At 33.8% G+C, this 60,948-nt stretch overlaps 7 protein-coding genes and 1 non-coding gene across 12 annotated transcripts; 4 read left to right on the forward strand and 4 right to left on the reverse strand.

Moving 5' to 3' along the window:
- Window positions 1-432: 432 nt before the first annotated feature.
- On the forward strand, window positions 433-6,777 carry LOC129871571 (uncharacterized). 4 transcript variants are annotated; one of them, XM_055946523.1, is made up of 4 exons: window positions 433-593; window positions 1,550-1,684; window positions 1,779-4,315; window positions 4,406-6,777. In XM_055946523.1, the coding sequence occupies exons 2-4, from the start codon at window positions 1,661-1,663 to the stop codon at window positions 5,463-5,465; spliced, it is 3,621 nt and encodes a 1,206-aa protein (XP_055802498.1). In that variant the 5' UTR covers window positions 433-593; window positions 1,550-1,660; the 3' UTR covers window positions 5,466-6,777. The 4 variants fall into 4 exon arrangements, with proteins under 4 accessions (XP_055802498.1, XP_055802501.1, XP_055802500.1 ...); XM_055946526.1 differs by lacking the exon at window positions 433-593 and adding an exon at window positions 642-663; XM_055946525.1 differs by lacking the exon at window positions 433-593 and adding an exon at window positions 664-685.
- A 1,648-nt stretch (window positions 6,778-8,425) lies between these two features.
- On the reverse strand, window positions 8,426-9,192 carry LOC129870480 (uncharacterized). The gene has a single exon (XM_055945285.1). It carries the CDS (start codon window positions 9,133-9,135, stop codon window positions 8,566-8,568), a length of 570 nt encoding a protein of 189 aa, XP_055801260.1. The 5' UTR covers window positions 9,136-9,192; the 3' UTR covers window positions 8,426-8,565.
- Window positions 9,193-18,301: 9,109 nt separating this feature from the next.
- LOC129870688 (ABC transporter G family member 6-like) lies at window positions 18,302-20,601 on the forward strand. Its single transcript, XM_055945534.1, has one exon. It carries the CDS (start codon window positions 18,349-18,351, stop codon window positions 20,521-20,523), a length of 2,175 nt encoding a protein of 724 aa, XP_055801509.1. The 5' UTR covers window positions 18,302-18,348; the 3' UTR covers window positions 20,524-20,601.
- A 4,488-nt stretch (window positions 20,602-25,089) lies between these two features.
- Window positions 25,090-27,278, reverse strand: LOC129870960 (ABC transporter G family member 1-like). The gene has a single exon (XM_055945829.1). The coding sequence runs from the start codon at window positions 27,276-27,278 to the stop codon at window positions 25,134-25,136; it is 2,145 nt and encodes a 714-aa protein (XP_055801804.1). The 3' UTR covers window positions 25,090-25,133.
- Window positions 27,279-32,577: 5,299 nt separating this feature from the next.
- On the forward strand, window positions 32,578-46,872 carry LOC129870404 (sporulation-specific protein 15-like). Of its 2 annotated transcripts, none has more exons than XM_055945183.1 (18): window positions 32,578-32,943; window positions 35,013-35,222; window positions 36,530-36,625; window positions 36,999-37,051; window positions 37,214-37,310; window positions 37,390-37,463; window positions 38,585-38,696; window positions 40,147-40,257; window positions 41,124-41,200; window positions 42,591-42,657; window positions 43,002-43,067; window positions 44,477-44,584; window positions 44,719-44,849; window positions 45,010-45,076; window positions 45,162-45,229; window positions 45,308-45,404; window positions 45,878-45,948; window positions 46,042-46,872. In XM_055945183.1, exons 1-18 carry the CDS (start codon window positions 32,809-32,811, stop codon window positions 46,562-46,564), a joined length of 2,163 nt encoding a protein of 720 aa, XP_055801158.1. In that variant the 5' UTR covers window positions 32,578-32,808; the 3' UTR covers window positions 46,565-46,872. The 2 variants fall into 2 exon arrangements, with proteins under 2 accessions (XP_055801158.1, XP_055801159.1); XM_055945184.1 differs by having other exon boundaries at window positions 45,311-45,404.
- A 1,982-nt stretch (window positions 46,873-48,854) lies between these two features.
- On the forward strand, window positions 48,855-53,337 carry LOC129870107 (probable pectate lyase 4). The gene is made up of 5 exons (XM_055944710.1): window positions 48,855-49,163; window positions 51,098-51,449; window positions 51,529-51,739; window positions 51,822-51,890; window positions 52,699-53,337. Exons 1-5 carry the CDS (start codon window positions 49,037-49,039, stop codon window positions 52,948-52,950), a joined length of 1,011 nt encoding a protein of 336 aa, XP_055800685.1. The 5' UTR covers window positions 48,855-49,036; the 3' UTR covers window positions 52,951-53,337.
- A 271-nt stretch (window positions 53,338-53,608) lies between these two features.
- Window positions 53,609-55,580, reverse strand: LOC129870108 (60S ribosomal protein L35-like). Its single transcript, XM_055944711.1, has 4 exons — window positions 55,507-55,580; window positions 55,248-55,383; window positions 54,035-54,191; window positions 53,609-53,845 (listed from the first exon to the last, which is right to left on the reverse strand). The coding sequence occupies exons 1-4, from the start codon at window positions 55,508-55,510 to the stop codon at window positions 53,771-53,773; spliced, it is 372 nt and encodes a 123-aa protein (XP_055800686.1). The 5' UTR covers window positions 55,511-55,580; the 3' UTR covers window positions 53,609-53,770.
- On the reverse strand, window positions 54,441-54,530 carry LOC129871868 (small nucleolar RNA snoR109). The gene has a single exon (XR_008762335.1). It is a non-coding gene; the product is annotated as a small nucleolar RNA snoR109 (small nucleolar RNA).
- Window positions 55,581-60,948: the final 5,368 nt, after the last annotated feature.

A 60,948-nucleotide genomic window follows, 5' to 3' on the forward strand; every position in this document is an offset into this window, starting at 1 on the left:
GTTTAGTTTTTAAGCAATGTAAAAAAGACTATGGAGTATCATGGTGTGCCACCTAACCCATACAACATTACAACTTGTCAATTATCTTCACATACAAGAAAATTAAGAAAAAGAATAAGTCAAAAGTGTCATTAATAAAAAAAAATAGGGAAATGAAATTGACCGGTATTACCATAGAGCAGTGGATGAGATTAGTCATTTTTTAATAAGATATTTTAGATTCAAATTTTAGATATGAATAAATTTTTAGTAGAGAGTATTATTCTTCGAATGAAACCCTATCCAACGTGACTTCAAATTAATTAAATTTTAATGTGGATATCAAACACAAATAAAAAACTAAACTAAACTAAAATTGGTAGGTAGATAAGCAATAAAGGGCCTTAAATAAAGGAAAGTTTGCAATTATTGAAAAGTCCACAAACCCTACCCAAAAGAACCAATTTTCCATCACATATACCAAAAGGAAACCACCAAGAAAATTCATAACCTAAGTCTTGTTCCCCTTTTCTTCTTCTTCTTCTTCTCTGTTTATCACTCTTTTATTTTTTTTGCCTCCTTCAATACTCTTTGCTGTCTAAGAACAAAGAAAGGTTCTCACTTTTCTTCTTTTTATGCAAGATTTGTTAATTTCCTTCACGTTTAATTGTTGCTTTATATTGGGTATGTCTTTATTTTTTGTCAGGTAAAAGTTTGGTTTTTTTATTCTTGATTTTTTGGGGTTTTGCCTGAAATAGGATCTGATGAGTGATGAATATGTATGTATTGATTTTCTGTCAGGTAAAGTTTTGTTTTTTGATTCTTGATTATCTGGGGTTTACCTGAAATAGGATCTGATGAGTGATGAATATGGTTTTTTTGGTTATCTATGGAGGTTTTTAGATATGGGGTTTCGTCGAAATCGATTAGATTTGGACTATTTGACTGTTGTGAATTGTAAATGGTGGTGGTAATTGTGTGTTGATCGATTGCTTCCTTCATGATCTGCTTAATTTTGATAGAACTTGAAAATCGCCTAAATTTTATAGAGAGCAGGGTGGGGGTGTGTGTGTTCTGGGTTTTTCCCCCTTTTGTGTTTGGTGGGGTGAACGTTGACCAAGTATAAATCCCGTGGATCGTGTTGATTGCTTCATATTTCTGCAATCAATCAACTATGCCTCGATCCGAAAGTAGTTTGGGTTTAAAAGATTCATGATTTTTTACTATTGTAGTTTCGCATTTTGTGAGTTTTGAGGAAATCTGATAATTTATATCAAGGTTTCTGATGGTCAAAATCTGCTAGTTGTTAATAGGAAATTAGATTGTTAAGATTCTTTTTTTTGGTCTCTGGTGATTTATGTCTTTCCTTCATATGTTTATGAGGTTCAGATGCTTAAATCTTCACTGATTATCTGGATCTGCTCTTGATATCTCCTAAAATAGCTGTCTTCTTTCTCTTTTGTGTGTGTGTGTTGGGAGGGGGGGGGTAGTGGGGTGGGGATGTTTTTGTGATCATGAATGTCTGTTTCACTTCTTTTGTGTTGTAATATTTTGGCATATCTGATTGCAGGGTGATATTTAGAGGACTGTGATCTAGTGTTTCAGATGTGTTCTACCACTTGATTGTACTAGAGTGATATTTTTGTGGAGATAAGCTTTATCTTTAGCTGATTTTGGAACCATGCCAGTTTCTGGGAACGAAGAGGTCTCAATCTGATTTCTGATTTGCCGCTGAATTGGTCTAACTCTGTTATACTTGCTTTGTTTTAATATCACTCTATTTCATCATGTATTTGCAGCCTGGGGTTCTTGCTCGGCAGTCTAGTAACTCTTCATCAGGTATCCCTATTAAGAAGAGGTGGTACTCTATGTTCCAGCCTGCTTCATCTATCAGTGCTGAGCCATCTCCTTTTTCTAGTGAAAATGAATCCAAAACCAAATGTCCTGGCTTGAACCAGGGATCGACCTTGACTTCTTGTGATAGTACAGGTAAATCTGACACTTCCAAGAACTCCCTTCTAGAGGTAAAAGAAAAAAGTCCTTTGGGTGCGAAAGTTGACTCTCAGCCTACTATGCTATCATTTTTATCCATATCTCCGGAAACAAATCCTAATTCTACCTCTGGGCCTTCAAGAAATATTGACAATCTTGTGAAACCAGTATTGACCCAAAAACTAGCTAGCCAGGAAGCTATTGGTACAACAACAGTGACTGCTGTCAAGAAAGAAGTTATTGCCAAACAAGGGGAAAGCCACAGTAAACTTGAACTTCCTGCCGATTCAGGGCACATTGAACTGTCATTAGGCCCAAAGAAACCTCATGTTTCTTCTTTGGTTGTTGATCCAAATGCTGGGGGGAGTTGCCTGATGCGTGGAACTGTAAATCCTTCGTTGCTTTCTCTTTCTTTGAACAAAGGGAAGGGCATTTCCCTGGACGGAAGCTGCAAGAATGAATTGAATAACAATGATGCTGATGATACTGCATGCACTAATAGATCTAACTGGGATCTGAACACTCCCATGGATTCATGGGAGGGTTCTGGTGATGATGTTCCTGTTCAAGATGCAAGTCAAATTGATCTGTTAGGTAAGACATCTAGTTCACTAGACATAAAGCCGCCTATTAGTTCTGCTTCTGTTATTGGTTCTAATGGTGATAAAGGGAAGCAAGTTGTTGGAGCTAGTGAGCAGGAATTTAATTTTCCCATCTCAATACATCCTAGCCTACCATACAAGCCTGCGGATGTTCTTCATCTTAGTCTCGGTAGTACTTTACGAGGGTTTGACTCCTCAGTACTGCAGTCATTGGCTAAAGTAGACTCCAGCAGGGTTAGTCCAAACTCAGGTTTACTGAAAAATCTGGCATTGAGTAGAAACATGACTTCCCCTACTTGTAAACCTGTTAAGCCAGAACCTGTTGAAGAAGCCTTGGTACAAGCTAATGCTGGAACATTAAAGGCTAATATAGGAAAACCTGAAGTTGTGAGGCAGAATTTGCAGTCTAGTGAGTTGTCAACCAACAGTCCTCAGGAATTACTTGAGGAAAAACCAATGAAATGCGAACCACTCCACGAAGTTAGCCAGGAAATATCCATGACAGCAAATGTGATTGCGCACCAATCAGTTGGAAGGGTTTTGCAGCTTCAGGATAGTTCTTCTTGTTGTTCTTCTTCTTCTACATTGCCAATGCCTTTGACCCCTCAACTGGGATGTCCTTCTAGATTGTCTACCTGTTCAGATTTGTCTGTGAGTGGTGGGGACCTGTCTACTCCATCTGAGTACTCTGTTCATACTAATGAAGCTAATAGGAGTAAAAATGTTCTAGATCAGGCAGATGCTGATATTGCTGCTAAAAATGCAAACTTTGACCTCAAAGAATCAAATGTATCCAGTGATAAAGTTGAGGCATCTGTTTCGGCGAGCATGAACATTGAAGATCACATGGTATGCAAAAAGACACAAGACCCTCATAATTTGGTTGCAAGTGGTGAAGGATTGGCAAATGATGAGGAAAAGATAAGTATATCAGCTGGTACAGAAGAAGAATGTTATGGTTCTGATTATGAATCTGATGGTCATCATGCTTTTGCGGGACATGTTGACACTGAAAGTGTGGAGTGTAGCAGAGAGGATGAGGAATATGAAGACGGTGAGGTCCGAGAACCAATGATGCCGTCGATTGAAGAAGACCCAATTGCTGAGGGGATGGAATCAGAGAAAAATAATGTATCTTCCAGCAAAAATGCTCATTCTTCTGGCTTTTCTGGAGTTGCGGAATCTCACTGCTTCACTAATGATGAAAAAGTTTACAGTATACCAATTCCTACCGAGTCTAATGCTGACTTTGTGAAAGGCTGTGATGAGAAAGCTGTCAAAATTGATCATAAAGATGGCAAGTTGCAGAGTCCATTATTAGATAAAGAAGAAACAACTGGTGCTGGCACCGGTGCTGTTCACCAAGGATCAGTTGATCAATCAGGAATAGCAGATGTGCAGGAGGGATGTGAAAAGGATGTCTTATGCGACGTAACACCTGCTGGAAGCAGTGGGGCTGGCAGAAATGCCGGCGAGGCTAATAACGAGTATATTGGAAGATCTGATATGTCCCCAACAGCTGTGTCATCTTTGCAAAATGCTGAAACACCTGTTAATGCTACCTCTAATAAAGATTTGACAAATTTTGGAAGCAAGAGCCGTATCATCAGCTTACCTCGTGCATCCAATGTGACACCTCCTAGTAATTTCAGACCTATTACAGGTAGATCACTGTCTTCAAGAAGTGGAAGAGAAAGGTATTCAGATATGGAGGAGGAGAAATTCCATCTACGGAGGAATAGGTGATTTTTTTTAATTGCTGTTTGATTCGTAATTTTTTTATTTATTTGAATGCTGCTCAACTATGACTCTCTCTTTTTGCTTTTTTTCAGGGATGAAACTTATGCTGATGGTCCTAAGTTTGTGCGAGATAGGATTCAGGACCGATCATTTGGCAGCTCAAGGGGGAACTTCATGAGGGGAAGAGGGAGGGGCTCGGCCCGGTTTGACAGTTTACGTAGAGAATGGGATTCTGGGCGTGATTTTGAAAGCTATGGAGGTGTAGCTGATTATCGCTTTAGACCTAAACGTAGACCTACTGTTGGGGAATCTGAAATTGAACGTAATGATGGACCAGATGGTCATTTCATTCGGGGTAATACAAAGTTTACCACAATGCAGAGAAGAGGTTTCCCTCGAATGCGGTCTAAATCTCCTGTTAGATCCCGTACACGTTCCCCTGGCCCTTGGTCATCTCCACGGAGGAGATTGAATGAAGGATATAATGGTCCCCCAGATTCATCTCATCACAGGTCACCAGCTATGTACAGGGAAGATAGAATGAGGTCTTCTCCACGAACTTCTTTTACTGAAGAGATAGTTCCTCGAAGACGTGATTCCCCCTCATATACCACTCGGCGTCTGAATGATATGAGGGACGTGGATGCTGTACAGGAGCACGGTCATCCGAGGTCTCTTTCTACTAGAAGAAGTCCACCTGCTCGGGTATTTACTAGAAGCAATAGGAGACTTGAGGTTTTAGATCGTCGGGAGAGGTCTGATGGCGATGAGTACTTTGATGGGCCGATACACACTGCTAGATTTCCTGAGCTTCGTGGTGGTGCAAGTACCGACGAGAGAAGAAAGTATGGCGAGAGGCGAGGAGGACCTGTTCGTTCTTTTCGTCCTTCTTATAACAGTGAAAATGACAATTTCCGTTTCCACCCAAATGGTGGCCCTAGGCCTTTTAGGTTCTATCAAGAAGCTGATGCAGAATTTGTTGAAAGAAATAATACTAGAGAGAGAGAATTTGATGATAATATCAAGGATCGACCTTTACCTAGACGAATGAGAAATGTCGAAGAGCAAGAAGGTGGTAATTTTAGACAGAGTGGGCAGCTTTGGCATGAAGAGGAATTCGATGTCTCCAGATTGAAGAGAAGAAGATTTTGACTTGATAAAAACTGAAATGGAAACACTGTTTCCGCATCTCTTTGTTCCTGAAAGCGAATTGTTGTTCCTTGCAGACAAGTACAGGTAATATGCTGCGTATAACTGAGGGGAACAGAGATCGAATTTTGAATGCATCCAGATGAATTTTAATGTTGAAGAGAAAGGAGGCTACTCTAGACACAATAGGGTTCTGGCCTGAAGAGGGTTGATGTCTCTTCGTTGAAAAGAAGCAGATCTTGACTTGATATCCCATTGAACCTCAAATCTTTTGGGGAGTAGTATGCAATGATGCATGTCTTTGTTTCAGAAAATATTAGTCTTGTTGCTAGTAGGCGGTCCAAGGAACGTGCTTTTACCATTGCTTTCTTTTGGAGGAGAAAACTCTACTAGTTTAAGATGCTCTACTATGCTGGCTTGAATGCTATTTTTACTAGTTTTAAGTTGCTAATATGCATGCTGGCTTTGTGTAAAGCTTCTGGATTAAGTGCCTGGGTTCAGTGGTTCTAACCAGCTGGTGTTGGCCAGTTTAGACAAACAGGTTGGTGATGGGAATTTGTCCAAGGTAAATTATGCAGGTTAAGTATGATATTAACCATCTGTGCCACCAATATAATTGAGATGGATGTACATACTAGCTCATTTACATCTCTTGAGACGCGTCCCCGTCCTCTTTAGTGTTTTTTTGGTTTAACTATTCGTTATTTGAAGCCACCGGTTGATCTTAACCAGGTTTGCTGCTCTGCGTAGGCGCTCACTAAAGGGGGTAGAGTGCTCTGCACCAAAAAGCAAGATGGTTGTGTACATACTACTTCATTTGCATCTCTTGAGACCCGTCCCCGTCCTCTTTAAATTTTTTTGGTTTAACTATTCGGTATTTGAAGCCACCAGTTGAACCAATCCGGATTCGTGTAGGTTCTTGCTAATAGGCTTTGCACCAAAAAGGTTATAGATTCTCAGGGTTGAATTCCCGACCTCTATTATTTATCTGTTCTCAGTGAAGGGGTAAAGAATTGTGCATCAAAAAGTTGCCCTTTCTCGGGGTTTGATTCCCCGACCACTATTATTTATCGATTCTCACAAAAGGGGTAAAAAGTTGTCCATTTTCAGGGATCGAAGTTTAATCTCAGGGTTTAAATTCTCAACTTGTATCATTTATCCATTCTCATTGAAGGGGGTGCTATGCATAAAAAGGTTTGTCCATTCTGAGGGTTTGAATTTTCGACGTCTATTATTTATCCTTTCTCATTGAAAGGGTGCTATGCATAAAACAATCTCAAGTTATCGACTTGTATTATTTATCCATTTTCACCAAGGGAAGTTGTGCATAAAAAAGTTTCCCATTATCGACTTCTATTATTTATGGGTGCTATGCATAGAAAGGTTGTCTGTCCATTCTTAGGGTTTGAATTCTCGACCTCTATTATCCATCCATTCCACTTAAGGGGTAGAGTGTTACGCATCAAAAGATCTACATTTTTAGGGTTTGAATTTGAGAGCTTAACCCACCGTCAAGTCTCCATGCATCAAAATAACTAACGAGAGCTTGTAAACAAATAGCTAAATTTGATTTTGAAAAAAACTCTAAAGTTAGAAGAAAGTCGCAATCTATAAATAATAAAAGCAACAAATTTGCCTTATTTTGAAAACATTTAAGAATCTATTTAGTGGTATCTAATTATTGAAACACGAGGGCTTCTTTGGTGGGTGATCAGTCTTCATAATTGATACTAACCAAACAAAATAGAAGGTTGTATTCAAATATTTTTATCCTGGGGCTATTAATAACTAGCTAATTAAGAAATTAACACGATATCTTTGATACGGTTATCGATTACAGCAAAGATCATAGTCATCAACTCTCCCAAGATTGCACTTATGGCAAAAGAGAGATTACAACGCAAACAAAGATATTAAGTCATTGATTCTCTAGAGAGGTTACCATAGTCGTGGAAGAGAGGTAATAATTGCCCCGAACAAAGATATCAATTATAAGGGGAAAAAAAATTCTTTTTATTTTTATGCTAATAGTAATTGAAATATTTATTCTGCGCAATATAAAATGTTACAAAACTTTAATTTTCCTTGTTTCTATTAAAGAAGTCATTTACCTGATTTTAACCGATTGAGGTCAGAAAAATTATCTAATGTTAAATGTAGTAATAACACAACTGAGCTAAATTATCATACAAATGCACAGAAAAAAAAGGTTTAATAATTTGTCTGTGTCCGACTAATCCGGATATGAGTCGAGAAGTCCCATTTTAGAGGTAACATGCTTTCTACTAAAGACATACTCCATACCTAGAGTTTGAACTCGAAATCTCTAACAAAAAATGAAATAGTATTTATTGCTCTACCACAACTTTTGCTGGTAGAAAGAGCTTATCAAATACGTAACAAATCATTGAACCATATATATTATGGTTGGGAAAGAAAAAAAGCCATATATATGATGATGTTTCAGTACTTTCTAATACGATAGAACTCTAATCGTCAACGAAGTTGATCCTCTCCTGGAAAATCAGGGTTTAAATTCTAATTGAAATAAAAATATTACTTATTTTTTTCTCATTTACCTAAATTTCGGTGAAAGCTACCTAGTACTTTCACTGATGAGAGGTGATAGAAACTCGGTTAAATAATTTAGACACACGCAAAATGGCTCAAGCAACACGTTACTAAAAGTATTTACGGGACAACTCGATGCAAGAATCATACACAAAATCCAAGGGTTGTATCCCAAAAAATGTGGCATATGCAAAGATGAAGCCAAGATTTTAACTTTACGGAATAAAATTATCGATCATAATACTTTTTATTTATTGAATTCTGAATATATTACTTATATGTATCAAACAAATTTTTTAAACAAAAATATAAGATTTTGAGCTAAAGCTACAAGCTAGATTCTATGGAACCGTAGCTAAAAAATTAGTTCCACCCATTTTAAATTTCACGACTTAAATACGTAACGTATATATTATAAAGAGACAATTTTATCGCGCTGTTCCGATAGCATCAAGCAATTGTGAGAAGTTTATCATACAAATGCACAAATAAGAAAAAAATAATCTCAGAGAGCTCAACAATGGCAGCTCAACTATTTAGGCCAAACGCTAACTTTCTCTTTCTCATACTTCAAATACACCGCCGTCACGGCGGCGACAAAATAAACCTGAATAAACACAATCGCCGGCGTATGGTAATTTATCACACTCTTACCTGTTGCAAGCTCCACCAACAGTAATGCGGATAATCCGAGCATGGCGATCCGGCCATTGACCCGCTCAGAATACGGGCTGAATCCGAATTCAACGGTTAAACCTTCGGAAACAGGTTCCTTTAGAGGAATTGGTGGGAGGAACACGCTTGACCCGGATCCGGATCCGGATGAACTTTTTTTGCCCTTTCGAGTTTTTCGGACTTCTGCTTTCTTCCCCGTTCCGCTACGGTACCGGAGACGGACTTGAGAGAGACGATTCTCGAAGCTGTCGGGATCGGAGGATGAATCGATGGTGGTTTGTTCTTCGGTGTCGGAAGGTGAGGATTCCTCCGTGGTGGCGCGTATGGTGAAGGAGGAGTAAGACGGCGCGTGGAATTTGAGAGGAGATTTTGTGAAGAAAGGGTTTGATTTTGTGAGTTGCAGAGTGGAAGAAGTTAAGGTCGCCATTTTTTTTAGAAGCTTTCAGTGCCTCTGGTTATGGTTCCTTAGATAAGAAGCTCTTTTATTTTCTATTTTTATTTTTTTTTAATAAATTGTATTTATTTTTTGTAAAATTTGTGGTTCTTTTTATTTTGTGCTAGAATTAAAAAAAAAAAAAAATTAATATTGTTTGGAAATGGATTAAAAAAAAAAAGCCATGAAGGAGAAAAAGGTGTCTCATCATCCACCACAAGTCCCATTCTCTCTATTTCCTTTTTTAAAAAAAAATTAATTTGGTATTTGATACCCGAATGAAGCTTGATTAATTTGAATTTGCACTGTGTAAAATCCTATTTGGGGAAATATTTTTTATCAAGAATTTTTTCATACCCATAATTTTATTCTTTATTCAAGGATCAATGATGCTTTATTTTAATTTTAATTCTACGTCGTTGAAGAACGCTGTTGATTTTTAACGTTTAACTTACGAGTTTTTATTTTTGACCTAAAAGGTTTGCTTATGAATAAATCAAGGTCAAAAATGTAAGACTACTCAGATTTAAGATTATTGTTATTGTTGTTAAATCAGCATGTGCAAGTTTATTGACTTGTTTAGGAGATAATATAAGTCAGATAATCAAGTTTTTTTTTTTCATTTGAGATAAACAATTTTATTATTGTTGAATAACAAGTGAAGGTGTTAAAAGTAAATGAGGAAGACTTAAAATTACAGTTTCAAAAGATCAATTATTTTTTAAATTAATGTACACATAATTAAAGATAAAACACAATCAAAGAAAAAAACATATTAGCGATATTTATTAGTTGGAAATATGTTTTAGAGCTTGTTTGGATCGGCTTTTGACTTATAAGCCAAAAGTCAAATATTTCTAAACTTATGACTTTTGGCCTATTTATATCCTTTTAGCTTAATACCAAGTATGTATAAGCACTTTTTTAATTTATTCAAATATGCTTAAAAATTATTTTAATTTAAAAACACTTAAAATAAGTTAATTCAAACAGACTATTAATCTTGTCAGTACGTTAATTTTGAACCTTTTTTTTTTTTGGAGTATTGTAGGCTGCTTATTTAAAGTAACTCTGGTTATTAGATAGATCTTATGCCTAATTAATCCACAAGGCCAGCTTCATCATGACCAATTAGTTTAGACATTATCTTAAATATAATTAAAGAACCAAACCAAATTCTAATATGAGCAACCATACCTACCCAACAATAGTTAGCAAAGAGGCGAATTCAGAATATAAGTTAGTGAATGCGGAATATTACAATATTCACATATTATTTTATGATAATATGAGTGTACGTTTTGTTAATATAAAGATGGTTCAAAGTTAGAGCCAATAATTTTTGAATTGTCGAAAATGTATATCTCCACCAATATAAATGTTGTGGTGGGATGATTGAGATCCCTCCATTATTAATTAGTGATTTCGAGTTTGAGCCCTAAAAATAAAAAAAATCGAACAAAATGTGAAATTCAAAGTGTGAATCGGGTGTTTATTTTTATAAAATTTAACGTAAAAATGTATATCATTTAACCATGATTAAATAAGTGTTAAAAGAGTGTATATGCAAGATCATACATCTAATATTTATTAATTAACTTGATGCAAATACTCATCAATAGTATATTCAGTGTAATAGAACATGTTGCATGTAGAGTTTGGGGAGAATAGAATATACGCAAATATTATTCTACCTCGTTGAAATAAAACGGTTTTTTTGGGAAGACCCTCATACTTGGTGTAAACACCCGAAATAAATAATTTTTACCTTTTTTATTCTTAAAAATAAAAAACACAAAAAAAGGTGTGTTGAGGGGGTTGGGGGGGGGGGGGGTTGGCACGTTAGCTGCCTGCTTTTGTCAAGAGTTTGGGGGAAGCTACTTAAATGATTTTTTTTTTCTTATTCAGTGCTCAATATTTATATTGAGGTATTGATTAATTCATATTTGTAAAGTCCATTTAAGAAGAAAAAAAATTCATATCCAGGATTTATTTTCATATATACTCTAGTTCGAACTCGAAATTTCTTATTAAAAATTGAGGAATTCTAGCTATCCCATTATAATTTTTTTGTGATTTGTGTTGTGGAATTGAATGGTGAATTTAACAGACAAAGATTGGTAACCACTACAGCCAAACCCTATTTTGGAAAATTATAAAAAGTTGGTGAGAACAAGAGGATGGTGAGGAAGACTTTTGACCAAAGATTAATTTTTCTTTCTTGTTTTTTTTTTTTCATTTTGGATATTCATGCATGTAGATTGATGAAAGAAGTCATTCCCATGCATGTGATTGGATTTGAATTTGGCATAATACATAAATAAGTCCTCTAACTTGGTTTCAGCTTGCATTTATGCCCTTCAACTTTGGGTGTACACAAGTAGACACATAAACTTGAATAAAATTGAACAAGCAGACACATGTATCCTATGTGGCATAATACACATAGCACGCCACGTAGAAGACAAAATTGCCATGTAGGATGTCATGTAGGATGGATAGTTAAAGTGTCTACTTTGTGCACTAGTAAAGTTAGAAGTCATAGTTATCAGGTGAAACCAAGTTAAGGTTCATATTTATACATTATGCCTTTGAATTTTGATAAAATGTTGTCATATTTGTTTAAGTGAATTTATTATGATTATATTCGATCGGTATACACTAGAATGCTACTTGTAAAACTTGTTTTTCCTGCTTTTACTAGGAAGATCAAGAAACTTATATATTTTTCTAAAGAATAATTTTTTTTCCAACCAAACATGGAAAAGTTTTTTAAAAAAATAATCCTCCATACCACACACACTTGTAGGCTTTAGTAGTTTTCCAACAACAAGATTCCTTAATTTGCATCTTGACACTATCATCAATTTTCGATTTTATCTTTCTTATACCAAACTATTAATTTGATTTGTTTGTGAATAAGAGTTTGAATTATGAATGAGTTTAACTTCATTATATTAACAATTTGATTTACCTAAAAAATAACTACAAATAATTATGCATAAGTAAAATTAGTTCCCTAAAAACATTTTATTGTAAATTTGATATAACGTTTGTATAAAAATTAATTATATTATCCGAAAGGATGGTTGAATTGGTATAAAACATGAATATCCCATAAGAAATATCAGAAATTGAATCTGACTTCTTCTTTTTTCAGTTGGCTGAGTTTGTTGCAAGAGTGTAATATCCTAAAAAAGGATGCTAAGGGATGTCCCCCACTAATTGGTTCCTTTCTCAATCGAGCTTGTCTAGTAGAAGATTTATACTTTCTATGTAAGTTACAGGCTATTGCATGAAAATGAATTTATAAAAAGGATATTTACATTAATTCCCTTTTCCTTTTTATTTAAAAGGTGATCAACCTTTATTATAACAATAGTAAATGGTCTACTTATAGCCTTTTTCTTTCTTGCCTAAATTATGTACAAATGTCAATGGTGACTATGATTATTAGTACAATATTTTTTTAAAACATAGAATTGGTAGATTGGGGGAGCTAACATTTCGGTCTGGGAAGGATACAGCTACTGTTACCTTCTTATTTTGTGACCAAATATTTTAAATTTGTTATCCACTCGTATGATATTCTCGTTAGAGTCCGATTAAATTCAGATTCACAAATTGTATGATTTATTGACACTCTAAATATGATTATTTTTTTTCATTTTTAAGGACTTAAACCCAAAAACTCTAATTAAAGGTGGAAAAATCTCAATCATCCTACCACAAACTATATTGATATTAATTCTTCCTTTATAGTAAAATCATCATATGTTTAGTTTGTTAAACTGGTTCTAATTAGCTAAAGTAATTGATTTTTCAATAATCAATTATTTTTACTTGGAGAAAAATAGTAGTGGTCAATTAAATCATTTCTCTTAAAATAAAAAGGGCGAAAACTTTAATTTGCTGAACCACTCCCCCACCCCCCACCCCCCAAAAAAATAGTGAGCTTATTACTACTTAAAAATATGATTTTTTCTTTTAAAAAAATTTCGGGTTCAATATCCACTTTGATGCTCGACTAACTCGAATTTCCATCAATATCTCACTTTGGAGGGTAAGCTCCCTAAAAGAAATTCTATTTTTAAGGCTCGAACTCTAGCTGTTTAGTACTTAATGATAGATGATGAAGTATTTGTCATTTCACCACAACCTTTAATAGTGAAATACAATATATTAATTAGAACATTATATTTTGCAGATGAATCTTATTCTATCATCTCATTATATTCCTCAATGTATTTTGCAAGTGTCTCCTAAATAGAGAAATGTATTTAGAAACATACTATAAATTGAGCAAAAGCAACATTAATTTTTAGAGCTTGCTAGTTGACTTAAATTTGGGTTCTTGCTAGATGTTTTTTTTCTTCAGCCAAACTCTAATATAGGTCATAAATATCCTTTAATTTATGTTCACTACTGTCTTTTTTATTGTTTCTCACGCATTTATATTAAATCTGATTAATCTGAATTTATATCGTATAGATCGAGTTTATTTAAATAAAAAATATTTTTTAATAATTTTTTTTCATATTTAGATATTGAATTCGAAATCCTAAGTCAAGAATAGTTACTAATGACCTTTCATATTATTAGAGTGTTGAACGGGTAACAAAATAACAAAAAAATGTGGGAATTCATGATGGTTAAATTTATTTTGCAATACTTCCTCAGTTTCAAAATGAACTCTATTTTATATAATCAAGAAGAATTAATTTCTTTTTTCTTTCAAAATTACTTTTATTTTAATATATGGATTTTACACTATTAAAGAACCACTTGTTTCTTTAAAGCATGTAATTAGGGTTAAGATAATAAAATACTTTTCCTCTTCTAGAAGTGAGTATTTTTTAAGGACGTGTTAAAGATAAAATCATCATTTATTTTAAAATGTAAAAAAATAGTTAAGAGGTTGTTAGGTTTATTAATGAGGAGGGGCTACCAAACTAATTACATGTGTTTTATTACTTGTTCAACATCATTTAATAGCATCATAAATTCTTTTTATCAACTACTATTATTATTATTATTAGGTGAAACCCATTGGTGGCTCCCTAAAGTTGGCACCAACTTTTACTTATACACCTAAATCAGGAGATGTTCATTTTAGACATCTCAAGTAAGGGTCGAATGTGTCATCTTGACACTTTTTACACAGTTGGCACCTCGCGTGTTTTCACCTATCTGAGGCGCGTAAAAGCTGTTTTTTCTTTAAAAATTTTTTTTGTTGTTGTTGTTCTTCTTCTTCTTCATTTTTTAATATTGTTACATGTATCCATCAGTATTTACAGTTACTTGTTTTAGTTCTTGTTATTTTTAAATTCTTAAGTTTATTTTTTATGCCCTGATTTCTGTCAAGATTTTCCGGCGACTTAACCATCTTTCGGAAAAAAAAAACTCGAACAACGAAGCATATCAATTTTGGAGAAGACGACGGCGGGGTGGGTGGTGTTGGAAGACCACTGATAGGGTGTGGGGGTGGGGGTTAATTAGTGAGTAATTTTAGATTTGTATTAATCTTGCCGGAAAAAATGAAGATTCGTCGAATTTTTTGACCCAATTTGATTTATATTTTCATTTGTCATTATAGCTCCATATTTTCCTCTTTAGATGATATGGATAGCGTTGGGTGGGTGTTGGAGGAGAAGAAGATCTGGTGGGGTGGGGGAGGGGTTGGGTTTGGGGTGCGTGGGGTTGGAGAAGATGACGGCAGGGTGGGGGAGGGGTTGGGGTTGGGGTGGGTGGGGGTTAATAATTGTTAATTTTTATTTTTTTGGGATAAAAAAAATTTATTGGTCATTTTTTCTATTCAAAAGTCATTATTTGATAATTATTTTTGATATATATATATGTCATGTGTCTTTATTTAATTCGCTGCTTTTGACAGCGAGTGTATTACACACACTTAATAAATTTTGGTGATTGTCAAAAAAGTGTCAAGATGACACATTCGACCCTTACTTGAGGTGTCTAAAATGAACATCTCCTTATTTAAGTATCTAAGTGAATGTTGATGCCAACTTTAGAGGATCACTAATGGTTTCGTCTTATTATTATGAACAACAATAAATCGCCTTCAATTTATTCACATCTCATATAAAGAAGAAACAATTAAAGCATGATAATTAAATTAAACACAAGTTTAGACCTAACACGTAGACTTTTGGGGAATTAGAAATCAGGTGCCATTAACCTGTTGTTTTTAAAAAGGTATTCCCTTCGTCAAATTATTTATTATGTTTTTAAAAAAATTGTCTCAAATTATTGGTTATTTTAAAAATATAAACATATGTTTTTCTATTATTTTTTAGTAATTATTATTTTTATAAATTACAAACGCCTTAATAAAATATAAATATTTGATGGAGAGCGATTATTCTTTTATGATATAGATGCAATGAGAGTAAAATAGTTAAATTCTTTCCTAATTAACGTATTCTTAAGGGTGTATAAAAAACATAGAGATAATTATACATGTTGATACAACTAGATTGAACAAACAAATATAATGTATATGATAAATACAAAGCAAAGATATCAACGCTATAGTGAAATTGAGCAAGCAGATACAACGAATTTGAGCAACAAGTACAACTCCAAAATATTAGTTCTGTGTATAAATAGTTTCTTATATAATTATTATAGAAAAATACTTAGCAAGCGTTTAATCATAAATTATTTTAAATATTTTTTACTTTATTTAGAATTTATTAAGTTAGTTAAGTTTGATTATATATTTTTATAAAGAATAATATTTATGTTTGAACGTATTTAAATAGAACTTCAAAAGTAAAAATAAGTCGAACATCATATTTATTTATTTTTGATAATAACTAGAACTACTATCATTATGTGATAGATCATTGTCCCCGTATTGCCACCAAAACTTATTTTTGTGTTTGCTTCCATTTCCTTCTCTTCAACTATTTCAGACTTAGTGGGACATCTTTTATAATCAAGAACAGATTATAAATTGTTTTTTAAATTTAAAATACAATTTAAATTTTCATAGCCAAATAGAGTAATAATTTTTTTAATAAATTGAAAAAATTATTTCAAAAATAATAATAATAATTTTTATGACCAAACTAATAAAATTCTTTGCTGAATTTTTCTACCCATATATTTCTTGGGCAAATAGTAGTCTACTTTCAGTAGATTACCATCCATACCTAAAATACATAACACTTATAAGAAAAACTTCCTTTGTGTCCACATAACCCCAACTTCCTCAAAGTACAACTACCCACGTGTCCCTACCCCATACCCCCTATCACCCCCCTACCCCAGTAAAACCAGACGTGTAGATAAAAGATTAGGAGATTTAGGTCATCTCCATACCTTATGGTATTAAAATACTTCCCATCCTCCACAATTCATCGATGATGTTCTATGATATTCAACCAACGGATATGATGTAACGGATGACGTTTTCGCTTTTTTTCAAATGGAGTACTATGGAGGTGAATTTGGATTAGTCAAACTTTAATGCGGAAATCAGATACCGAACAGAAAATGAAAAAAAGAGAATGATATTTTATGATATATCCTACTTTTCTAAAATCATAACCCTCGAAAATATAATACTCCTTATGTATTTATAATAATCAAAGAGATTGCTCTATATAATTATATTAATACTCTTTCCGTTTTGGTTTCTTGATTGTCATTATATTTTGATTTGACACAAAATTTAAGAAAGTAAATGCTTAATATTTTTGAATTTTGTGATTTTAAACTAAAGATATGTCAAATGCATCAAAAATATTTTGTGGTCTTAAACATATGATTTGACTTTTGAGAAGTTGAAATTAAATAGTTATTGAAAAAAGAAAAGAGTCATTCTTTTTAAACGGATTTAAAAAAATAGGATAAACAAATTAAAACAAAGAGCATACTTTAAAAGGGTATTTTGGTTATTAATTAGTTCAATTCTTGCATTTCTAATACACATTTTCTTCTTTCACATGAAATACTCATTTCTATTTTCCACTCAAAATAGTCATTCTTTTTTAAATGGATTAAAAAAAGTAGGACAAATAAATTAAAGGGTATTTTTGTCACTAATTACTTCAATTCTTGCATTTCTAATACACATTTTCTTATTTCACATAAAATACTCTTTACTGTTTTCCACTCAAAATAAGTGAATTTCTACCTTTTTTTTTCTTTGATCTAAAATATTCAACTATTTTTCAAATTTCACCACAAACAATTGTTAAAGTAAAAGGGTATTATTTCCAAGTTACCTTTTGAATAGTGTAATTAATTTTTTGATATGTCACATTCCAAAAATTCACTTATTTTAAACTCGAGAAAGTAGTACAATACATAAATTTCAGTAACGCATGTATTATTTACAACCGCTAACCCAACACCGCATAAGTCATGTGTGATAATTATAATCAATATTAGGGCTGCATATCGAGCGAATTGAGTGGATAATTTCACTTAATGATTTAGCCCATCGAATATCGATTTTTAAATTTACTAATCCGCTAACCAATTTATAAGATATCGGTTGGTTCAATAACGGATTATCAATTATCGGATGGTTATTGGGCGGTGTATCGAATAACTTATAAGAAGTTCATAGACTATTTGACAACGAGAAAGAACTTAAGTTGACATTGAAAAGATGGAGTTAATTGAAGAGAAGATATAACATACAGGCAAAAGTCAAGGATAGATTGACTTCAACTTGGTGACTCATATTTTTATACAACCAAAGCAAAAGACTCATGTCAATTGGCTAAAGACTGAAAAATAAGTGTAAGTATATGATAATTCTTAACTGGTTAACAGTTTATCCGATAAGAAAATTTAATAATTGGCCCCACACCAATAAGCCGTTAATTATAAAATTTTAATCCGTTCCTCAACCGTTTATTTGATAATCTAATACCAATAAGCTAATTTTGCGGTTGACTTATTAGTTACGGATCAATTTTTAACACCCTGATTAATATGCATGTTTCGTGAAATTAGTTCAGACATTCAAGTTAGCTCGAAGACCATTATTACAATCCTCTTTATTAGGATAGTACTTTGTACTAATTAAGATGATAATCTACCTATAGTAGGCTGTCTGCTCTTTTTAATTTTCTTGGATAGTAAGTATCTTGACTAGTTTAAAATAGTGCTAGACTTTGTTTTCTTTTCTTCTTTTTCATACACAAAATTATTTTCATCATATAAAAAATGTCAAGAATTGTAGCTCAAAATGTATCACCAGTAAGAGATTGTGTACCTCTTTATGATCGGAGAGAGATGGTTGAAATGTCGTCGCCGACGTTTGCTCAATTGTTGAACAATGTCACCGGAGATGAAGCTGAAACTCCAGTTCACCAAGTTCTGACTATGGATCCGCCGCATCTGCTACCGCCGCAGCAATCAATTCCATTTATATTGTCATTCAGTAACCTGACATACAGCGTGAGAGTCCGCCGGAAAAATATTTTTCCGGCAATGTCCGGTCGCCGGACAGATGAAGCGCCGGTCATGAGAACGAAGGTGCTTTTGAATGATATATCAGGGGAGGCGCGTCACGGAGAGCTACTCGCAGTGCTCGGCGCGTCTGGTTCGGGGAAATCGACTCTGATTGATGCGTTAGCTAATCGAATTGCGAAGGAGAGCTTGAAAGGGGAGATAAAATTGAACGGAGAGCCATTGCATTCGAAGTTGCTGAAAGTGATATCGGCGTACGTGATGCAGGATGATCTCCTTTATCCGATGCTTACAGTGGAAGAAACACTAATGTTTTCAGCAGAGTTTCGGCTTCCACGAACTCTGTCGAAATCGAAGAAGAAAGCTAGAGTTCACGCTTTAATCGATCAATTAGGACTCCGAAATGCTGCCAAAACTATAATCGGAGATGAAGGACACCGTGGAGTCTCCGGCGGTGAAAGAAGGAGAGTTTCAATTGGAATTGATATCATCCATGACCCGATCATCTTATTTCTTGATGAACCTACATCTGGTCTCGATTCCACTAGTGCTTACATGGTGATTAAAGTTCTTCAACGAATCGCACAGAGTGGAAGTATTGTGATAATGTCAATTCATCAGCCAAGTTATCGAATTCTCGGTTTACTTGATCGATTGATTTTCTTATCACGCGGACAAACTGTTTACAGTGGTTCGCCGTTGAATTTGCCCCAATTTTTTGCCGAATTTGGTCATCCAATTCCAGAAAATGAAAACAAAACAGAGTTTGCGCTTGATTTAATCCGTGAACTCGAAGGCTCACCAGATGGAACAAACAATTTAGTTGAATTCAACAGAGCATGGAAAAATACTAATCGGAAATCTGAAACAACGCCGGCGAGATATGATTTGTCATTAAAGGAAGTAATAAGTGCAAGCATTTCTAGAGGAAAATTAGTTCCTGGTGCAACGAATGATGCTGCTAATCCTACTGCTATGGTTCCTACTTTTGCAAATCCAATATGGACCGAAATGGCCGTGCTATCAAAGCGATCATTCACAAACTCATGGCGTATGTGGGAAATATTTGCAGTCCGTTTCGGTGCAGTAATGGTCACAGGTTTCATCCTCGCGACACTGTTCTGGCGACTTGACAATTCCCCTAGAGGCATACGGGAACGCATTGGGTTTTTCGCGTTTGCCATGTCAACAACTTACTACACCTGCGCAGAGGCGTTGCCCGTTTTCATTCACGAGAGGTTCATTTTCATGAGGGAAACAGCTTACAATGCTTATCGGAGATCGTCTTATTGCCTCTCTCATGCTTTGGTTTCGATACCAGCTTTGCTATTCCTCTCTATAGCATTCGCAGCCTTGACATTTTGGGCTGTTGGCCTAGACGGTGGAGCTTCGAGCTTTCTGTTCTACTTTTCTGTCATCTTGGCTTCGTTCTGGGCGGGTAATTCATTCGTCACATTCCTATCTGGGGTCATTCCTCATGTCATGATCGGATATGTAATCGTCGTAGCAATTTTTGCATATTACCTCCTTTTCAGCGGTTTCTTCCTCAACCGTGACAGGATCCCGTCTTACTGGATATGGTTTCATTACCTCTCGCTCGTGAAATACCCATATGAAGCAGTGATACTAAACGAATTCAAAGACCCTACGAAATGCTTCGTTCGTGGGATTCAGTTGTTCGATAACAGCCCACTCGGGGATGTTCCAATTTCATTGAAGGAGAAGTTGTTGGACAGTATAAGCAAAACGTTGAACGTAAGGATAACAAGTTCCACATGTGTAACGACTGGTGCAGATATATTGGTTCAGCAAGGGATAACTCAACTGAACAAATGGAATTGCTTGTGGGTAACAATTGCATGGGGATTTTTCTTTAGGATTATGTTTTATTTCTGCTTGTTATTGGGAAGTAAAAACAAAAGAAGGTAATAATAAGCTAGAGATAAATATCATATAATAATGTACTCTAAGATACTTTTCAATAACTTTTTTTTTTCGTGTGTGTAATTCATTACAAGTTGGTTTTTGCCATTTGAAATTTAATACAACTTGCATAACTAAAGTTTTTTATTAATATTATTCAAGCTAACTAGACTTACAATAAAAGTTATATACTATTCATAACAAACAAGATGTGTTTTTTATACATGATGTTGGAATCAACTTATAGGTACATTACACAAAGATTAACACATAAACTTGTATGGTCGCATTTGTTTGAAACTAAGAGACATTGAAAAGAAACATTGATTTGTGCATGAAAACTTAAAGAGATACTTATAAGAACAATAATCTAACAAATATAACATGTGTTGGGTATTGAATGCTTTCCAAGTGCCCCTCTTGTAAGTGGGCAACTTGCCCCCTTGGTATGTAATCATATTCTTGTGCCTATATATATGGGCAATGGAAGAACACAGAAAGATAGAAAATACACACACTACTTCCTCTTCCTTCTCCCCTGAAGGTGTAAAATCAGTTGGCTATGAATGAGTTTTTGTGCGAAAACGAAATGAGAAATAAAATTGCAAGATACAAGGCACGCTTTGTTGCACAAGGATTCTCTCAAAAATCCGGGATCAACTATGATGAAACATATTCACCTGTTATGGGTGGAATAACATTTCGATATCTCATCAATCTAGTTGTACATAAAAGTCTTGAAATACATCTAATGGATGTAGTTACAGTTTACCTTTATGGTTCACTTGATAATGAAATTTACATGAAAATCCCAGAAGGATTAAAATTGCCTAAAGCATGTAATAAGTTTCGGGAGATGTACTCAATAAAACTGCAAAGATCATTATATGGTCTAAAACAATCAGGGCGTATGTGGTATAATCGCCTTAGTGAGTACTTAATAAATGAACGCTATATAAATGATGTCATTTGTCCATGTGTTTTTATTAAGAAAACGGAATCAAAGTTTGTTATACTCGCCGTTTATGTTGATGACATAAATCTCATTGGAACCCCTTAAGAGGTCTAAAAGGCGATTGAGTATCTAAAGAAAGAATTTGAGGTGAAAGACCTTGGAAAGACAAAACTTTGTCTAGGTCTGCAAATTGAACATTTAGCAGACGAGGTCTTTGTCCACCAATCTGCCTACACTGAGAAAATCTTAAAAAGATTTTACATGGACAAAACACATCCATTAAGTACTCCAATGATTGTTCGATCACTTGAAGTGAAAAATGATCAATTTCGACCTCTAGAAGAGGATGAAGAACTTCTTGGTCCTGAAGTACCATATCTTAGTGTAATTGGTGCACTTATGTATCTTGTTAACGCAACCAGACCTGATATAACATTTTTGTTAATTTGCTGGCAAGGTATAGCTCATCCCCAACGCGAAGACATTGGAACGGTATCAAGCATATTTTGCGATACCTAAAGGGTACTATTGATATGGGTTTGTTTTATACGAACAAAGGTTGTGCAGACCTTATTGGTTATGCAGATGCAGGTTATTTATCAGACCCACATAAATCTCGATCTCAAACAGGCTATCTATTTACACACGGAGGAACTGTTATATCATGGCGTTCTACAAAACAGTCTATTGTTGCTACTTCTTCAAATCATGCTGAAATAATAGCAATTCATGAAGCAAGTAGAGAATGTGTGTGGTTGAGATCGATAATACAGTTCATCAAAGAAAGATGCGGTCTGGAAAAAGGATGTTAAAGTACCCACAATTATATTCGAAGACAATGTCGCGTACATAGCTCAATTAAAATGTGGCTTCATAAAAGGAGACAGAACGAAACATATTTCACCAAAATTATTCTTCACACATGATCTTTAGAAAAATGGTGATATTGATGTACAACAAGTTCGTTCAAGTGATAATCTTTCAGATTTATTCACAAAGGCATTCCCAACATCAACTTTTGAGAAACTACGATATAAGATTGGAATGCACCATCTCCAAAATATCAAATGAAGTTTTAATCAGGGAAAGTAAAATACGCGTTGTACTCTTTTTCCCATACTCAAGGTTTTGTCCCACTGAGTTTTCCTGGTAAGGTTTTTAATGAGGCAGCACTCAAGGTGTATTACGAGATGTGTGTACTATTTTTTCTTCACTAGGTTTTTTCCCACTGAATTTTTCTTAAATAATGTTTTAACGAAGCACAACATCTATGGAGGTTCAGAATAATTATATGTATATATATTTTTAACTAGAGTATTCTTGACATCCAAAGAGGAGTGTTAGGTATTGGATGTTTTCCAAGTGGGCCCCACTTGGTATGTAATCGTATTCTTGTGCCTATATATATGGGCAATGGAAGAACACATAAAGATAGAAAATACATACACTGCTTCCTCTTTCGTTCTCCTCTAAATTCTCTCTCTATTTATTAATTTTTTTATTACTGTTTCTCCTTTTAATTGTTAAACTAGTATATTTCTTAACAACATGGATATAGTCCATTGCAAAATATATTATTCTCTCTGTTTTAATTTATTTTACTTATTTTTCTTTTTAATTTGTTTGAATACAATATATCTTTTCTAATTTGACAATTTTTTTAATTTCAATATTCCAACTCTTTTTCATTTTGTCAAGTGCACATTTAAAAAAGAGACATATGTGCGTTTTATTTAATTTTTGAAGGTCAACATTATGCTCTATTAACAAGTATCATAATCATAATTAAGTGAATAAATTTTAAAAAAACAACTTGGTAAAAAGAAAAAAAGAAGAAAGAAATTCCCCGCAAATTTTGGTGCCCATTGTTCTAAAGCCGATATGATTTTTATGACTATAATTTATAAGGCTAAACAAACACGTTGTTAGGTTCATTTTCTATCTTTTTATAATTTATAATTTAGGTTGTCTGATACATTGCAATGATTAAGGGTGTTCACGGTTTGGATAAAAATCGATCCCAACTGAAAAACTAAACCAAATCAAATCGATCAAATAAATGAATTTTTTATTTGATTTGGTTTTACATTTTTAAAAATCAATAATATTTGATTTGGTTTTGGTTTCATTCAAAAAAATCGAAGAAGTAACCAAACCGAACCTACAAATTATATACATATTTTTTTTATAATTATATATACATAATATATTATTTTTTATGAACATTTTTAATGCAAAAACATGTAGCACAGTAATTTAAAATATTAAGATATGATGCGTCTTTTATTTGTACAACCATATCATTAGCTTATGTCTTATTAATAAGTTTATGTTTTTTAGTAGGGGTGTGCATCGGTCAGTTCGGTTCGATTTTATCTATTATCGGTTTGGTTTATCGGGTTTTGGTTTTGAAATATGTTAAACCAATAACAAATAAGATATTAAATTTTTTTATCGGTTTTTGGTTTATTGATTTTGGTCCTTAACGGTTCGGTTTTCGATTTAACCAATAAGAAAATGTTCATAAAATAATTATATGACTTATCTAACAATTTGACGCAACAAGACAATAATATAACTTTACGGAATGCTCATAAAATAGAAACAATAGTGACTAACATGAAAAGAGCTCAACAACTGCAATACAAATAAAACCAATATCGAACCAATAACTCGATAATTTTCTTTTATAAAACCATTAAAAAGCTATTAATCCAATAATCCAATAAGATTTTTTTCGGTTTGATTTATTGTTCGGTTCGGTTTTTGTACACCCCCTTCTGTTTAGTACATTGAATTAGCAAATAATATAAGCAGAAAATTAAATATAATTAAAGTTATGATATAAGAATTATAAGATCCAAAATGGTACGAAGACAATTTATTTTTTCTCTTTTGAATGAATCGTTTCTTTTATTTTTGTAGATGGTTAATAACCGAATCGAAACCGATAACAACCAAACCGATGAATATATGTTTTATTTGATTTTAATAATTTTAAAACCGATTAAATTGGTTTGGGTTTGGTTTTAATCAATAACCGACCCGTGAACACCCGGTCGGTCCCTAGCAATGACACATTACTTAATGAGAGGGATGTATCCAAGAGGCGATAGAAATGTATCCGAGCGGGGATTTTTGTAATTTTTTTAATGTTTGGGAATTTTAGAGATTATCTTATCTTAAGTTGTGTATTTATATAATTTTTTTAATATCATTTAAGTATTATTTTTTTTTAATTATAAATATACTCATGAACCCTAAATACGTCTATTTACATGAGAGAATATAGATTAGTCTCACTATTTTTCAATATTTTCACTGATCTTTCTGAAATAGCCTATCTATCTTCATGAAAATAGAGATAAGTTCTACGTATATTTTATTCTCTACATACCTCACATATAAAATTATGCAAGATATATTATTATTGTTGTATATGTAAAAATTTATTTAATTCTTGAAATTTTAAAAATATCACATAAATTGAGACAGAGTGAGTTATTAAAACACAGTAAGAGTTCATATATACATCAGCCATGAAGCCATAGGCATGCATGTTTCTATCAAATTTCAAACTGATATTTAAAAAAAAAAAAAAAACTTGTAATGAAAAGTATCTTAAGAGTACATTATTATGATATTTATCTCTAGCTTATTATTACATTCTTTTATTCTTACTTCCAAATAACAAGCAGAAATAAAACAAAATCCTAAAGAAAAATCCCCATGCAATTGTTACCCACAAGCAATTCCATTTGTTCAGTTGAGTTATCCCTTGCTGAACCAATATATCTGCACCAGTCGTCATACATGTGGAACTTGTGATTTCTGTATTCAACGTTTCGCTTATACTGCCCAACAAGTTCTCCTTCATCGAATTCGACAAATCCCCGAGAGGACTATTATCGAACAATTGAACCCCACGAACGAAGCATTTCGTAGGGTTGTTGAATTCGTTCAGTAACACTGCTTCATATGGGTATTTCACGAGGGAGATGTAATGAAACCATATCCAATAAGACTGGATCCTATCACGGTTCACATAGAATCCGCTGAAGAGAAGGTAATATGCAAATATTGCTACGACGATTATGAATCCAAGCATGACATTAGGAACGATGCCAGAGAGGAACGTAACGAATGAATTACCCGCCCAGAACGAAGCCAAGACGATACAAATGTAGAACAAAAAGCCCGAAGCTCCACCGTCTAGGCCAACAGCCCAGAACGTCAAGGCTGCGAACGCTATAGAGAGGAATATCAACGCTGGTATCGAAACCAAAGCGTGAGAGACGCAATAAGACGATCTCCGATAAGCATTGTAAGCCGTTTCCCTCATGAAAATGTACCTCTCGTGAATGAAAACGGGCAACGCGTCTGCGCATGAGTGGAAAGTTGTTGACACGGCAAACGCAACAAACCCAAGTCGTTCCTGTATGCCTTTAGGGGAATTATCAAGACGCCAGAAAATCGTCGCTAGGATGAAACCCGTGAGCATTACTGCACCAAAACGGACGGCGAAAATCTCTGGCATACGCCATGAGTTTGTGAATGATCGCTTTGACAGCACGGCCATTTCGGTCCATATTGGATTTGCAAAACTAGGAACCATAGCAGTAGGATTATTAGCAGTATCATTCGTTGCACCAGAAACCAATTTCCCCCTGGAAATGCTTGCACTTATTGCTTCCTTTAATGAAAAATCATATCTCGCCGGCGTCATTGCAGAATTCCGATAAGTATTTTTCCATCTTCTGTTGAATTCAACTAAAGTGTTTGTTCCATCAGGTGAGCCTTCGAGTTCGCGGATTAAATCAAGCGCAAACTCTGTTCTGTTCTCGTTTTCCGGAAATGGATGACCAAAATCTGCAAAAAAATGCGGCAAATTCAACGGCGAACCACTGTAAACAGTTTGTCCCCGTGATAAGAAAATCAATCGATCAAGTAAACCGACAATTCGGTGACTTGGCTGATGAATTGACATTATCACAATACTTCCACTCTGTGCAATTCGCTGGAGAACTTTAATCACCATGAAAGCACTGGTGGAATCGAGACCAGAGGTAGGTTCATCGAGAAATAAGACGATCGGGTCATGGATGATATCAATTCCGATTGAAACTCGCCGTCTTTCACCGCCAGAGACTCCACGGTGGCCTTCATCTCCGATTATAGTTTTGGCAGCGTTCCGGAGTCCTAATTGATCGATTAAAGCTTGAACTCTAGCTTTCTTCTTCGATTTCGACAGAGTCCGTGGAAGCCGAAACTCTGCTGAGAACATTAGTGTTTCTTCCACTGTAAGCATCGGATAAAGGAGATCATCTTGCATTACGTACGCCGATATCACTTTCAGCAACTTCGAATGCAATGGTTCTCCGTTCAATTTCACCTCCCCTTTCAAGCTCTCCTTCGCAATTCGATTCGCTAACGCATCAATCAGAGTCGATTTCCCTGAACCAGACGCGCCGAGCACCGCGAGTAGCTCTCCGTCACGCGCCTCCCCTGATATATCATTCAAAAGCATCTTCGTCCTCGTGATCGGCGCTTCCTCTGTCCGGCCCCCGTACATCACCGGAAATGCAACTCTCGGGCGAACTCTCACACTGTATGTGAGGTTACTAAATGACAGTACAAACGGAATAGAGTTCTGCGGCTGCATCGTCAGAACATGATGAACTGGAGTTTCAGATTCATCGCCGGGGACACCTCCGACGTCTTCCAACAACTGATGAAACGTCGGCGACGACATTTCTAGCATCTGTCTCCGATCATAAAGGGGTACCCAATCTCTTTCTGGTGACATTTCTTATATATATATCAAAATCTCTATATGTTTTTTTTTTCTAAAAGTTTTCACGGGTTTAAAATCGATCATGAAAATTTTGTGCATGAAACGGGAAAACAGAAGCATACTTATATACGTAAAAAACTTACTCTATTTAATAATAATAATAATAATAATAATAATAATAATAATAATAATAATAATAATAATAATTTTAAATCTGTAACTTTAAAAACATTATGGCTTAAACCTGAAGATTGATATCAATCTTTTCGAAATTCTAAATTTGTGTCTGCTTATATATGTTCCAATCTAAACTTAAAATCTATGCTCGCAACATATAATATGCATGCTTTTTCTCTTGAATAATTTGAAATTGAGTTTCGTAAGATTCATTTTTTTTATATATATAAAAATTTCGTTTTGAAAATTCAAATTTAAAATCTTTAATTAAGAATGAAAAAATCTTATTATTAACAACAGGCGTGTTTTAAACTTATACTCTTTGTTAACATGCATGTGTTGTTGAAATGTTAGTTTTAATTTGCCCATACTGAAATAGATTAGTAGTTACAAAGAAATTCATGTTTCTCACCAATCACCCCTTTTTATCAATTGGAAAAAAACTACTCACCTCAGACATATTTATATTAAATTTGATAAATATATGATACGTGTTATTATTTTATTTAAATTGAAGCGGATTTATATTGTTTTATTCATTCTTTACTATTTAATTTTAATTTTTTGATATGCGCCTTTGGAATGCTTTTTTTTGAGCCGAGGATCTATTGGGAACATTCTCTCTACCTTTCGAGGTAAGGATAATTTTTATGTACACTCTATTCAACTCCTGAAATCTCACTAATAAAACTACACTACATATGATATTATTATAAACTCCACAACTACTATTTTCCCATTCCAACCTAGAAGGGGCGCAACGCAACGGTGGCAGTTTGATTTTAAAAATAAAAATAAAAATGGGATGTCACAATTCTAATGGGTTGCCCGTTATATGGAGACTTTGATCCGATTACTTGGAAAAAATGCCTGTTAATTAGGCTTTGGACTTAATGGTTTTTATATGACGTGAATTATAGTTAGGTCGATAAATTTTAACCGTTTAGTAGGTGTAAAGAGAAGTATTTGGTGCATGTGATCAAAAGTGTTTTCATTTTGTACACACTGTATATATATTTTATATATGATTAACTTTTCCTTGACGTGAATCTTAATTAGTTAAATTAATGAATTCTAACCATTTAATAGGTGAAAAAAGGAAAATATATACTTGGTGCATGTGATGTATCGTTTTTCTATTATTCTATGTGAATTTGAATTAATCTAATCAATAAATTTAACTGATTGTTGCACGTGTGATGTGGTTATGAAAGAAATGTGAAGGATAGGATTATTATAAATATAGCTTAGAGAAAGGAAAATATAGGAAGAGTAGAATTAAATTTATAAATGGTATCTTGCGTACCACTTCCCTTGTCTTTAAAGATAATAATTGGGATTATATTTAAGCAATATGATTTAATGTGTTCAAACAAGTCAAATTACCCCAATTTGATTAATTATTATTTTATAAATTTTGTCCGTGTATTATGGTTGAGTAATTAAGAAAAAGTTATCAACAAACCTTATGGTAGAGTTGTACGTATTTTCCTTGAAATAGTTCTTATATTGCCTTCATTCTACAATATACATTAAAGTCCCTATGAAAATATATGTATCTTGAATAACATATTTTGATTGCATTTTGATCACTATTTAAGATATTATCTTTTGATTCAATTAAAAAAAAAGAGACGATAATAGCTAATGTATGGTTGGATTATATTGCTTGAAAAAGTCTTATACGATATATCCCATGCGCATTTAAATTTTGCTAAGTTTTTTTTTAAAAAAAAAAACAAAAACATTACGCTTATTCACTAAACAAGAAATACTCTCTAACACAAGAATCATTTATATAAAATAATTAAATTTACGTAATATAGAATTGTAAAGAATATTCTTAGAGGATATGAGATTCATTGATGATGGAGTTTTATTGGTGAAATTTCAATAAAGAAATGAAATTTTAATTTGGTAGTTTAGTTAATTGTTGTTTGAATTTCATTTTAGATGATTTTTTTTGTTAAAATGATAATATTACATTATAAGCTAATGCATTACATGTGTAGTAGCTATGACTACATGATCATTTTCAGAACTAGAGACTATACTCATGTTACCAAATTTTACTAATTTATTACACAAAGTGATTAATTTAAGTTTGGTGGCTAAATCCATTATTGTTGGAGGTCATGAGTGTTGAAGAAAGCAACGTCGCTGATATCGAAATAGTTTACCCTTCTTCAAAGTACATGGGCATATTTAAACTATCATAAGTCAAAAGTAAGTTTGAACATTTTTTTTTAAAAATAATAATCACGTATTAAAAAGTTATAATTAGCATTAACTAAGAACCTATTATTAACTAAGAACCTATTTTAATCAATCATATTCAATTTTCATATTTTAAGCTGAAAGTATTAATAGTTAACTTTGCTACTAAGTATTAGAAATCAAAATTTTTAGAGATCGTTTTGTCTGCAGATTAAATTATATTGAGATTTAGGGGTGTGTATCGGTCAGTTTGGTTCGATTTTAAGTACTATTGCTTTAGTTTATCGGTTTTTAATTTTTAAATATGCTAAATCGATAACCAAATCAATAAGATATTTGTTATCAATTTTCGGTTTATTGATTTTTGGTCTTTAATGATTAGATTTTCGGTTTAACCAATAAAAAAATATTTTTAAAATAAATACACGACTACTCCAATAATTTGACGTGATACAGGCATACAACGAAACAAGCAAATCAGATGTTCTTCTTGTGAATACTCACAATTCACAACTCTAACCGTCGCCTAACCCTTGTCGTTGTCATTGCAAACCGTAGCCGCTAAGGGTGTGCAAAAACTGAACCGACCGATAAATCGAACCGAAAAAAGTGTTATTAGTTTATTGTTATTGTGTTAACGGTTATTTAATGGTTTTATAAAAAAAAATTATTGGGTTATCGATTCGGTATTGGTTTTTAATATTGGGCAAACCGATAACCCATTAAAACTTATTATTTATTATTTTAATATTTACTCATACACAAATATCAAACAAAAATATTAATATAAATATATAATAATTATATCATATACTATCATTGTCCTACACAATTTACACTTCACACTACTTCATAGTTCACAGTATATTTATCCTTTAGACTTTGCTACTTTAGGTTCATAAAGTCAAAAATCAAAACCTAAAGAACTAAGAACGATGACAACAATTTGCAAGTTACAACTATAAAGGCAAGGGTTAGGCGATGGTTAGGATTGTGAGTTTGATTTCTCTTTTTTTTTACTTCTCTTCTTCTTCTTCTCCATACCCACTTTCTCAAAAAATTCGACTTTATTGGTAAACAATTAAGAGATTATTTTCATCCCAATTGAGGTTAAATATGATGAGCATTTGAATTTTTTTCTTAAGAAACTTTTTTTTTCTTTTTCAGTAATGTTTAAGATTTTTGAAAATTGTTGGAGAAGACGTACATTTATTTTGAAAGCATTTTCTTATTGGTTAAATCGAAAATCAAACCGTTAAAGACCAAAAATCGATAAACTGAAAATCGATAATAAATATCTTATTAGTTTGGTCATCGGTTTAGCATATTTAAAAATCAAAAAATGATAAACCGAACCGATAATACTTAAAATCGAACCGAACCGACCAATACACACTCCTAGCCGCTGCCGTTCTTAGTTCTTTAGATTTAGATATTGTGAACTTAAAGTAATACTAAAGCCTAAAGGGTAAATACAATGTGAACAGTGAAATAGTGTGAACTGTGAATTGTGTAGGGTACTGATATGATATAGTGATTATATTAATATCTTTTGTTTGATACTTTGATATTTATGTATGAGTAAAATAGTAAAATATTATAGTCTTAATGGGTTATCGGGTTACTCAATAACCTAATATTAAAAAACCAATAAAGAATCGATTTTTTTATAAAATCATTAAATAACCGTTAACCCAACAACCCAATAGCAATAACCAATAACATTTTTTTCGGTTCAATTTATCAATCAGTTCGATTTTTATACACTCCTATTAAAATTATAATATAAAAATTGTAATGCTGGATTAATAATTTCTATATTTAGTAGGGTACTTATGATTTGTCTGGCATTTTTTTCAACAAGAATTTACTAGGTTTATCACAAATAAAAAACAAAAAAAGGAAAAATAAATTTAAAAGTTCCTTCTTTCATTTATTGGATTAACTTTGTCCATCTCTTTCACCAATTGGATAAAAAATATTCTTAATATAATAGAAATAACTTAATATTCTCTCCTTCTGCTTATCAATTAAATTCACCCCTAAATAATATTTTTAGGCATAAAATTATCTCACAGTTACCGACACAGTTATATGATATTTAATTAAATATGTTAGCTTTATTTATTGATCCACCCAAAATTCTAACACTATCCAAAAGAATCCAATTCAACACAAAAATCATTTTAAATTAACACAATTAAGCAAAAATATCATTTTTATTCTCATTATACTATTTTTTTCCCTTTTAATTTTCCTCCATGGAATCATTGTTTCATCTGAAAAACATACATGTCTCTCCCCCCGAGTCAAATATTTTTTGAGATGCATCACAATGATATTCCACATAAAAAATTAAATGTTATATATATTATATATCTTGTTTAATTATTCTTCATTCACTAATTAATTGAAGGTCAAATATAATTTAGTCATACATTACATTGCAAGATAAAAATTAAAATTTATCAACAAATCGAGGAACAAAATAAAATACATATTGCATAAATAGATATTCAAATTTGGTCTCAACTGATACGTAACCATTTCAACTTTTAATATGCACATTTAGACACTTTAACTGGTCTTCATATTATCAGCTAAACAATCCAATTTATAAAATAATCATTTAGGTATCTTCAAAATTTATGTGTCACTTTAATATCAGGCGTCCACAAGCAGAGGCGGAGCGGAGCCAAGCCAATTTATGTTTATAGGTAGATGTTGTATTCTACTAGTTCTTTCGATTGAAAAATCCCTAAGTGAAAATTTTGGTTCCACCATTATCTGCGAGAAACAATATGAACACGGTTAATATGTTTTAGGTGTGTACTCTCAAAATTAAAGTATTTAGTTAGTAACTCATACCAGATGCCGGAAAAAAAAAACTTAGGTGGTGTGAGTGTAATTTACAAAAGTTTGTATTTTCATTCATGGTGGACCATGAACATGTCAACAACAACAGTGCTCTTCGCACGCAATTCTCACACAAAATCTAGAGCACAAACACTTTCGCACATCTCCATGCACGATCTTCTTCTTTATTCATCACTATAAATAATAATCGCCGAATCGACGCCATTTTTATACCTTCATTCTTCTTCTTCGCTGTTGCGGAAACCCTAATTTGAAATTGGAGAAATACAAAATGTCGTGGTTGAGATCAGCAATGAATAAAGCGGTGGAGGTTGGGAATAACAACCTTACACGCACTGTCAAGAACTACGCTGATTCCGTCGGTCACGCAGTTGCTGAAGGAGCTAAAATCTTACAGGATCGCATTGTAAATCTCCTTACTAATCAATGTTTATTTCAGTTTTTTCTGTTTTTTTGATTGCTAGAATCAAATATAGAAAACATAATGCAGTTTTCCTGGATACGAACTGGTGCTGAGCTAAAATATGTGATAGAATCAAATATAAAAAACATATGGCAGTTTTCCTGGATACGAACTGGTGACCTGAGGTTTAAATTGTGTACTCTTAGCTACTAGACAGTTTCCTTCGGGATGAATAAGCAGTCCTTTTAAGTGATGTCGGTAATTGATAGTTGTCCATGTGTTAAGGGGAGAAAATTTCCTGCATTTTAATATATGCCGAGGGCGTCAAAATCTTACAGGATCGCATTATTAATCTCCTTACTAATCAATTATTTTCGGATTTTTTGAGCTAAAATATGTGCTAGAATCAATATAGCAAACATAGTGCAATTTTCCTTCTTTTGTTTTCCCCACCTGGATATGAACTGGTGCTCTGCGGTTTAAATTCTGTACTCTTAGCTACTAGACTGTTTCCTTGGTGATGAATACACAGTGCATTCTATAGAAAATTTGCTGCATTTTTACAGTTTGCATTTTCTTATAAGGCGGTGTCTGGGCCAGCTTACTCGCACCTCAACTAATTATACGGGATACTTGCCATGTCCCCCCAACAACAAGTGCTATGTAACTCTGTCGAAATCACCTAGTGTTATTATCTTGAGACCTCATATTGCTCAGCCCACTTCATTTGAGCACTAGGCAACACCCTTGGGTGCACACCATTTTTTTCTACTTTTTGAGCTTAAATATGTGCTAGAATCAAGTATAGAAAACATAATGCAGTTTTCCTTCTTTTTTTTGAGTTAATGGTCAAAGCACATCTAAACTATCACTTTTTTGCGAGTTTCATACCTCTAGTATCCATTGTTTCCTTTACCCAGTGTAGGTCAACTCAACATCGTGGTGTGTTTTTAATACATAAGAGTCATAGTTTAGATAGGTAAATAGAATAATGGATAGTTGAGGTATAAAACTCGCGGAAAAGAGATATTTTAGGTTTTTTTGATCATTGACTCCTTTTTTTTCCCACCTAGATTAGTGCTGGTTCACTGTGGTTTAAATTGTGTACTCTTAGCTACTAGACTGTTTCCTTGGTGATGAATACACAGTGCTTTTAAGTGATATTGGTATTTGATAATTGTCCATGTGTTAAGGGGAGAAAATTTGCTGTATTTTAACCATGCCAAGGGCGCCAAATTCTTACAGGATCGCATTGAAATCTCCTTACTAATCAATGCTGTTTTCTGATTTTTGAGCTAAAATATGTGCTAGAATTAAATATAGAAAGTATAGTGCAGGTTGTCCAGGATCAAATTTAGCAAACTCGTTTGAGATTTTCTTTATTTACTAGGTAGTAACATTGAACCTTCATGAACTTCGAGATGAAGTTATGTCCTACATCATTCCTGCTTGTTTAGGGGCTAATATTGTTGGAAAGCTAAGGTTCAAATGTGGTGGATGAATAGAACAGGTCTGAATGATTGGCATTTGATCAAACATGTACAGATACATGATTGAGATAATGAACTGGTTCAGATTCTTATAGAAGCATGGTTTGGCTTGGAAAAATGATTTGATGATTAGGAAGAGGGATTGTAGAGGGCTGGGTGGTATATTTTCTTATAAAATAAATCAGCTTTATGATAAAATGGATTGCAGAAGAACAAGGAAAAAGGAAGACACAGTTGGCACGAGCCTTGTCCTCGGCAGAGTTCAATAGCAGACTACAGAAACTAATAACTAAATGCAAGTATTAATATCACTCAGAGAAAATAAACCAATGCATCTTAATAATTTGTTTGCTTTGCTGATACATCAGTCGTAAAAGAGTTAAAAAAACATGGTTGGAAAAAGTAAGAAATGCTACACTGCTATCACATATAAGCACAGAGCTCAAATAGTGCTCACTTAATAAAATCTTTCCTGAACTGCGGGAACTATCCATTCCATGTCTAGGAACCCTTGTGATTGCACTACATTTTTTTTTTCATGTGAAGTAAAGAAATCATGGATAATTGGTTTGTTCATGACAGGGGAATAGGAACTTCAAAAGCTTTAAGCAGACGGTCCAAAGATTGGAAGAAGCTTCTATTTCCTGCAAGGGACCAGAGAGAGTTCAGTTGATGAAAAGGTGGCTATCTGCACTTAAAGCAATTGATAACATGTCAGAGGTTTCTGTTGAAGATAAAGAGAAGAACAATGAGCAGCAACATCCTTCCGAGGAAATAAGAAAACTACCACTGGTGAGTAGATTATTCTTGAATGCTCTTGCTCTGTTATCTTTCTCCTGTGACCATGAAACAGGATTGAATTTGCTCCTTGTAGACACAATTTCTCTATTTTTGACTTTTAAGTGCATATAAGAAAAAGACAATCATAGTAAACTAGTTTTTTCTTCTTTTAAGATTACTCTATCTTAGACACCATGCAGTTTGGATGCTTTTTTCACCACTCAGATATTCAGATGAGGTGAAAAGATAAATGTTCTAACAGTTTGTATTCATTGATTTTCTTTGCCGTTGTTTCATCTTATTGAATTGTCTTTTAAAGGTTGATCTCAGTGTCTATTGTTCTCCTTCATCATGGTTCTTTTGCTGCTTTTGAAATCTTGCTCCTCCATCCATCTCTATCTGCTTTTTTAAAATCAGTAAAGCAGCCTCTGACTTCACTTTGTCCTGTATCCTGCTGTGATGGCTCTATGTATCCACTGATTCGACAAACTAACCGTGCTGGATCTGTATTGTGGCACATATCCGACTCTTGCTAGTACCTTCCTATTGAATTAACTTGTGCATAGTATCAGATTAATGTTCCTTGATTATGTATGCTTCATGCACCAACTAGATTCCTGTACTTAGCTGTTGCAGCATCAACACACACTATAAGAAATCATCTTGTGAGACATTGGTGAAGCAGTGAATATTTGAGTGTAGCCTCTTCTTTATGTGCAAAGTTTAATTTTAGAAGAAAATGTGGATCAGGGATCAGATTATTATTTTTGAGCTGCTTTTGTTGTGAAAAGCTTTTATGAGTTTTGCTGCTTCTGATCTGGGGATTCTTGCTACTTTTTCGTGAGCAGTGTATGAAAGAATTTGTTTTGGTTTTTGTTAGTGTTATCTACTTGTTGCGAATACAATCATCTCAAATCATTGCTGATTTTTAGATTGGACAAGGAAGAGATAGCAACACTGATATCCACTTCAAACAATAAGATTGGAGAGTTAGAGTCAATGAGGGAGTAAAAGTAGGAATTGGCCACTGTAGGGATCTTGGATGGGGGTTCTTTTGCATGGAATTTACCATATCAGAAAAAAATATTCTGATTATTTAGATTGTTGTCCCCCTCTTATCTCATTTTAGTCACAGGTCATTTTTTTATACTTTTGTTACTTAGACATGGAGCAAACAGAGTCATGGAATTTTGGTGTTCTTATGTCTTTTGCATACCTCTTCTTTGCTTGTTGATGCCTTGACATTCATCCTTCAAAAATTGCATTCGTGATATTTGGTTTCATGCAGATTGACTTAACCCATGTTAATATTTTTATAGGTTCTCTATTACGATTCTGAGATGGGCGGTGAGCCACTGAACTTTCGTGATGTCTTTCTCTACAGTAAAGCTTTGGAGGGCATATTGATATGTATGGTATGCTACATTTCTAAGTCCTACTTGCTTTCGGCAAAGATGTTGCAATTGTTTTTGGTTTCTCCTGTAACTCTTGTTCCTGTTTCACTTTGACGCAATTTCGATCTTCATGATTGCGTTATTCTTTTCAAGAATTATTACAACTATTGTCTCATTTGAGCAAAGACACCAATGGAGAATGTTTTATTTGAATAATATTTATAAAAAAAAATGATATATCTGGCTGACAATACCTCCGGAGAAAAGTTGATGCTTTATGTTTTGTCTTCTAGGTTGTGTAATATCTTTTGGTCTTGGACATTTCACATGTACCTTGCTTGTCGTGTGGATCTCAAATTGCTAATCGTGTATGTTCACTCTTTATGTGATTCAGATTCTTGAAGCGCCAAACGAAGAGGAAGTCTCCCTCCTTCTTGAATTATTTGAGTGAGTTGTTTTACTATCATAGTCCATGAGTATAAGATTTTCATAGCATGCAATGTGATTTTGGTAACATGTAATTAAACTGTTCTTCGAGTACATGGTAAGTGGTATGTGAAACTGGGTACAGTTATTGACTGAAACTTTACTGTGTTTGGTCACATGCAGACTCTGTCTCACTGGGGGAAAAGCGGTTCACAATGCAATAGTCAGCAGCATCCAGGATCTGGCAAAAGCTTTCTCAAACTACCAAGACGAAGTATTGGTAAAGGGACAGCCTTTCCATTTTTTATAAACATATGCATAATTAGCAAGGTCTTGATCTCCATTCATTCCATTGACAGGTAAAACGTGAGGAGCTATTGCAGTTTGCAGAAAGTGCCATCACAGGGTTGAAAATTAATGCGGATCTCGGAAGGTGTTACTTCTTATATCACCTGAAAAATTGATATCTTTTATATGTGAACCCCAGCATTGGAGCCTAACTATTTTGAAGTGGAATTTCCTTCTTGTTTTCAGAGCTTTGGATGACTGCACGTAGTTTCTTTTTTCTTTAGTCGATGAGTAACTGCGTTTTATTATCTTATGATAAGTAAGTGCATCTTATTAGGTCGAGAGACGGGAAAGCTCCTGCTAGCTTAATTTATTTCGGATGGAAAAGAAACAGCAATACATTTAAATATGACGTTGTCAATGTTTCAAAGAAATGTTTTTTTTAAAACATGACGCTATCTTATTTCCTTTTGATTCGTTCTATGTAAGTGAAATGATAGTTGTAGAGCCTTCCAAGAGTGAAAAAAGGGATTCATTCAATATCAAAAGAAGTCGAGAGATGGGAAAGCTCCTACTAACTTAATTTATTTAGGATGGAAAAGAAACAACAATACATTTAAACACGACGTTGTCAACATTTCAGAGAAATGTTTTTTTTAAACATGTCGCTGTCTTATTGCCTTTTGATTCGTTCTATGTAAGTGAAATGATAGTTTAAGAGTCTTCCAAGAGTGAAAAAAGGGGTTCATACAATATCAAAAGGAATTTCCCTTTTATGTTAAGTTTTGGAGTAACAGGGAATGCCAGTTTTTTTTTTAAAATTAATATATGGTAGGTATAGCAGAGGTAGCCAGTCCTTGAAACATGACCAGGGAATGATTTGAGACTTTTGTGATCTTTAATTTGTTTATGATCCAATTCTGTTATAGACATGCCATATAGATAAAAGACAGCTCATTTCAAGGACCTTCTTATCAAGCAAAGAATTATTTGACCATTTTAAAACAACTATTAATGATGGTAAAATACAGGTTACATGTTTGATATTCTGCCATTCTAAAAAAATATTCTATTGTTACGTCGGGGGGAGGGGAGGAGGAAAGGAGAAGAGGATGCCACTTGTGATTTTCGAACCTTCCAATTACTTTTGAGGTTGAGGGAGCTCGCAAGTGAGCTACCACACAATCCTTTGATATTCTGCCATCCTTATCTGCTTCCGGCCTGTGGTTTTTGGTTTTGGTTGTAATAGATTCTTTCCACCTGCAGAATTGATGCCGAAGTCTCCACATTGAATAAACAACTTGATGAAATAAAAGCGCTAAAGGATGCAAGTGGGGATCATGAAACAATTTCCAAAGAGACCGCAGCTTCAATAGAGGTGAACCTGATTGGTGTTCTTTTTTTTCCCTTTTTATTGCTCCATCCACCCTATTTTATTAGGCACAATCAATCTGGCATGGGACTAAGAAGTTAATTCGAACACTTGTTATATAAGCAGTAGAACGAGAAACTATTTTAGTGGTTAAAGTTGGAGTAATCAATGAATAACACATCATGATTTAACCCTAAATTGTTAAATGAGTTTGGATGTAAAATTTTATAAAATGTTGTTACACGGAAACGCAACCTCCACCCTAAGGAGGTGTGTTTTTCTCTTGGCTAGCTGCTAGAGGGGTGATTTTGACTGCGGAAAATCTTAGAAAATGGAAGGCTGTCTGGGTCAGTTGGTGTTATAGGTGCAAGGAGGTGGGCGAGAACATGAATCATCTTCTTCTACATTGCGATTTTATCATGAGATTATGGTGGGGGGATATGTTTCGGTGGTTTAGAACTTCTTGGGCGATGCCACAAACTGTGAAAGATTTGATGTCTTCTTGGTTCCTCTTGCGATGATGTGGGTTGTTTGGAAAGAGAGATATAGTTGAGCTTTTGAGTGGGTAGAGTCGAGTTTTATTTAGTTGAGGAGTAGTCTCCGCTCACTTATTTTCTTTCGGTGCACCCATAAAGTTCCTTGTGGTTGGAGTTTGTAGAGAACCATATCTTTTTGTAGATCGTTTACTTTTTGGTATACCCTTTGTATACGGCCAGATTTTTGGCCATTATGAATGAATAAAGTTACCACTTACCTGATTAAAAAAATAAAATAAAATGTTGTTGATTGGATGAAAAAACATTTTGAGATGTCCCGGAATGGATCTGGGAAGGTGGTGTTTTACATATGTTAGTATTTGATAAACATAATTGGTTCATTTATAAAATGCAAATGTTCTCCATGGCAGAGGAAAACGTGGAGCATTCAGGCATTTCTCTCTATTTATTTCCAATTCATAAATCTGATCAGTCGTTCAGAATTTCCAAATATAGTCTTATCCTGTGTTCTAAGATGGTAACATATGTTTCACTTCAGAGAAAAAGAATACTTCACTCGACAGGCTTGACGAGTTATTATCTTTCTGTAGGCCTTACCTAGAAGGAGTAGTTTACATGTTTTTAATTTTCATTGTATTGTTTGGTCATGGCAAGTGATACATGAGGTTACTGCATGAGATTCATTTTCCATTGCATCAGAAATGGACTTCTATACTTAATTAATTGATAAATAAGTGTGTTAAACTTACCAAAAACATGCAATTCTCAAAACCTTGTTATTTTATATATTAGCTTATTGAAGATGGATGTTGCATTAGGGGTTTTCATTGATCTAAAGCATAATAAGAGACCAAAATGAATGAAATTTTCCTAGCACTGCATATGTTAGGCCAGCCTACTTGTCTTTTGTAATTAGAAGTTTATGACATGGTTGAATGACCATTGTATTTTTCCAATAGGCTCTGAAAGCGGCACTTGCACATATTCGGGTCTGCTCCAGATTAGAAGGGCTTCTACTGAAGAAAAAATCTCTTAAATATGGGGACTCTCCAGAAGTCCATTCTCAAAAGGTATATTATCCCTTTAATCTGATCATGGTTGTTATTTGAAACAAAAGGCCTGGTCTCCCTTCTTGGAGTGTCTCATGCTTCTCTTCTGTTTCATACGTTGTCTGTCAAAAACTCAATATATCATATATGTGATGTACATTAGTGTTTGTAAGCCTTTGGAACGTTTGCCCCAAGAGTGATATTATCTGCCCGCATATACTTTTACACCTGGGGTTGTCCGTTCCGTATGTTGTGAAATATTTCTTCTTAAATTTTCTTTTGAGTATTTGATCAATAGTTTTTTTTCCTTCTAATTTAGTATTCATTGACTTCGATATTGTTATGGGCCTAGATATCTTAAGCTCAAACTCATGATTGACTTTTTTGTCTAGCATGCCATTGTTGGCGGAGTACCATATTTAAAAAAAATTCACTCATGAGTGATCCTGGTTTCATTGAAATCTTTCCTTTTCTTTTTCTTTTGGGGATTCGGGTTCTTCATTTTTTTGATGAAGAGCTTAGTGTTCTACAGTTCTACTTCTACAACTACATTTTGTGAAATAGCTGCTTTGGTTCTTCCCTTGCTATATGTTGGGATATGGTATGGTGGATATTAAGGTAGCTCTTTTCAGTTGTCAAATCAAGCTTTCACTTTGTTTTCCTGTCTTTTGCTTTCTGTGCCAGTATGCTTGAAAGTATAAGGTCAGCATGTCCTAGTTCCTTCAATTCTCTGAAGGCATCATGCTTCTGATAATTTCTCTTTGACTAAAGTTTATTAACTCAAAGACCAGTGAGATTGATGAGGCTAGCAAATAGCCATTCCTGTACACAAATACTAGGTGCTTTGCATCTTCCACAAGATTCAAGCAATATTCAACTATTTGCAGGTTGATAAGTTGAAACTCCTATCTGAATCTCTTGCTAACTCCACCACCAAAGCTGAAAGGGAGATCTCAGATGACAGGTTAAAACTGCACATTTCAATTTCTGTCTGTGTTTTGTTTAAAGTTGACAAAGCTGCAAATTATTTGATTAGTCACCAACAAGGCCAAGACCTTGGCCTCATATAAGTTTCTTTTTTAATTTTTCATCTTTTATTTATTTATGTATTTCTTATGACGGTGGTGTCCTGGCCAGCTTGCATGCACCCCTGACTGCTCCACTGGGTACCTGCTGACTGCTACTTCCCATCAACATAGGTACCAAATAACTCTATCTACCAAGGCTAAGGCAGATGGGAAGAAATCGCTGAGTATTTTTTGCCTCCACTAGGATTTGAACCGACACCTCATGGTTCTCTTCCCATTTCATTGATCATTTGGCCACACCCTTGGCGCAAACATTTTTTCATCTTTTATTTGTATTGCATTATGGTATAATGGCAGGGGTATCTCTCCCTCAAGTGCATAGGAGGTGAATGCAAAAGAGCTTGATGCTTGAGTAAACTTTAGATCCTTTCTAACCCAAAAAAGAGCATTTGTATCACCATCTCTGATATATTTGTAGATAAAGCGGAATGGCCTCATTTATGTGAAATTACTTGGGTTTTCTACTTGGGGGATTGATACCAAGTTAGCATGGTTCTGTATAAGTTGTTTTGATAATTTGGAACTAACACATTTGGTAAGCATGACTAATAACATCATTTATCCTGGGGAAATATCTGCATCTTGGTTAAAAACACTTGTTTTATTTTTCTGAGGTTGGAACTGAATTTAGAGTTTGATTATCCACTTATGTGAGTAGTTCTGTATGTGTTCATGAATTGGAAACTCACCTTAGAAAGGCTTGAAAGAAGAGTTTTTGCTTTTTGAGAAGTTTTCATCTAATATCTTGTTAGATTATTCTTTTAAATAATATCTTACTAGATTACAACGCCTCTTTCCCAAAAATGTTATGTTTGGCTCAGAGAAGCTGGACCTATCCTTGCCGAGAAGAGAACCGAAATTACTGGGCTTGTGAAACTGGACCTACCAATGTGTAGCATGGATTCGAAGTGATTAATAGAACAGACTGGTCAGGCTACCTGTACTTGACCTGATGAATCTAATTTGTTGTTCCTTGTGCAAAGGATGTTGGACAGTTGAAATTGTTTCTCTCTAATATTAGGTTCTGATTTTCTGTGGCAAAGCAAAGTATCTCAATTGAGTAGGTTTTATTTAATCATGTGTTTAGTTGTAGAGATTATCAGCATGAAATGTCTGATGATTTCATATACAGTAATATCGTAACACCTTATTCCTTCTATACAATGATGACTTGTATCAAGTGTTTTAAGCTGCTTCTTATTGGAAAAATTGCTAATGTGAATCGACATATCTAATCTTTCTATTGCCATTTTTTACTGTGGGCAGAATTCAGAAAGAGGAGGCACTAAAATTTCGTGTTGCCAAGACCAGTGAAGTTGGTGAAATAGAGAAGGTGATGTGCTTATAGGACATTACATTGTTGTTGGAAATTGGACTGCTTCATATGTTCCAAATGTAGTTACATAAAAGACGTGGGTTTCCATGCATTTCTTGAAATTTCCTGATGTGGCTGCTTTTGATGTGTCGTTATAACTTTTAGTTTAAAAAAAATCCAAGAAGAGAATAAGAAGATGAAATACCCTTTATACATACTTATGCTTCGTTCCTCCTTAACATTATTTTTTGTAAAATTTTCTTGTATTTGCCACATTAACCTCGACAAGTTAGTGAAAACAGTTTGATCTTCTGCCTGGACTAAAAAGTTAGAGGTTATGGTTCCTTTGCTTGTGTTATCAGGAATTAGCAGCTGAGATTTCAGCTCTGGAGAAACAAAGGAATGAGATTGAAGCTCAATTGAAGCAGGTAATCCGTTGATGGAAGTCATCACCCGTACCTTGTTTTAAAGTATTTTAATCATTTACCTATAAAAATAGAACAAATCCTTCATACAGTTTACAAAACACACAAGTTGGACGTTTAAGATGTGTTATCGGAACATATGTGCTACCTTTAAAATCTCTTTTTGTCATATGAAATTCAAGTTGTAGGTAGCTCAGCTGGACTGAAAATCCTTGTGTGGTTCGAAAGATAGAGAGTCGAGGTCTATTGGAAACAACCTCTCTACCCTCACAAGGTAGGGGTAAGGCTGCGCACACACCACCCTACCCAAACCCCACTTGTTGAATTTCATTGGGTAGGTTGTTGTTGAACTTCAAGTTGTATGAAGTTTCATACTTGTATTTTAAAGGAGAATGCTAGACACTATAATTAAGTTAGATTAATGAAGGCCATAGACAGACCTACTGGTTTAATATGTTAGGTGAAGACAAGGTGTGCTCATCTATAGTTTGCAGATAATATGATACCTTTGCCTCTCCTTAAGTCTGCAATAGTTTTTTCATGCTATGACATTGACCTAATCAAAGAATAAAAAATTCATACAAGTATGATTGCATCAATTGTCTTAATGATATGGGGCGGCATGACGGAGAGACAAGGTCTCGACAAGAAAAATTATCATCTCTATAGGAAAGCTTCTAACCTTTTGGAATTCAGAAAATGTTAACTATTTAAGGTTCCTTCCTTTTTTAGCTTTACTGTATCCATTATGGTACATAGAGAATCTTCAATGGCAAACTGATTTTGATTCAAACCCTTTATTTTATTAAGCAATTTTATAATAAGATATTATTTCAGGGTGAAGCATTAACTATGTTTTTATTATAATCTGCTTTATCAATCATCCCTCTCTATCTCTCTTTGTAACAAAGAATATAATGATGACATTTTCACATTTCTGCTCCTATCTTCCAAGTGTTTCCAACATAATAGGGCATAGGTTTTGGTTAATTTAAGAAGAGTAATATACCTTCCACAAAAACAATTAGGTTTCTTATATAGGCAAACAGTAGACTCTGAAAATGGTGGTGGTAAAAACTCACTGTATGTGTAGGTTCTGGTGGAACAAAACCTAAATGTCAATGTAATTGTGATGTGGATAAGTGAAATACATGGTTTTTGAGGTTAAAACATAATGCATTCTTAAATCAACTTAACTACCTAAGAACTTACATGATTATTGACTTGCACCACCTGTCTCCTCACAATTTTTCCATTATCTCTCAGTGATACCTGTCAAGTTGAGATAGTAAAGAAGGTATTCATGATAAGTTTTCACTAGCTGAAAAGAGTTTGAAATAGCTTTAGTTTTCTCCATTTAAAATTGTCCTAATTTTTCATGTCATTGTCGTGACTAAACTGGGTTCTTTTAGGTCAATATCTCCTTGGCAGCAGCTAGTGCACGCCTTCATAATGCCCGAGAAGAGAGGGACCAATTCTATGAAGCTAATGATCAGATTGTTGCTCATTTAAAAACTAGAGTATGTCTTTTATTTGCTTTTGACAATCAATTCTTCTTTTGCTTAGCTTCTACCTCCAGTTCCGAAGTTGTATCCGATATGGACCTTTATTCTTCTCCTTTACATTTGGTCATGAGTTCTCTTCATTGTCGTAGGAAGGCGAGCTATCTAAGTCCATTGGCTCATGTAGAGTGGAAGAACATGTTCTTAGTTCATGGATCCAATTTTTGGAAGACGCTTGGGTTCTTCAGTCCTCCTATACAGAGACCAAAGACAAGGAGGCCAAGTATGTTACAGGATTTACCACATGATCATTCTTCCAAACTTCAGAAAGAACCTTTTACTTCACCTAATATTATAGTTTGTTTTACCTTATTCTAAATGGATATACTTGGAACTTGCTATTTTTTCTTTTTGGTAATTATTGCTGTCTTGTGTTCTTCTAGAGTTGAATTGGAAAGGCATGAAGATTATTTTGTGAACTTGGTCTTGCAACTTCTCTCTGCTTACGAGGTAGTTTGAAAAATGATTATACCGTTCTTTTAAAAAAAAAAGTAATTTAAGCAACTTTTTGATCTAATATGTGTTGCTTGCACAGAAAGAGTTGAGGCCTTCTATTGATCGTATTAGAAAATATGTGGAAAACTTGAAGAGTTTAGGTGAAGGGTAAGTTCTTTCTTTGCATTCATAAGCCTGCACATTTTTCTGCTCATGTTCTTAATTGCTTATTTTGTTTTCACACAGCAGCTCAGCAAAAGAAGCTGGTCCGGCTTCTGGTGAATCAAAAGTATTGAGCCCTAGGAAAAGTCTGGAGTTGGAGTACCTGGACTATGAAGCCAAGGTAAAAATTGACCGCTCGAGACCAATCTGATGAACTTCATGAAATTGGTATTCCTTTTGAGTCACAAGCTTCGATGTGCCTCCACTCTTTCTGTCCAAGACCTAAATCTAGTGGAAGTCTTGCTTCTTGGTTTGTCATTAGTGTCGAAAATTATATCAAGTGCCTTAATTGCCTAGTTAGGAGCAGCTACAATTTATATTCTAATTGAAATTTATGTTTGTTGCACCACCTTATCTCTGAGGCTTGAAGCTGGTGATCTTCACCTTCCCCTGGTTTTATGAGTTGAAAATCTTCTTTATCCTTCCAAATAGCACTTCATCCTTGATGTTTCTATGTTTCAATATCGAAGTGTTTAATGTTGAAAAAGCCAGTGCAGAGGCCATTTGTTTGGTTTGCTCTCCCCTTGTACTTTCTTCCATCTGCCTTGCAATATCAAGCCAGATTCCTAAGACATATGTCTCATCGTAGTGCAGATTATAACCACCTTTAGTGTAGTCGACAACATGATGGAGCAGTTCTATGCTCAACACGGGAAAGTATCCAGGTTTGCTTGATGCTTGATGCTTTTACTGTTTCCGGTAGCTTTTTTTGGATATCAAGCTCCATCAAGTGATCTACTTGTTTTCTTTTCATTCAGGAAAGATGATCCAAAGATTAAAGAGCTGTTTGAGAACATTGAAAAGTTACGAGAAGAATTTGAATCTATTGAAAGACCAGAACTGGAAATGGAGATCCCGGATGTCCCCACCCAAGAGGGAGATGCTTCATCTCATAAAATTCCTGATGAAAATATATCAGATCCTGCAAAGAAGGCAACAGAAGCCCCTGCAACTGGGATGGAAGAGGAAAACAAACCACCTTCTACCAAAGCAGAGAAGGTGTCTGATGCCGCATCCAATAAGATGCTAGACGAAAATGTATCAAATCCTGCGAGAAAGGCAGCAGAAGCCCCTTTAGCTGGCATAAAGGAGGAAAAGAAACCATCAGCTACCAAAGCCGAGCAAATGTATGAAGCAGAGTTGGCAAAATTGGAATCTGAGTCTGGAAACATAAACCAGGATTTCTCTGCAGAAGAGATTGGTGGCTGGGAATTTGATGAACTGGACAATGAGTTAAATTCTGGGACTCTGGCAATCCCCGGAAAAGATAGAAACACCTAACGACAAAAACTTCAAAATCTTCTATGTCTAATAATGTCCGGATGTAGTTTCATGTATTTATTCTTTGTAAATTCGCGAACTTGTGGAACTGCATTTCATATTAGAATCATGTAGATACTTTGATTGGATATGATAATATTCAAATGTAGTTGACTAGATCAGGGAAGCTTCAAATTATTCACTCACAGGTTCTGATTTTATTTGCGTTATTCTTAGATTTTCCCAGTGGAAGTTGGCTGACAGTACTGCTACTACTTACATTATCCGTCTCTCTTTTAATATCTTTATCTAAAGATTATTAGCCTGTTTGTGCATTTTCCCTTTATTTCTTTTTTTAATCTGGTCTGATATTTTATGCCGTTTAGTATGTATGCATATTTTGTTGCATAATATGTACAGAAGATGTTGAGTAGGAATCTGTGTCAAAGCTCTATCGGAAACAACCTCTCTACACCACAAAGGTAAGGGTAAGGTACATTTCACCCTCTTCAAACCCCACTTGAGACACTATACTTAATATGTTGTTGAGTAGGGATGAGTCATTTTGGTGAGGAGACAATGCAGCTTGTAGAAGTGGTAACAAGGAGTTTTCGCCACGAAATAGTCGGCGCGAATTCGAATTAGCTTGAATTTCAATGTGGATGCCGGCCATTGGGGGAAAAAAAAACTAAAAGGAGTTTTCCAGAAGAAAACACCATAAATGAAACAAAACAGCTACTAGAATCCATTAGAAGTAGGATAGCCAAGTAGTTTTTTTTTCCGCTTTTCATCCCGTATTCGATATCTATATTGGCACTGCTTTTAGCATGATTTTTTTTCATATCCAGGGTTTAAACTTGAAAGCTCTAATTAACAGTGGAGGGATCTCAACCATCCCAACGCAACCTATATTGATAGCCAAGTAGTTTTTTCTTTTTTAATAATTGATGGCTCCAAGTTAGATTAAATCATTTTGCACGTTCTAAATTAATGTATAATTTAATGAACCACGTGAATGAAGGGTGCTCAAACAAATATTCTTTTCCCGGAAAAAGATCAAAATGCATATTTTTTGGTATACATATATAGGGTGTGTTTGGTACGAAAAAATATTTTATAAAATATTTTTTTTGAAAAATAAGTGATGGACTAAAGAACAGAGTATGGATCTGAGCAAAAAGAAGGGATAGGGGTGGAATCGTGTGATGGGGTGGTAAGTCAAGGGGTTAGGGTCAGGGCACAGTGGTTTATGATGTCTAAGTGGATTAGATGGCGATGGTGAGGTTAAAAGAAAGTTTTGAAAAATATTTTTTTTATTTTATGTATGAAATTTATTTTTTTAAAATTGAAAAAAAGAAAATTCAAAATATTTAAGCTAATCAAACATAATGGTTTTATCGATGTGAGAAACAGTTCACTCATTTTTGAGCGAAGTATCCGTTTTGATCTATATTTTTAGACAGGATCTCTTTTGATATATTGTGTTCAAAAAGTGTCCATTTTGAAGCCGAACTCCTTTCTAGTGGCGGAGTATGATTCTAGTCTGAAGCACCTACATGCTCTTTTACACGAATTATTAATATTATGCTAGTATTATCTTATTCATCAATTTTGTCACCATTAATATTTCTCTTACTTTGATTATCTTTACTTTTTTTGTTATCACTAATTTCTCATCTTCAATATTCTCATCATTTTTAAATTACTATTTTTTCATCTTTTATCATGTCTGTTTGAAAATTATTTTCAAATCTATTGGAAAATAACTTTTTTATCCTTACGTGCGAATAAGTTCGGGATATATCCACTCTCACACATTTCATTTATGAATATATTGAATATGTTATTGTTATATTTTTCGATGCAAAATTAGAAAAAAGTTTATTACTTAAATATACGCTAGTTTGTAATATTACGAATCTTATCAGATTTTGATGCATTTTGATACGTCTAGTTACATGTATCTCAAAATACATGAGTCAAAATTAGGTGTAATTTATTTTAGATACTGTATCTAAGTGATTTCGAATGTATTTGGGATACATAGACAAATCTCACTCGCCTCCCTCCCATCTTGCTCACGTATCTGGTATGTCAAATACATGTAAATCGCACTAGATATATTCAGATACATGTATCTAATGTGTATTTGTGATTCGCACGTATCTGAGATATATAAATCAATCTCGCTTGACTTCTCCTATTTTTGCTTGTAGTAAAAAATATAAATGTGGATATATTGATTTGAAATTCGGTAAGAAGTTAATAATTAACGATATAAAATATAAATATTTCAAAGTATATAGATAATTAGTAAACATGATAGGGTTATTTGCGTATGTACATTTTAAGATCTCCAATATAATCTCTTTGATGCGAGTCCAATCCAAATATAGTTGAATTGATTCTTCCGGTACAACTTCACCGGCCGGCGGCTAAAGTTTACCGGTTCAACCCCCAAAACCCTAGAGCTCAGTAACTTGCTGCTTAATCATGGCGGCGTTGCCATATGCTGATGTCGATTCGAGCTTAAAAGCTCTAGCCGGTCGAGCCGAAGGGTTTGGCAGGTTTTCAATCGGCGGTCTAAATGGTCCGGTATATTCCGTCACAACATTGGCCGGTTTGTTCCTCCTCTACCTCCTCCTTCCGTTGTTGCATTTCTCTTATTGAATTGAATGTGTATTATATACTATTGAATTTTTGGGGTTGGGTGAGGATAGAGTGTATGTAGATGGCTTATTTGTACTTTTGCGGGATAGAAAAATTGTTTCCTATAGACTCTCGATTAAAAAGAGGTAGTAAAGTAAGAGAGAAAAAGAGATAACAAAATAATGATGCACAATGCAAGTGTAGCAACATATATTTATACACATTGGAGTGAAAAACAACATGATACCTAAATCATTCTACTAGAAATACGACAAAGTTTGACTACCTGCTATCCTTCTATTGTAGTCCTCGAATAAGGTCATGTACTTAGTTTGTTGAAGTTGTGTTATATCATGTCTAAGCACCTCCCTCTAGTATTACTTCAGCGTACCTCTACCCTTCCTAATTTCTGCTATAGCCAACCTCTCACAAGTGCATCCTCGTACCTCTTCCTCTCATGTCACCATCTCAACTTTGCTTCCCCTATTTCATCCGCCACGGAGGTCATTCCCACCTTATCCCATATAACTTCGCTCTTAATTGTATCTCTCCTAATATGCCTACACATCCATCTGAAAATATGATTTTTGGAAGAAAAAAAAACTAAAAACTTAAAAAGGTGTATTTGGAAATTAAAGGCTAAAGCTGCGTTTGAACATGCATTTAAGTTGAACAAAAGTTGAAATCTTGTGAATGGAAAAGATTGTTCACTTGAAAAACTGGTCATAACCACTTATTCTGGTCATAACCACTTATTCAAACTTGAAACTCATCTTCAAATCTTTTTCCAAAAGATCAGTGAAATGTATAACCAAACTTATTTTTAAAAGAAGGAAAAAAATTCCATGGACAAACGGCTCCTAATGTGTGTGTGTATATATATGGTGATGCAGCCTCAGGGGTTCTGGTATTCAATGTTCTTGAAATCGAAACTGCTTATCTGAACTAGAGATATGATTAGCACCAAAAGAAGCATATATGTGTGTGTGTGTATATATATATGTAACTCTACTTCTCATTTGTATTGTTATAGTTATAGTTAAGGTGGTGTAGTGTATTAAGATTTAATGAGTTCTAATTCTTTTTTATATGGGTTGTCTAAACAAGTTGATAATGTGCTCCGAAAGAGTTCATGTTCAAGAAAAGGTTAAAGAAGTTTGATCAAAATCGCTCACTTAAGATATTTTTCCGCATTCATTTGGATAGTAACTATCATTCCTCAAATTGCTCATCGTTCGTTCAGTTGAGGGTCTATCAGAAACAGTTCTTCAAGGTAGGGATAAAGTATGTGTGTACTCTAACCTTCTCAGACCCCACTTATGGGATGACACTGGATTAGTTGCTGTTTGTTGTATATTAACTTGGCTAGAATGTAGAAAATGTCATGTGAATAATTGCTAATTCTTTCTCATCGATTAAAGTTAATGGTGAGAACGGATTGGTTTGGGTAATTCTATCCTCTGGATTCCTCTCGAACTGAAAGTAGTTGGGCAGTCCAGCGAAAAAACAAAAAACAAAGGCCTTATACAGTATCCATGTTGGTTGCAATAGGGATGGTTCATTTCCATATGTCTTTGCCTAACAAAGAAGTACCAATCGTATTTTACATTCTACCTTTTTTTCTGTTCACTTCTTGTTTCTCCGAAGAAAGAAAAGATGACTACAATTTAGAGGACGTAGAACTTATATCTTAATAAATAAGAAGAAAGAACTAGAATTTGAAGCTCGTTGGTGCTTATTTTGCATAAACATGGCCTGTCGTTAAGAACTTAACTTAAACATCCAAAAGACTGAGACATGTTAGTTTGCAGTTAAAATGTCATATGTTACTGATCTTAGTGTAGTATGTAGATTCCGAAAGTTTTCCAGCGTGTTGCTAAACACCATACACTTTCTTGTTTGTAGATGATGGTCCAGGATCACTCCGTGATGGATGCCGTAATAAACAACCACTATGGATCGTTTTTGAAGTTTCAGGCACCATTCATCTCACGTCTTACCTACGTGTGTCATCTCATAAAACTATTGATGGTCGTGGCCAAAGGATAAAACTCACTGGCAAAGGCTTACAACTGAAGGATTGTGAGCACATAATCGTATGCAATTTGGAGTTTGAAGGTGGCAGAGGTCATGACGTTGATGGCATTCAAATAAAACCAAATTCTAGGCACATTTGGATAGATCGCTGTTCTCTTCGTGATTATGATGATGGGCTAATCGATATAACCAGACAAAGCACAGATATAACTATTTCTAGGTACTGGATAGTTGTTTCTCAGATTCTGTATATCGAGATACTTCGTTAGCGGATTAATGATTCTAATGAATTTCTGCAGATGTTATTTTGCTCAGCATGATAAGACAATGCTTATTGGAGCAGACCCGTCTCATGTTGGCGATAGATGTATCAGAGTGACAATCCACCATTGCTTTTTCGATGGGACGAGGCAGCGGCAACCTCGTGTTAGATTTGGAAAAGTTCATCTGTACAACAATTACACTAGAAATTGGGGTATATATGCTATTTGTGCCAGCGTAGAATCACAGGTAAATTTTTTTTTCCTCGATGCAGTTTGATGCATGTTGATAATTTATAACCAAGTATATTGTTTGTAACTGTTGATTCCAGATATGTTCTCAATGCAACATATATGAAGCTACACAGAAGAAAAAAGCTTTCGAATACTACACAGAGAAGGTAATGCGACGCCTTTTAAATTTGCACAACATCACTATATTTGTTTTTTTAATGTGAATGCTTTATCTTTTCTTAGTGATTTTGCAACACAAGTTGATACAAGGTTCACTTATAGTGATATATTGAAAGTGGATTTTTTTTTACTGTTTTCCTTTCTTATAGTTTTCTAGTTGTTCGATAAATTTAATCTTCCCATGAGAGTACTTGAGGAACTTAAAACACTATTGTTAGAAGCTATAGCATGCTCAAGATTTGATACTTGAACATAGTGTCTGGGAAATCTTTACGTCCAAATCAAATAAGGCAAGTACACTCAATTTTCCAATTCTAGATCTTGGGAGGAGTTAATCGACTTCTAGGTAGAGAAGGATGATATTTTATTAAGTAAAATAACACCCTAGGTCATGAAAGGATCATCATATAACCCTGGAAGATAGTTTGTTACGAGCTGTACTAACAAAATAAACTCGTCTTAAAATACCTATAAGTAGCAGGGGTCAGGTTATTGATGTGAGGTGGATCCAAAGAAGGGTACTGGTTCTAGTTATAATCCCAAAACATCATGTATATATTTCCACTGAAATGTGCTTGAGATGTTGGAGTGTTGGGGTTTTTATTGTGTCTCTTGCCAACTTATTTGCATCTCTATCTTCACAAGGTAGGGGTAAGGCTAAGGCTGCATACACACCACCCACCCCTAACTTTACTTTGTGGGATTACCTTGGGTATGTTGTTGTATTGTTATTACGAAAGGTCTTTATGTATATCTTTTCCTTCACATCTTTTGAATCTTTCTTGGTTATTTTAGGCAGCAGATAAGGAGGAAGCAAGAACTGGTTTAATCAAATCAGAAGGGGACATGTTTCTGAATGGAGCTCAGGGGAGTTTGTTAACTGGTGTTGGTGGAGAGTGTGTGTTTCATCCAAGTGAATTTTACCCTGTCTGGACACTGGAACCAGCCTCAGACTCCCTCAAAGCTATTCTCCACATTTGCACAGGTTGGCAATCTATTCCCCGGCCACCGGAAGAGTGTGCAGGTCATATGAAACCTGCACACTAGTTTCTTCCGGAGGTGGATGTAGTGGTGTTGTTACGGGTTCATCTGAACCTGGTAACCTCGGCTCAAACCTTGTATGTGTTGAACAGTTCGCCAAATAAGTACAAATAATATATCTTGAACCCAATAAATCAAATGGGTTTGGATAGGATCCTGACCTCGATTCCATAATGTTCAAATTTTGGATCTACCTCAGGTTTCTTCTACTGGCGGAGCTGAGGCTGAGGGTAGATAAGAGGAAGGAAGATTTGCATTTATTTAGTAAATTGTCATGTTTTTTAAGGATCTTCAATCCAACCTTTCTCTGTACGTAATGTAATGTGTGTTTTCATCTGGTGAAATTTATATCCTATGTAAGAATCTTGAACCATGGATTAATACAGAATATCAGAACTTTACTTGAATCAAATTTGCAGGTGCTTTTATATTAAGAGTGCAATTTGTATTGGATAACCCCAAAAATTTTAGGATTGATATGCAACAATTCCAGCGGAAAAACACGTTTTTGTTCAGAGATCACAAAAGTCGTAGCTGCAACACTGGCAAACATCACTCTTTGGGAGCAGCGACAGTAGTTCATTACTTGATTTCAAACATCACTAACAGAATGATATTCAAACGCATAAGAGATTTTGCACATGGCAGAGAAACCACTAACAAGTAACAACAAACAGACATTCAACATAAAAGTCATATTCCCAACAGAGTCATGTATCAAATGTCAAGAGCGGCAGACGAAACAACGCAAAACAAAATTTGTATTGCTGATAAGTTCAACAAATAATTTTGATCCAAAAACAAAAATCTCAAACTAGATCTTATCCTACACTTTGATAGCATATTTCCTTATGGGGAAGTACATCTCCTTCTTCTTCTCTCTCTCGGTCTTCAAGGATGCCTGCAGTGATAAAGAAAATAAGTCATCAAATTGTTGCCATATATTTCATGCCGGTTTTACAAACTTCATGCACCATGTTAGTAAAACTGAATGGAACCCCTATAAACAGCACATGCACTGTAAATTTGAGAACATGCAAGCTAGCGAGTCCAAAGTGAGTAACAGTGGAATGCTATAGATGAAAGATACCTGGTGCTTAGTCAAACGTTTACGAATTGCCCTAGTTTTCTTGGGGCGAAGATCAAGAGGCAAGTACTTCTTGTTCTTGTAAACTTCCCGAAGAGCTGACTTTTGCTTCTGTGAGATGACAGTCAAAACCTGTGCAATCGACAACCTCACCACCTTACTGCATCCACAAAATTACGCAACATAAATAAAAGAAAAGGCATAATAACAGTAAATAATCACTAGACTACTCAATTGAATACTTGTCATAATGTTATTGTGCTGCCCACATTAGATACTCTTCTTCTGACTCTGCCGCCCCCACCACAAAAAGGAACATCCAATACAAATTAACTCTTTATGTGTGTCTAGAATAATCTATCAATAGCAAGCCTGACTATAAAACAAGACAATGTTCAACTTGTATGCAAAATGTAAGAAGTTCGGTAAGCAGATATGTCAACAGATTTACAACCACCGGCCAGTAAACTTCTCAAATATATCCATATAGCTACAGCCACCATGGCAGTCAAGATGACAGGTACCGATCTTAACCCTCCTCTTGGTACAATGTAGCTTCAATAAACAAAGACACATGACTAACCTCAAAGAAACCCATCAGCAGCTTATGTTAAAACATTTAGATCAGTTAATATTTGTTGTTATGGCTTCAAGTTAGCATTCAAAGATATGAACACCTTCTGGAGACGAGACTTGAGAAACACAAACAGGCTACAGCAGAAACAGCGGAGTGAGTAGATCTTTGAAACTTCATATCCTAAGGTTCTTATAGAAATGTAACATATTTGTAAATCTTTAAAACAGCATTTGTGTGATAAAGAAAACAGGATAACACAAATATAAAAAAAATATTAGCAACTTAAACACAAGGAGCATAGTTTATGTCTACATTAAGTCTACATGCCTTATGTATACTTAAACTACATAGCCTATATGAAAATCACATTGACCAACAACAACAACAACAACAACATACCAAGTGTAATAAAATGAGTGGCGTCACGGGAGGATAGAGTATATACAGTTCTTACACCTACTTCGAGGAGGTAGAGAGGTTGTTTAAAATAGACACTCCATTCAAGAAAAGCAATTCAAATCAGTTTGGAAGGGGAATACAGTAGTAGAAATCATATTTAACCAATAAATACAACTAATTAGTACCGAATCAACAAGTTTCCTATAAAACAATAACAACAGAATTAAAAAAATCGCATACATTTTGGATAGCTTGTTAGGAGCACCACCGGTGACTTTCGCAACACGGAGAAGAGCAAGCTCCGCCTTCAGATCCTTCAACTGAGCCAAAAGCTCTGTCTTCGACTTGTTCCTCAGCTCATGAACTTTTATTCTAGCTGCATTTCCACCACAATAACATTAATCTCAAACTGAAAATCACAAAATTACTTACAGAAATACTTGAAGATGACGAAATTTGAATATAAATTGAGAAAAAAAATGAGCTTGAGTATACTCACCCATGGCTGCTCCTTTGACGTTACTGCTCAGACGGCTCTGGAGATTAGGGTTTTTTCAAGGACACCGAGGTGATCCATGGATATATATAGTAGTTGTAATTGAGATTTATTCCTTGGGCTGGACTTCGATTCTGGAGGCCCATTATGGTAAGTGATGGCCCATTTCAATATTTTGCAAATGGAGGGGAAAATTGGGTTGAATCTGGCGTGTCAAGATGGATTGAGTTAGTAAATGAGTGGATCAATCCGCCCAGTTGTTACTTGGACTAAAATACAAGTCAGAGCTCGATTCACTCAATTCTTACACCTTGTTTGGATGGTTGTTACCCATTGTATTGTATTGTATTGTTATTTAAATTTTGTTGTATCATATCATTTAAATTCATCGTTAGGTAACGATGAAAAGTCTCATTTTGTGTAACGATCGATTTAATGTGATCGCGTCATTATCTTAATTTTTTTTTCTCATTTTGTCTTTACTTATTATTTAAGTATCTTATTTTATCTTTTACCCTATCTTTTCATACTATCTCTACTCTGTACTCCTACTTTTCTTGTTGATTTATCATTTAAGTTATTGATGTGTGACATTATATAATGACGGAGAACAATACAATCTATCCAAACATTATATTCATTAAAACAATACAATACAATGCAGTACAATACAATATTATTTCAATACGATACATTATGAAACAATACCTAATAATCACTCAAACTAAGTGTATGTTTTCGTTGTTTTTTAATTTACTTTTAGTACCTAATAAAATTATTATTTTTCTTTATTATGGCTATATATAACATATTAAATTAAAAAATGTTTTTTCAGAGATATTTTGATAAATTTTTCATGAATCAATTTGGATTAGATATCAACCAAAAAAATGATAAGAGAAATGAATTGAATTGAGCTAATAAATAGATGAATAATTATATATATATATATATATATCATGTAATGAACATATATCGAAATGCATCATTGGAATTACACATACAAATATGAGAGTTCATCATTACAATTACTCTAAACTAGTAACAAAATTTCCAAGGGAAGAAGTGAAAATAAAAAAGGAAGTAGAATTTTATTTTTATTTTTCTAAGATACACAAAGTAATCCTAACGTTGGCTCAACTATAAAAATTAATATGGGTTCGTTTGGCTGGAAAATAAGTTATTTTGATATTAATTATTTCAGGATTGTTATTCCACCTTTAAAATGGGATAAAAATAACATTACAATCCGAAGATAGCTTATTCCTTGATTTTATACTAACCAAACATGAAATAAACTCATCCTAAAATTCATCCCAAAATTAATTCTCCTTTATCCCTTGTACCAAACGAGCGGTTAAACTAAGTTGATTTTATTAATAAATGAGTCAAAATGAACTAATTAATAACAAGCCTAAAATGAACTGTCCAATTCAGGTTTATACATATTAAAAACTCTAATATTGAAACCTAAAATTACCTAATTTTGTTGGCACTAGTGAAGTTGGGACAATTTTGGTGCTATGGGAAGCTAAACTAAAACTTATTAGAGTCGGGTGAGTTGGACGATGACTATAATATAATAACATATAATATAATAATATATTCGATGAAATTCTATAAATGAAATTTGGGGAAAATAAAATATACGTATATTTTAATTTTATCATTTCGAAATAAACTTATTTTAAATAAATCCTTGACTGTTGGAGTATGACTCATCATCTATTATACACCCCAATTGATGCATTTTGTGTAAATCACTAAGCTAGAGAACATAAAAAAAAATAAAAAATCATGAAGCATCCTATTTTGACGTTGTCCCTTGAGTTATATCCACTTTTTAAAAATTATTTAATATCACATACATTTTCTCACAAAATGGAATGGATAACGTAGATGGTATATGTACCCAACTTCAATTTTGAAATTAGTTTGGCAAGTCATTATATATCTGAAGTCCCAAGGTCATAATTTTGATGAAAAATATTTGAAGTTGTGTTAGCAAATTATATCAAACTTTAGATAAAAATGTTCAATATTTGACCTTTACTTCAGACGAAAACATTCAAATCGGATACAAATATTCAAAAGTCAATCGCACCCATCTGAAATTGTGTTTCAAACGTATAAACTTGTAAAAAATAATAATTGTGCACTTCCCCCCCAAGAAAACTGATCTCTTTAAGAATTTGACTTTGTGTAAGTTGACTATCCAAAAAAGGGCAAAAAGGAAAATCTCGTGTGTTTGGTTGAAAGGACAAAAAAATTTAAAAGAAAGAAAATAATTTCTAAAGAAAATCTTTTTAGTTGAGAGAGGAAAATATTTTTCCTTGGGGTGAACTCTTAAATTTACATTATTATTTTAATCAATACACATACATAGAGGCATAAATCCAACGTTATGAAATCGAGTTTATCTGAATTCATTATTTTTAGTGTGCAACATATATATATTTAATAAATGCAAAATATAGCAATGATTCTTGAAGATTAAATCAGCAGAATTTAAATATTGAACTCCCACAACACATACATTATCATCAATTTATGAATATTTTTTTTAATTCATGAAATAACTAGAATACCTCTAGAATAATCATCATCCTTTTATTACTAGTTCTACCTATTCATGAGAGGGCAAAAAAAAAAACGTCATAGTCTTTTAATTTGTTAAATATTTCCATTAATTAGTGGCATTCGTATACCTAATAATTTGACCAAACCAAATATTTTAATAACTTCAAATTATGTGTTGCAATAATATCATTTATACTATTACTTAATATCATTGCTTTCATCAATTAGATGGAAGTCTATTATTTATACTCCCCGCCTCAAATTATCTATTATGTTTCTCTTATTATATATATTTTTATTAATTAGAAAAAATTTAAAACTGTTTTACCTCATTAAATCTTGAGATATAATATATTTTTTTAATTGAATTTTTCTCTATTGAGGTATTTGTAGTCTTGAAGAAGAATTAATATTAAGGATAAATTTTTTAAAAAATAATTCATTTTATCTTGAATAATTTGAGATATCTATTTTTACAAATTACAGATAATTTGAGATGGATGGGAAAGAGTATCATTAAGTTATTAGTTTGTTTTCCAAGTATGTACGTGGTCTCTGATATAGTGATATATGAATCCAATAATGCCCAAAAACAATGGATAGACACAAACATAAATATATGTCCAAAAATAGATTTAAGGGGCAAAATAAAAAACACTTATTATTTTTGGAATAAATACGAATTTTGAAGAGCTTTAATTTATACAAACATATTATTATCGTAATTAATGTCCCTCTATTAAATCATTTTCGATTGGTGAAATAGTTCCTAGTTCGACTATATGTCCATAACATATATAATTATATATGTTGAATTATTGATTTTAATTCATGTATTTTGTTATATGAGATATGGTTTATTGATATTGGGAGAATTGATTGTTTTTTAGGTCATTTACAAATTTATTTTAGTTTTATGAGCGTGTTATAAAATCATAACTCTGAAGAAGTCTTCGTTTGTACACATAAAAGATCTAAAAGGGTCATTTTCTTCAATTGATCATTTTATAAATGGTTAAGAATCTTAATTCCTTGTTGATGTCGACTCTAAATTTAAAAGAAATTAAAGTTGACAGACAGGTCGGAAACTGAAATCCCTAACATTTATTTTTGACCAAGATGCATAAACTAACGCACTCTTAAACGTTAGTTTATTAACAATTGAAGGGTTATAAATCGTCGATATTTTAAGATAATTAATAATCCTTGTCTAGATAAGAATTTTGACAATAATATAATGAGTTAGAATTTATCATGTATCATAGACAATGTTACAAAAAAATAAAAATGGAACGACATATAAATTAAAATGTTATCATAATTAATCAACAAATGGAAAAAGTGATTGAGCTAGCAATAATTCATAATTGTATAAATTGAAACTTGGCATATATGGGTGCAAGTAGGACAATATGACATGGATGCTAATTATGTCCCTCACTTAAGGGATGTGATAGGTGGGAACTGAGAAATAATTTCTCCGTCCTTAATTAGAGTTCTCAAGTTTAGATCAAAACAATTTTTTTTTAATACATACGAAGCACTCCCTTTAAATGAGCCTATACGCAATGTAAATTTATATTAGTTAGGCTTAATAAGTTTATCACAATTCAAACTCATGACAAGTATTGTTCATTTTGATCCAACAGACTTCATAAATTTTATTTCTTAATTAAGCTACACCATCATTGAGCCAACAATGTTCCTACCGTGTGAAGTTGTGTTATATCTTATATATAACACTTCACTTTTCTCTCTCTTTTAATGTGGAATTGGTTTAATATTTCATATGCACTATTCTTCAGAAGCTTGTCAACCTAGGCACATATTAGTCTGCCTTCTATCATGAAACGTCATAGAATTTTGAGTTTTGAAAATGAAGAAATTTCTAATATGCAAAGGGATTGCTCCCCTTAAATATGTCTATACGCAATGTAAATCTTGATTAGTTAAGGCTAATAAGTTTTTCATAATCCAAATTCATGATTCATATTGCTCATTTTGACCCAACAGACCTCATGGATTTATCCCTTGGTCATCATCGAGTCCAGCAATACTCATATCATATGAAGTTGTGTTATATCTTATATAACATTTTTCGATGCAAAATGCATCTAATATGTCATGTTCACTATTCTTCAAAAGCATACCAACCTAAACACATATTAGTCCGCTTTTCGTCTGTCATGATCACATAATTTTGAATACCAGATAATTAAACATAATATATATCTATATCGTCTTGGACATTAATTAATTAATTAGTTAGTTGTAGGTAAGGTGAGGGTGATGTATGTTGCAATTAAACCAGCCATATGCAACATTGCAACTAGTAATCTCAACTTGGTAAGCTTATTTGTTTGAAAACGCGGAACATTAATGTAGGACGTACTTTTTTTCGGTATTCGTTATTTTTATTGGAAATGGAGCTAGATTAAATTTTTGAATTCGCAATTGCAAGGCTTATTTTGGGGAATTATGCTCCTAACAAGATTTTTTTTTCATTTCAGAAATTCAAACTCGAAATATCTGATTAAAAATGAAGTTGAATCACAATCATACCACCAGGACCCATCTCGATCTAAAGGGACATACTTTAATTAGAGAGATAAGGACTTTGGTTCAATATTATGATATATAATAGACTAGTCTATCTAGACGGCTTGCTTATATATTCCAAAGTAGTTTTCCTCACTATTTTTCTTCTTTGGAAATTGCTAGTACAAAATAAATGGATTATTAGGTTAATTATCAAATACTATATAATGGGTCGAGATAAATATTGTTCATGTATTATTGTGACGTTTTGTTGGTGAAATTTTAAATTCCATGATGGCTATTTTTTTAAAAAAATATTATTAAAGT

Source organism: Solanum dulcamara, chromosome 10 (assembly GCF_947179165.1).
Source record: "Solanum dulcamara chromosome 10, daSolDulc1.2, whole genome shotgun sequence".
NCBI lineage: Eukaryota > Viridiplantae > Streptophyta > Magnoliopsida > Solanales > Solanaceae > Solanum > Solanum dulcamara.

Bases quoted from the DNA above. Each gene is read 5' to 3' on its own strand.
- LOC129870107 (XM_055944710.1), top strand. From the start codon at position 49,037: ATGGCGGCGTTGCCATATGCTGATGTCGATTCGAGCTTAAAAGCTCTA. The intron at 49,164-51,097 runs GTTTGTTCCTCC...TCTTGTTTGTAG, and splicing joins TTCCGTCACAACATTGGCCG to ATGATGGTCCAGGATCACTC. The intron at 51,450-51,528 runs GTACTGGATAGT...GAATTTCTGCAG, and splicing joins ACAGATATAACTATTTCTAG to ATGTTATTTTGCTCAGCATG.
- LOC129870480 (XM_055945285.1), bottom strand. From the start codon at position 9,135: ATGGCGACCTTAACTTCTTCCACTCTGCAACTCACAAAATCAAACCCT.
- LOC129870404 (XM_055945183.1), top strand. From the start codon at position 32,809: ATGTCGTGGTTGAGATCAGCAATGAATAAAGCGGTGGAGGTTGGGAAT. The intron at 38,697-40,146 runs GTGAACCTGATT...TTTTTCCAATAG, and splicing joins AGACCGCAGCTTCAATAGAG to GCTCTGAAAGCGGCACTTGC. The intron at 42,658-43,001 runs GTGATGTGCTTA...TTGTGTTATCAG, and splicing joins AAGTTGGTGAAATAGAGAAG to GAATTAGCAGCTGAGATTTC.
- LOC129870108 (XM_055944711.1), bottom strand. The intron at 54,192-55,247 runs GTATGCGATTTT...TTGTGGATGCAG, and splicing joins CCTAACAAGCTATCCAAAAT to TAAGGTGGTGAGGTTGTCGA. The intron at 53,846-54,034 runs GTATCTTTCATC...TTATCACTGCAG, and splicing joins AACGTTTGACTAAGCACCAG to GCATCCTTGAAGACCGAGAG.
- LOC129871571 (XM_055946523.1), top strand. From the start codon at position 1,661: ATGCCAGTTTCTGGGAACGAAGAG. The intron at 1,685-1,778 runs GTCTCAATCTGA...ATGTATTTGCAG, and splicing joins CAGTTTCTGGGAACGAAGAG to CCTGGGGTTCTTGCTCGGCA. The intron at 4,316-4,405 runs GTGATTTTTTTT...GCTTTTTTTCAG, and splicing joins TTCCATCTACGGAGGAATAG to GGATGAAACTTATGCTGATG.
- LOC129870960 (XM_055945829.1), bottom strand. From the start codon at position 27,278: ATGTCACCAGAAAGAGATTGGGTACCCCTTTATGATCGGAGACAGATG.
- LOC129870688 (XM_055945534.1), top strand. From the start codon at position 18,349: ATGTCAAGAATTGTAGCTCAAAATGTATCACCAGTAAGAGATTGTGTA.